Below are 72,089 nucleotides of genomic sequence, written 5' to 3' on the forward strand. Positions count from 1 at the left end.
ACATGCATAGTGTATGATGTGCGCATGGCAAATCAGAGCAGCCCACGCCTTCCTACACATGTGCACTCGTGCTGCAAGGCTAACAGAACACATGGGTGCCCCCAGTCCTAGATCTAAACCGGTTTTAGTCCTTGTTTAGTCCTTTTATAGTCTTGGTTTAGTTATGTTAGGACTCAATTCTCTCTTTTCCCGTGTTCACTGATGGTTTAAAACTATCCATGCCAGTTTAAACTACAGTAATTGCGCACGTGATTTTCATCCAGCAGTGGGGACATGTATAGAAGAGAATGACACAGGCTGAAGCCCCCTCTCCACCTCCCAGCTTTGTGCCCTGTGTCCTTACTTTAATCCATTTGCCCTCTCTGCACTCCCCCCCCCCCCCCCAACCCATCGAAAACATACAGCACGTGCAATGCAAAGCGCCACGCATGCACCTCTAACGTGTGGGTGCCATATTTTATAGAACGGCTTTTCAAATCAACTTGCTGAAGTAAATGGTTTTCCGTCCGTCGTTATTTTACTCTTTTGGAGACATCAACCCGAATCAGAGCGGGCGAGAAAACGGAGTTCGAAGAGGGATGTAGTTGGCGGAGACGGTGTTGCCATGGAGATGGGTTGCTCTGCCTGTCTGTGCTTCACCTGCTGGTTTCAGGGGTGGACAGGCTCTGTCACTGTGGGCACAGGGGGGTCTGTGATGTTATGATATGTCCAACAGAGAGAGTGTTTTATTTGGAACATCAAAACCCAAGGACACACTTTATCATCAGCCACATGTTTGGGGTTAATTGTAATGAGGAGAAGCTTTAAAAAGTCGTCCTAAACCACTGTCCTCATTCATTTAATAGAAGATGTAGTATAGAATAAACCCACATGCCTGTAGTGCTCACATTACTGTCAGCTGTGAAGGAATGCTAAGGCGCCTACACAAGGCATTACTTTTCTTTTGTGGGCAAAACCCGATTCATTGCGCATGACATCTCCAATATTAACTCCCGCTCGCATGAATATTGCTCATGTAGCGTCACATGAGCCAGCACCCGACTGCACGTGCTTGGGTGTACAGCACTACAAACGAAAGAGGCGGCGCGGCCAGTGCGCATGATCAAGAGTAAACACAGAGCACTTGAACAACCCAAGTCTGAATCCACTTGTTTATAATCAGGAACAGTCGAAACGGGATCCAAGAAAAACCCCGTTTCAATTTGATGTTTAGCTGAAAAGAAGATTGACGGCGCGGCGGCAGAAAGAGTTACCAGGACCTTTCAGCACTCTGGACAGCGCTGCAGCCGGTGCGCGCGTGGCAGACACGTTGTGGTGTGGTGACCACGGGCACTGGCGGCAGTTGGCGGCGCAAAGCATGGCGGGTTCTCGACTGTGTTGCTCAATCTAATCTTTGCCCCTAAGGATGAACATACCGGAGTTCCTACTGGAAGTGTCCATAGTGGTCGTCGCCGTCGTCTCTCTGTTGACAAACTTTTCGGTGGTGTTATGTTTCACCCAAAGCACCGAGCTGAGGTCCCACGTCCCCGGCATCTTCATCCTAAACCTGTCCTTCTCCAACATCCTCCTCGGTGTCATCAACATGCCCGCCACGTTCCTCGGCGTGGCTCAGGGCGAGAAGCCGTTCGGGGACCTGTTCTGCCAGGGGGTGGCGTGCGCGGAGACGTTCCTCACCACTAACGCCATGCTGAGTATGGCCGCGCTGAGCATGGACAGGTGGCTGGCTGTGGTCTTCCCCCTGAGCTACTCCAGCAAGATGCGCTACAGAGACGCGCTCCTCATCGTGGCGTACTCCTGGCTGCACTCCGGGACCTTCTCCGCGGTGCAGCTGCTCATGGACTGGGGCGCGTTCAGCCACACGTACGCGTCCTGCACCGTGCACCGCGCGGAGGCCGGCCCGCGGGGGGGCTCGTACGCGACTTTCACCGCGCTTTTCCACGGCAGCAGCTTCGCGATTTGCCTCGTCGTCTTGTGTTTCGCCTACGTGAAAGTTTTGCGCGTGGCTCGGTTCCACTGCAAGAGGATAGATGTCATCACAGTGCAGACGCTGCTGCTCCTGGTCGATATCCACCCGAGGTAAAGTTCGTTCACTGCATGGGCGCTGTAGATTCTCTTGACTCGCTGCCCAATATTTATGACATTGTACTTTTTTTGTCAGTGTGAAGGAGCGGTGTTTGGCTCAGCAGAAGAAGAGGAGTCAGCGCGCCACGAAGAAGATTTTCATCTTTATCGGGTCTTTCATCGTCTTCTTCTCCCCCTATGTTATAACAAGGTAATCTACGCTCTGTTGTGGAATAAATGTTTGCTTTAAAGGGTTTGCGAAGTGTAAAGGAAAAGCATCTTCTCATCAACATGTCATGAGTGAAACTTCAACATCGCACGTGCAATTTTTGACAGCAGGGGGAGCACTATGAAGCTTCAATATTTGTCTTGTGCAGACCGACTCCTCCAGTCTGTCTGAGTCTATACTAGCAACAATCTTAAAGGTGCACTATGCAACTTTTGAGGTGATTTTTTTTAATATATATATTTGCATTTGACCTTTAATGACTCAGTGGCGTTATGGGTGAAGCATGGCACATTTGTTTTCCCCTCACAGTGGCCTCTATGACGCTCCAGGATCAATTGTTTACCAGACCCTGGTACTTACTTCGTTTCGTATAAGGGTCTGGATCTTCACAATTGAGCTCCGTTATCAGGTGGGAGGGGTGAACTCCTTTGAAACGATTGGATCTGATTTTCGCTAGCGTTTGGTCGTGACGTATGTAATGCGCCCGAGTGAGTGAAGCAGCTATCATAATTCTAGCATATCTATATCATAATTCTATCATATCTCTATCATTACTCTTGGGGGCATTCCTTGCGCATTCCAAGGATTCACTTTTAATTTCTGGATATTTGGGAGCTGAGCCAGAACGTATTGAAGAGCTTCCATTACATTTGTATCCACCGCCATTGGAAAACAACAACCAGCAAATGCTTAACGTCACCTACAACCCCCGCCTCCCCCGCTCGCTGAATGGTAGGTTGAAATTCAACCGATGTAACGCGGTCACTGAGGTTTACGGATGGCTAAGGCCAGGCTAGCTAACGGGCCAGAAACCCAAAAACAATTGATTCCGGAGCGTCATAAAGGCCACTGTGAGGGAAAGCAAAGGTGCCATGATGCACCTATAACACCACCAAGTCACTAAAAGGTCAAATACACACAAATATCAAGTATTTTTTTTTCCACAGAAAAAGTTACTCAGTGCACCTTTAAAATGAAGATTTTAATCATTATTCTGTAAACATATGAGTTTAGTTTGATGTATTATGTTTGTTTTTTGCGCAGGTTGGTGGAGCTGTGGCCCTCGGTGCACATCCCTCGATACTGGGGCATCTCATCCAAGTGTCTGTCCTACGCGAAGGCCTCCACAGACCCGTTTGTGTACTGTCTCCTGAGGCAGCAGTACAGGAGGGCTCTGGTCAGCGTCATTTGCAGAATCCTAAGACAAGAGCACTACATGCTCCACAGCGCACACAGCAGCACCCTGGACACCACAGACGACAACTATGTGGTTAAAAGCTGCACTTAAGCGTCAGGTTTAGACGATCTACATCTGGCCCCTCGTGCAGCGGTGTCAGGGGTCAGAAAAGTGCCTTGCTCAAGGACACATTACCCTGCACTGGTGGGAGACTGTTACTGACACATGACAATGTATTTCAGTCTTTGACTGTCTGACTTCTTCAGGTTTTCCAGAGGGCTCTTCTTGCCTGTTGAGGCAATGCCAAGGATTACACACCACATCTAAGACAGGGCACACGGGCTCTGTCATTATCTTTAAATGTATGTTTGAAGAGCCACTGTGTTTGAAGCAAAAAGGCTGCTGTTGATGTTTCTGTGAAACTAAAAATATTTATTCTACTATATCTAGACTTGTATTGAGTGCAAATCTAACTGTTGAAGTGTGTAATAGCATATCCACATTAAAGGAAAAAGCACAAATAAACGTCTGGTTGGTTTATATTTGTGACACTAATGACAACACATCTGTTTATTACTTTCCAAAACCCAGCAGAGGCATGAGTTCAAAGCAATCATGAAAACTGAGCACTTTAAAAAAAATATTATTATTAAGTGATAGGTAATACACAGGTATAAAGTGATGGGTATATAAGATATAAAGTGCATATTTACATAAGTGAGGAGGACACAGGACACAATAGAAGAGACAAATGTGGTACACATGGAGGGTTGTGTGATTGGATGAACAAGTAAAACAGAACTAAATGAAAGGGGTATGATCATCTGTGATCATGTGTCATTACATTGACACTCTGAGCTCCCCCCTTCCCTTCTTCCTCCCCCTTCCCCGTCTGTCTGCCTATCTCCCTCCCCTCTCCACCTCTGAAAACTGAGCACTTAATAAATGCCATAATAAGTCAAGTTGTTTGTACTTAATACAAACAACTTGAAATAGTATCACTTTATTTTACAGTACCTTGATACATTTCACCAAACTAGATTTAGTACAATGTTGTGCTCTGTAACGTGATGTGATGATAACTTGTACCTGGGTTAGATACACAATAGAATAACTTGTATTAGTACTTTGCTGGTTCATAATGTAATAGGACATGAGACCCTTAAAGATACAGGCCACATACTGAGATATGTTCTTGCCTGAGCTTAGATGAGTTGATGTGTACCTGTCTGGTCTTTGTGTGTGCCCTCAGTGGCCTCTCCCAATGTATTCCTATGGCTCCAAACGGGGGGTGAAGTTGGAAGCTACCACGCTCTTCCACGGGCACGCACAAAGACCAGACAGGTACACATCAACTCGTCTAAGCTCAGGCAAGAACATATCACAGTATGGAAAAACGGTGGCCTGTTCCTTTAAGGTTAGGGTTACGTCTTATTGCATTATGTCCAGTGGGTCCCATAGACTTCCTATTGGATACTTTTTCCCCCTATCATTCCATTAGGTACAAGTTATGAGGTACAATGCATCAGGGGTAAAGTCAAATAAAGTGTTGCCAAGAAATAGTCTTGATTAAAAAAAAACCTCACACGCGCAGACCCAAAAACCGCGCAGTGAAATCTGATCTTGGCTGCAGAACGGGGCACGGGACTTCTCGGGGGTTAGGGATGATGCTCCGCGCGCACAAAGGAAGGAGCTTTCCCAGCGGCGGGAGGTAATTATCAGCTTTGGAGAAGAACAACAGCCTTCCCCTCTGCCATATCACGCACACAGAGAAGAAGTGAGGCCGACGACAGCGCAGCAGCAGCAGCAACAACAACATGCATACGGGACTTCTGCTGTTCTTTCTTTGGATAACGGACAGCCGATCCGCTCCCCAGCGAACGTGCACACCGGACGAGGAGGTTTTCGGTAAGGGATCAAGGGAAAGGTGGCTGATGCTGACCTTCTTACTCGAAGTTGACACAAAACAATTCCTTAAACTGAGTCATCTGTGCGCGTCTGCAAGTTCTCCGTTCTCCACTCTGCGCGCGGTGATCCTGTGTTGCGCGTGGATGTCATTTATCACAGAACTTCTCGATTCGCTTTAAAGTTAGCGTGGATAAAAGTTCTCCTGTGTTTGTTAGGCTAATGCATATTCACTGCTCTTTTGGAACATGTCGCCCCCTAGTGGTCACTTTGTTTTTCTTTTACAGGGAGATGCAACAACTACGTGTTTGAAGACAGACGTAAGTGTCACTGTGCGTGGACGCCGTTAAGAGGGTGGACACTGGGATTTTAGGGCATTGCTTGACCTTTGTGACTCAAAGTCTTTGAAGAGCAGGACATGCCAGTGCAGGATGAGACAGGCCTGACCATCTGAGAGGCTTATGAGGGAGGTGGGGGCAGTTCAAGTTGGCTGCAAACCGTAAAAATGTGCTTCAAGGCCTGAATTGATGGGCTTCAAATCCTCAATATCTCTGCGCCACATGCCACATAACTCAAGTCTTCATTTTTTATAGTGTTCTGTGTTCGGAGACCATATGTTGAAGACCTGAAATGCTGACCAAATGTCTGTTTTTCTCCAGCAAAATGCACAGAGATGAATTTGGGCTACTGCACTGATCTGGAGTATTCAAGGTGGGTTTCATGGGCTGGTCCTGCCAGGACAAACACACATTAATATTACCTGTCCCTCTTTTGGATGCACTGCACAGCCATTCAGACTTTTCTCCCCTCGTCCCACCTATTTAGATGATGTCCCACCTTTTCCCTTAAAGTTAGATTTACACAAACAAATGACAAATTATCCACCAGTGTTTATGAGTTTTTTGAGTCATTAAATGAATTGTGCTCAATGAAGTCGTCAGATGTCACTGAAAAAGCATTAGAGTTGTTTCACGTCGGCCTTAAATCTACATTTCTAAATCTTTTATTCATAAAAATACCCAAATACCCAAATACCTCAGCATGCTCTGATTACATTTTTTGTATTTTATAAAAAATATTTTTGCCAAATTTGACTCTTTTTCTCAACTTAATGTTATGGGGTTTTTTTTAGGTTTTTTTTTTTTACAATAAATAAATACATTTAACATTTTTTACAAACAATAAATACAAACCATTTCCTCACGGTGGCACAGTGGTTGGACGTGGCCTTTTTGTGTGGAGTTTGCATGTTCTCCCTGTGTCTGCGTAGGTTTGTGGTAAAAAAAACATGTGCAATAGGTTAATCCTCCAGCCAGGTGTTTCTGACCACGGGCCTGGCTCCACATCATGGAGATGGGTCCCCGAGTGCCAGCCCACGCTGGCAGCTCACTGCTCCTACAGGTTGCCCCACGCGACACTGAGGATGGGTCAAATGCAGAGAACTAATTTTAGAGATTAATACAATATAACTTAACTTACATTTAATGCATCGATTTGCTTCATTTGTGGCATTAAAAAAGCTTTAATTTAGCATAGAATGTACATTTGAGCCCCAACTTTCTGGATAAGAATATATGGTGACCTGTTTATTTTATTTTATTTTATTTATTTGACCTTTATTTAAGGTGGGTCCTGGCCCCAGAGAGGGAGTATTTCCATATGTATGTGTGATTTTAATCCAAAATAGCAAAGCAAACACTTCAATGCTGAAGTTTTCATATTCACGACTTATTCCTCTTTGTCTACTCTATGACCCTAACTACACGGGGCTTGTGCTCTTGCCTCACAGAAGTGCTGGGTACTGTAACCTTTTAAAATGTTAAACCATGTATTGTATTATTCAGAACAATTTTCCCAAACATCCTGGGTCACCGGTCTCGAGTGGAGGCGGAATCGGGAGCCGAATACCTTCTCCTGAGTGTCATCCACGGGCTGCTGAACGGGGAGTGCTCTCCGGAGATCCGTCTGGTGGGCTGCTCCGTCCTGGCCTCTCCGTGTCGGAACAACAGGATGGTCAAGCCCTGTCGCAGCACCTGTGAGGCCCTGAGGAAGGACTGCGCACACGCCTTCGAGGCCATTCAAATGGCCTGGCCCTATTTCCTCGACTGCGATCGCTTCTTCGCCAGTGATCAGGAGGGCTGCTTTGACCCCTTAGCCGGACTCAAAGGTACCACTACTTACAAGGTTACAAGGAAGAGCTGGTCTGAGCCTGGATTGGAGTTCAGGTTCAGGGAGGGGTGACTCCAGTTTGACTTCTCCTAAATACTTAGTGTTGTGTGTGTTAGTGCAGTGTGTTAAAGGAATAGTTCACCGTTTTTCCATGCTGATATATGTTCTTACGTGAGCTTAGACGAGTTGATGCGTACCTGTCTGGTCTTTGTGGGTGCCCGTGGAAGAGCTTGGTAGCTTCTAACTTCACCACGTCGTTTGGAGCTATAGGAATACATTGGGAGAGGCCAGTGATAAAACCATCGTTGGTCTTTTTGCGTGACTGAGGGCACACAGTTCTTCCATACTGTGATGTGTTCTTACCTGAGCTTAGACGAGTTGATACGTACCTGTCTGGTCTTTGTGCGTGCCCTTGGAAGAGCGTGGTAGCTTCCAACTTCACCCCGTTTGGAGCTATAGGAATACATTGGGAGAGGCCAAATGCTAACAACATCTTTCGTCTTTTTGCGTGACTGAGGGCACGCACAAAGACCAGACAGGTACGCATCAACTCGTCTAAGCTCAGGTAAGAACATATCTCAGTATGGAAAAACGGTGAACTATTCCTTTAATCTTCTAAATCCTGTATAGCTGAACTAAAATTGTGTCTGTTTTGTGCATTTGCTGATAGATACTTACACTTAATTATATAGGTTTAACTGCATTATGTTGCAAGATATAGTAGCAGTATTGTTTGTTTGTTTGTTTGTTTGTTTGTCAGGACAGTTTACAATTACATTATGCTCGAGAGCAAAAGTGACCGTGCCAGACTGTAGCTTCTCACGTCCTTAGGGGAAAGTGTCACAGTGCAGTCAGGGGTCATTCATCAGCATCACATCCATAACTGTGTAGCAATAATAGGTCACTGGGCATTTACTCAGGTGTGAAAAGAGTAGCATGTGGAAAAGCGGATCAGCAGAGTCTTTTTTGCTTCCAATGCCGATACTGGGGGTTTGACTATCTGTCGATATCCGATATTAACCGATACCAAGAAACTTTCTTAAATGTGATTTGCTTTGAGTGAGAAAAAGTCCATAAGTCCTTTTTTTAATTGTCAGATCAATTAAGTTTTCGTGCAAACGTGACGTTACAGATCAACAATCGATTATAAGCTATCTATTAATACACTGTAATGGAAAAACATTAAACAAGGATCATTTTCTACATTAAATATTCTTGGCTATATTATGACAGGCTTTTATGTTATATTAAGGGGGTATTATGCAAAATTGACTTTTTCAAGCTTTACATCATGTTATTATGTCATTCCCTCATTAAAAACATGCCTGAAGTGTTGCCTTGGCACATTCACGTATTTTTGAGTACTCTGTAAAAACTCTAATGGCGGCCATTTTAGGGATAGGTTTGCCTGAGTCCTCCTAGGAACGCCCCCACCTCCTGGAGACGCCTCCGACCTTTCGTGGTTGGTTTCGAGTAACCAACCACTGCTCCTCAGCGGAACCCCCTCCCCACTGATGCCACAGACAGAGTGTGGAGGGGGCGTGTCTAAAGGCTCAGAGGTTCTTAAAGAGACAGAGGCTTATTTCAAGACATTCGCTACAGCCATTTTGAGAGAGACATTTTATACAAGGCAGTTATTCTAATTTACTGCATTTACGGACCAACAGAAGGTTTGGTCATCATTGTAGTGTGATATAGACTGGTGCTATGTGATTGAAAAAAGCATAATACCCCCTCTTTAATATACCGGTATACAGCTCACATAAAGTGATCTGATCATTAGATTCAAAGATTCAAAGATTTGTTTTATTCGTCAAACCATTTGTGAATGATTTGAAATTATATTTCTCTCATCCTTGATTGTGATTTACAACTTGTGTATTACAAATATAATATATATGTTATTCATTAACAGCGTTTCATAAACTAAAATACAAACAGATTTTATTTTACTAGGCGACTTTACGTGATCCAATCATAGTTTCTTTCCCAGCCTTGTTTAGTTTTCGCTAGCATTAGCAAGGCCACGGCGTTTTGCACAGTAATCAAAAGTCAGTTTTTGGACTGTAAAACCAACTCAGCGTTTAAATTCTTAGTCTGTGAAAGTTTTTAAAGTGGTGAGAGTCAAAACAGGTATCGGTCCAGTATCACATATTTGGAGCCGATATCTGATATTGTATTTTTCCAATATCGGCTCCGATATCCCATACCAGTATCGGATTGGTGCATCCCCAGTCTTAAACGCAGCATTCTCTCAGGTACATTTCAGATTTGGGGGACCTAATACTGTAACACAGACCAATAGTTATTATTAACACGCTCACAAAAAGCTCCACACTCTATGTTCTAGATTGCACTCGCTATTTAGCCCCTGTCTTGAGAAATGACGTGGGTAAATGGTGACGACTTGACATCTAACACAAGCCCTATATGCTAATGTTGGATTAAAGATTGAATTGAGCGTTGATTATATCATGTATTATACCCAAAAATGAACCCTTAAGGAATTGTACAATGGGTAAAACAGTCTGAGGCACGGCGATGGTAGCTTTATCATTTAAGAGGAACCCCTTAACATTTGATCGTACTGGGCATTGAGGATGATTACTAATGAGTTCTTCTTCTTGATTGTAGCTGTTGTACATTTCCCTCTGTCTACTTCCAGCCAGACAGGAGCTCGCCTTGTCCAGCCTCTCTCCTGAGGAGCCCAGCACAATCATCCAGTTCACGCACACTTCAAACGCCCAGATGTACAGCCTCCTGAAGAGAACGGCAGCCAAGTGCTCGCACATCTCCCACGTCTACAGCATCGGCCGCAGCACCGAGGGCCGAGATTTACTGGTCATCGAGTTCTCCAACAACCCAGGAAAACATGAGCTGTGTGAGTGCAATGACCGTGGTGTGATTTCTGCTGAGGCTAAGATAAATATTATTGTGGTAATTAGTCACTTTGGTGTTTGCAAATAATAGCTTTCGATTCAACAGCTCGGACCTCGCTGATCAAACAGCATCAGAATACGGTTCTATTAAAGTCACAGCGAGATCAAATCAATCATAGACTGATAAATGAGAGTCATTGGGCCAGATCTTGTGACTGGCGCAGTCCGTGCGCAACTCTAAACGCAACATAGTACAAGCGCGATCTTGCATGTGGCGCAGGGTTTGCTGCGCCACTAGGGAGAGGGCGTTTTTTTAAGAAAAAGAGGCCGACTGAGGCGTGGTTCATGACAAGCAGCACTCGCGCTACTCTTCTATAGCAAGCTTCACATTATTTTCCTCTTTACATCGCGCTGCCTTGTCTTCTTCCGTAGAATCGACGTCAAATTGAAAACAAAAGCGAAATTGCCTTGAAAAGTCTGTTTGAGCGTATGTTACGCACGGGCTTACTTTAATACTGTAGATCAACGCGCACACCCCTAACACCAAAACAACAACAATTTCCCATAAATAAACCACACGTGCCTTCAAGTGCCACAACACCAGGTCTGATCTGAGTTTTAGGGAGACATTTCCATCGTGTGTCAATCTTTACCTCCTGATGATTCTCCGTGTGCAGTCACAGCTCAGTCCAAAAGAAAGACGCGCATTGCAACTTTTTTTTTCAACCACTCCAAGAATCCTGCAGCTGTAGCGCAAATGTTCCAATACGCTACAGTTTTCTTGCAACTGCTGCATGGCTCTGCAACTCCTCTGCAGCCGATATGACAGTTTCTGATCAATTAAATCCTGTACATTTCGTAACTTTGCGCATTCGAACGGTGTCCAACGCGAGGCTGCTGCCTCTCTGTCCCGCCCGCTCATCTTGGAGGGACAGTTTTATTTCTTTCATCTTTATTAAACATTGCGCGCTGCATCATGCATGTTACGCGTTTACAAGAGAACCCCTCCCTGCAAACCACCGCCTTCCGCAGGTCTGGGGAAAGCATGGGGAGGGGGCGGCACCACAACATCACAATGCGAGTCTGTCCCCCCCTCCTGTCCTGCCCACTTTTTGCGCCAGGTATGACACTGAAGATTGCAAGGAGCGCCACCCGTCTGCGTCCTCGTCTTCTCTACAGCCTGCGCTATGAACCACAAGATCTGGCCCATTATCTTTGTAACGTGGGTCTGTGGGCGGAGCTCCCGTGGGCGGGGCCTCAGTCACCTGCAGTCAGAGCTAATTTTGGTTGCCTGCCAGACACTCCTCCTTTCTGTTCAAAAGAAGAACCGTCTGGACAGCTCCTCGCAGCCGATCATTTCACGATTTTAACCCACATCGGTCCAGTCACGCACCGAGAGGCGGGACTTCATTCCCCCAAGAGGCGCAAGCCGTCACCACACTCCACCAAAACAACAGAGACGGCGTGCGTGGCGAGTGATACGATGTTTTCTTCTGCTCTTTTGTCTTTTTTAAATCATTTGAAAAAAAATGTAATCCCTAAAACCGGAGCAAGAAACAGCATTGTAAGCGTTCCTCGTAAATAAGGACGTTTTTGGAAAGGCTTCCTGTCGTTGTTGTTGCTGCGACGTATCAAGCGTTGCTCTGATTGGTTGATGCCGTCTGTCAATCACGCCCACCGGGAAACCGTTGAGATCATGCTCGCTCCCAGTCTACATGTCTTTGAAATATCTATGAAAAAGCATGTAGTTTGGCAGGACAGGTAATAATTTTGGCACTATTTGCTTTAGATGGCGCTCCTTACGATTCCCTCGCCTGATCAGCTCCACGCCTGCTTTAGTATCTGTTCAAAAGCAGGACTTTGTAAAGAATAAGAAAATAAATTCAAAATGTATTCCGGCCCACATCACTAATGATTTACATCACTATATGGACGAGTAAACCTCCGTTGTTTAGCGCCCATACATCACCCGCTTTAAGACACCATACGCAACTCACAGAATGAAGCAGTTTTCGACACAGTCACATGACCAGATGTTACTGAAAGAGGCTCCGATGCGGTGTTTCGAAGCATCTACTTCAGGAGTGATGGCCTAGGTATGGGTAAACTTTTGAGGCAAGTAAGTACAATTCTCAGATAGATTTTAATTGTCTAAACTCTTGAAACACTGCGTCAACAATGCATCATATTCCTTTTTGTCAGTGCAAACGTTGGTGATTGTTCTTTTTAGCCAACGCATAACGGACTTATTCATGTATTGCAGGACGGATTGAAGGGCTAGTAGGGACGCACTTTGTTTTCCCACCTCTGCCAATGCCATTTATGCCATTTATGCAACTGGTTATCACATCAACCAATGTTTAGTTGCCTGTAGTCAAAGCAAAGCAGCAACATTTCCATGGAGACAAGCAGACGCTGTTCCTCTCCCTTTTGTGGTTTTTTGTTTGTTTGTTTTTAGGTACTTTTCACTAGGGCTGCTCGATTATTGAAAAAATAATAATCACGATTATTTTTGTCATAATTGAAATCACGATTATTCAAACTATTATTTGTTGCCTTTAAAAAAAAGTATCTTTATTTTATTTATTTATTAATCAAAACACTATGCTACGCCTTGATTAAAGAGAGGTCCCTGTTTCACACCTGCCCCCTGCTGGCCAGCCCTCACACCTGCGCAAGTAAACTGAGCAGCGCGGCCTGATGACATCATCACACAGCGCCGTTTGTTTTCATGTCAGACAAAAGCATGAGCCACGGCACGAGAAAAGCGAAGGGAAAATAATCCCAGCGCCATGAAATAACGCAAGTCGGCTTTGCAAAAAAAAAGAAAATTTGAAAAAAATGAAAAAATGTGAAAAAAAGAATGAAAAAAAAAGAATTTGAAAAAAAAAAATTATAATCGATTTTTTGCGATTATGCTAATTTTGTAATCGTTTACTGTTGTAATCGATATCGTAATCGAATTTCGATTAATTGCACAGCCCTACTTTTCACCGCTGAAATGCCCGCCATTAGATGAATACTTGTTTGTCATTATTATCTATGGAGGCTTTAAAGAAAAATAGTGATATATTAATCAAGTCTGTATTAGGGCCTGACCGATATACTGCTATCAGCTATCAGCCGATATCAGCTGATAAAAGGTAGATATTTTCCCGTTTTGCACTGGAGAAAACTCAGAGCTAACCCATAGCTTCCTAGGAGGCAGGGGAGCAGAGAAACATCACGGTGAAAATCTTTCACAGGTTTATTTATTTTATGTTTTTTGCCTATATTTCGGAACCATAAGAGAGAGAGACTTACCCTTTTTTGTTTTGGAATCTGCTGATAGTTGTCTTTAAAACAAGCCCCCTCTGAAGTACCAACTAAACATGAATACATACAGCGCCCCCTGCTGGATTATAGGCATCGGCCTGAGAAAACCCACATCGGTCGACCTTTTATATTTTGAAACCTTTAGTATAATGATGAATGTTTAACTATAGGGTATTTGAAAGATTGAAAAAACAATGACATCACAAATTAAATAACTTAAAGTATCAGCCTACATATCGGCTATCGGCCATGCCAACCCCCTCCATATTGGTATCGGACCCCAAAACTCAAAAACATATTGATCGGGTCCTAGTCTGTATTAAAGCAGGGATGCACAGGGTTCTTCATGCTTTGACCTCTTTTGCAGGAGTAAGTTTGAGTCCTGTGTTGTACAGTAACTCTTTTATCTGCCTGGCCCTAAATGTCAGAGCAAGAGCACGGTTTACAATTTTCAGTCCAGCAATTAAATAGTCCCGGTACATCGTGTTCATCCCTCAGGTCAACAGCTGTTTTCCACCCACAGTCTGTGCAGGGGATTTACCAAAACAGTTGGATTAATTAAAGGCCCCTATGTAAGGATGTACTTTTACGTACGGAAACTTTTATATACGGAAACAAAAAAACTTCAAATCTTCAATCTAGGGCTGAAACGACTAAGCGATTAATCGACGACTAATCGATTATTGAAATAGTCGACAACTATTTTAGTAATCGATTAATCGTTTTCTGGTTCACACAGACTAAAATGGAGCAAAAATGACATAAAAAATATAGTATTTTTGATGAAAACCTACTTTGATTTTATATTTAGGGTCTGTAGTGTTTTTTACATTGTAAATTTCATTAATAGATTTCATTAATAGAGCCTTCAAAAAACATTTCCCTTTAGTTTACTCCATCAACACATCCTTAAACAGCACCACTTAAGCTATAATGTGATAAAAAAAAATTGAAAAAATAAAATTTTCCTACACCATTCACAGCCAAGCGATTACAAAATAATCGTTAGTTGCAGTCCTACTTCAATCTTCAATTTTTATTCTTGTTTTCTTTCCATTGTTCCCCCCAAAAGTAGCCAAATGTTTTTTTGTACACTTTTTTTCCCTTATTTTTGCTAAAAAAAAACTTGTTTTCTCTAATTTTTCCTTTTTTTTGTAATATTTTCCTTATTTCCCCCCATTTTTTACCCGATTTATTCCCTATTTTTTCCCCACCTTCTCCCAATTCCCAAGTTTTCACACATTTCTTGACACTGGAGATGAACCCGATATTGTAAATTAGCAGATCTTCCACGCATTATTGTTCTGTTTTTTGGTTCTAGACCAGTAGTTCCCAACTTTTTTTCCCTTGAAGCCTCCCTTGCACGTGCTGCAGTCGGGCCGCGCCCCCCAGTCCAAAACTGTGGCCCCCACAAATGCATCAAAACATGAAAATAATTGCTAATAAGTGTTTATTTAAAACAAATAAACTGGTGTGTTTAATGCACCCCCTGCAATCCCAGGTGCCCCCCAGACTGGGAACCACTGTTCTAGATGACAAATATTTTAGCATAGGCATTGAAAAAAGTATAGATACAGACGGCAACTCGTCATAGAAGGGGGCGTGGCCTCGCCGAGGGGGAAAATAGAATCGTTTAGGAAACAGTTTTTTCACTCTTTTTAGCCATTTTCTGGTGAAATATGAACTTATTTGTCACATACAAATAAAGTCTAAATCAGGTCCATATGGATGTTTATTCACAGCAGATTGTTCAGTAGAAGCGAAAAAAGGCAGTCGTAGCTAGCGCTAGCTGGCGTTAGCATTAGCACGACGCTAACATGTCACATTATGTTAGCATTCTCTGTATTTTTTTATGTATCTATGGGCCATTTAGTAGAAAACTATATTCATAATTCAGCATTTATTAAAGCAGTTTTTGAATAATTAGAGAAAGTTTACATTTTTCTCAATATTGTTTTCCCCCTTAACTGTTTTCAAACATGACCATATATGGGCGATTTCAGAGATGACGTCTGTATCTATCATTCAGGTATTGGTATCGTGCCCACAGTGCCCAGTCCTATTCTAACAGGATGAGTTTATACGTCACACAACTGCTCGTCCATGATCGACAAAATGTCTGCTTTTACAAGATATTCCACTACTTGGGGGGGGGGAAAAGTAGGTGTAGGGCCTTTAATGTTGTGGACTATGCCATCTCTAACCCAAGCCCACTGTCGCCCTCCTGATCTTTGTGTTTACTCTGCAGTGGAGCCGGAGATCAAGCTGGTGGGCAACATGCACGGTAATGAGGTTTTGGGCCGACAGCTGCTGATATATCTGGCCCAGTACCTTTGCTCAGAGTACGTCCTGGGCAACCAGCGCATCCAAACCATCGTCAACACCACCCGCATCCACCTCCTGGCCTCCATGAACCCCGACGGGTACGAGCTGGCCGCCTCTGAGGTAGAGGATAGCAGTGACCCGGAGCTCAGCAACCTCGAAGTAAATATTGTTAACAACACACGAGACAAAACTGACGATATCCGCTCTTTTTCTGCAAACCCGCTGTGGAGGCAGAGGGAGAAACACATTCATGGTTTTGATTTGGTGGTCCAGAACTAGCTGTGTTTGCAGTTTTCTAGAATTTGGTGTCACACTGTCACATGGAGGAAGAAATATTCAACAAGCAGGTCAGATTCTGTAGATTTGTTATTTTATTCTTGTTCTTATATTTGAATAGTTGGGTGGTGCTAGGCTAGTGCATGTCTATGATTACTAGTAGCCTGCATTAAAAACCTCTTCAAAATCATCCTCCAAACGTTGCCATATCAGATTTGTAGAAAGCTCCTTTGTGAATTCCACGTGTGGTAATGCGGCCGCGGGTAAACAAACTACTGTAGATCCGGTTACCGAGCAGATCACTCCGCCGCTCTGCGTAGCCTACAACCAGGAAGCTGATGCTGCTCAGATATAAGTTATTTTAAATGCAAAATGGTTATATTTCAAACATTATTCAGTCAACACGGACATTTATATGGATAGTCTGGTGTTATAAGTGATTTGCCTCAGGTGCACTGTGCTTGGGTCAGACTGTTTTTAATGCAGGCTACTAGTTACCATAGACATGCACTAGCCTAGCATTAGCCTAGCGCCACTAAACTCTTCAAATATAAGGACTGCATGAATAAAATAAAATGTATGTATGTATGTATGTATGTATGTATGTATGTATGTATGTATGTATGGATGGATGGATGGATGGATGGATGGATGGATGGATGGATGGATGGATGGATGGATGGATGGATGGATGGATGGATGGATGGATGGATGGATGGATGGATGGATGGATGGATGGATGGATGGATGGATGGATGGATGGATGGATGGATGGATGGATAGATAGATAGATAGATAGATAGATAGATAGATAGATAGATAGATAGATAGATAGATAGATAGATAGATAGATAGATAGATAGATAGATAGATAGATAGATAGATAGATAGATAGATAGATAGATAGATAGATAGATAATATTTTTTGGAATATAACTGATCTTTATCACATGAATGATTGTATTTTGAGGGACTATTTTCTAGCAGATCACTTCGCCGCCACGTAGCTTATACAACCACGAAGCTGATGCTGCTCAAATAAAAGTTGTTTTAAATGCAAAATAGTTAAAATGATTCTATCGACACAGACATTTACACGGTTAGTCTGGTGTTATAAGTGATTTGCCTCAGGTGCGCTGTGGAGTGGGTCAGACTGTTTTTAATGCAGGCTAGCTGATATCGTAGAAATGCGCTAGCCTTGCACTAGCCTAGCGTCACGAAACTCTTCAAATACAAGAACTGCTTGAATTACAAAAAAAAAAATATCTCCAGAAATCAGCAACACTCTGGATAACTAGGAGATGAGACCTTATGTCAAAAATCCTGAAATATCTCTTTAAGCTCGTGCATGACGGCAATTCGGACCCGAAGTAAAACCGTTTTGAATGACAGTGCAGGATTTTAGAGGCAGTTGTGGTGAACAGGTCTGAGCTCATTCTGCACATCAGGACATTGTTGGAACATGTAGGGGGAGGGGGGGGAAATACATAATTGTAACATTTTTAAACTCTGTATTTAACTGTCCCACCATAAGATTCTACTACATTGCAAGTTCTGGCCTTCAAATAGTTTCTCTAATATTTCAGAGAACCGTGAATGTGTTTATTCCTCTGCTTCTTCTGTATCTGCATTATTACCATAGGGGCAGATGCTACGACTCTCTGTGCAGCTCACAATGCGATCTTCACCCACATGGACTCTGGATACTGTAGTTTGTAACATGTGCAAATGCTTGTGAAGGTGAATCTGTGAATGGGTTACTTGATGTAAGACATTATATATACTCTTTAAATGCAGCCATATCTAAAACCCATATGAAGATCTTAATGCTATGTTTTATTATTTAGATGCATTAAACTTTGATTCTGCTTCTGTCCTTTATCTGTCACGTTTACATGTAATGCTTGATTTTGTACAATAATTCTGCTTTCTGATGCAAAGACTCACTTTTTCCACAGTGTCTAACAGCTGAACCCGCATGTGCCTCGCACGTTCTCACGCTGCTTGAGCTCACGACGGATATATGGTCTTGTCTTTATGTTAACAATGTAATTAATACTTAACCATGTCCTTGTGTGCACTAATTTTAGTCTCACGACTCATGGTGTGGTCACGTACGTTATACTCCTTCCATTTCTAAGTCCTAACATGCGCAGAAGTTTAAAAATGGCACTTGCTTCAGGGACACTTGCTCAACGGTTGGACGAACGGCCGGACCAACGCTCAGAACTTAGACCTGAACAGGAACTTCCCGGACCTCACCTCCGTGTACTACAGGAACCGCCGCAGCAGGCACTACCGCACCGACCACATCCCCATCCCGGACGCTTACTGGTTTGGAAAGGTAAGACTCAGAACGGAAATAACCCTCAGGTATTTAGGTTCATTCTGACACTGAAAATGTTCAAATTGTGTAAAAAAAAAACACACTCAGGGTGAACATGTGCAGGCAGTGCCCTTGTCATGGGTAATAAAGGGAGTTAACCACAGGGAGACTGTGGCAACTTATTACTGGAAGGTTGGGGGTTCGATTCTCAGCTCCAGCGTGTGCTCCAGCAAATCACTGTGTCCTTGGGCAAGACACATAGCGTTTACTAAGTGTTTGCAAAACTGAGTTACTGTTTCAAAAATGTACACAGTAAATGTTCTAGAGTAACTTTGACTCTGTTCAGACTCAGGGTGGACCATGACTGATGTGGACAGGTCCATGTTACAGCAGACTGCACTTGAGGGTCAGTTCACTTTCTCCAAATTAAATCTGTGGATACCACAGTCCTGTCCACGTCTGCTGTGGTCCACCGTGACTCAGAGGGACAGGGACACACATGACCCTATACATCAGATACAATTCTACAGCTTTTTGTATTGAATTTTGTCTCATTGTTAAAATGTTGTGTTGTTTCTTTTTATCTAATTGTTAATAATTGCTTGATTTTTAATATTTAATTAGTACTTCTGGCTGAAGTCCTTGGAGGTTTCTGCCTTCTTCACCTGTCGGTCTGTGACAGACTGAAGTGCAATGAGTCGTCAGTGTTTTTATTAGAAATAAAGAACACATTCTGTTTAACGTCATGTTTCTGTCACTCATGGTGTCAGATTTTCTTACCTGACGTGTAACTGATGAGAGTAGAGTCAACTCACAGTTACTCTGAGAGGAGTGGGACCAAATACAGTCTGAACAGAGTCAAATTTACTCTACATTTACTGTGGAGCCGAGTAACACTATACTTTGAGTCACTTCTATATTACTTTTGGCAAAATATAAACTGAAAATAGTTATAAAGCCACTGAGCAAAAATGCAGTCAAAGATTTTCTTTTCCTTCAGTTTCCCCATTGTCTTGTGTTTTGTTTTGACGAGATTAGCTACATACAAGTGCAGACCTTAATGCTGCGTTCCAGTTCGGTCAGTTTAGACGCCAGTGTCCATCTTGATCTGGTGCATTTTATTTGGGGGGAGTTTGTCATTTTTCCGTTCACATTTAAATTCTCTTGTAGCTCGAGTTACTTGACTTTAGCTGGGTTTCACATGTTAGTGATTGTAATGTGTCCTCGTGTCCCGCAGGTGGCGCCAGAGACCTACGCAGTCATGAAGTGGATCCGGTCTCTGCCGTTCGTGCAGTCGGCCAGTCTTCACGGGGGAGAGCTCGTGGTGTCCTATCCTTTCGACTTCTCCAGACACCCACAGGAGGAGAGGATGTTCTCTCCCACTCCAGACGAACAGGTGGACAAACACTCACTTTATCACGCACACTTTATCACACACACTTTATCACACACACTTTATCACACACACTTATCACACGTACTTATCACACACACTATACAGCGGATTTATCTTTGTAAACTCTGCTAAACTCTGTGTGTTCTATACTTTACTTAAATGCTTTAAGTTTGGACAAATCTTACTTAACCCTTTGTATGTTTTGTATGTCTACATTTAACTCATATTGCCCCAATAACCAAGGCATAATTATACACTATATTATGCAGTATATTATGCAGTATATTATGCAGGATATATAGGCAGTTTTTGTTAAAACTGTGTACAGTGCATGTCTGTAAACTGAACAATTTTACACTGTAAAAATGCAATCTTTTCTTAGCCAAAAAATGACTTAAAAGTGCTTGAATTATCGGAATTTGTGCTCAATTTTAGTAAGTCTGGACAAATTTTATGATTTATCTTGCCTTTGGGGATTTGTCTTATTTTAAGTGTACATGTAAACATTTGGGGGAGAATACTTTGGGATTGTATTTAGTTACAAAATACAAAATACGTATTCTGTCACTTTGTCCAATCAGAGTACTGTATTCTGAATACTTGGAATACTTTCATGTTTATTTGCACTATATATTCACGTATGAATACGGCGTATAATTCCAAAAATGTCGGCTGTGCTTGTTGGAACACGTTTAATAAACACAGATCACATGACGCACATGTGTTTGTTTGATCTGTGGCAAAAGGAGTTTTAAATCTTTGTTTCAGTTTAGGACAAACAGGACATCGTTAAAAGTTCCTTCTTAATAATGTTGGGAAATATGAGGCTAAAATGTAATGATGAGCACTGGGTTTTTTAGGAAAGTAACTGTATTCTGAATACTCTCAGATGAAAGTGTACTTGAAAACAGTTACTTAAATATTAGTATTTGCATGTATTTAGTTACTCCCCAACACTGCCAGTAAATGTTCTTAATGTAAACAAATGGGTCATTCTGCCAAAAAGGAAATAAACAGCCACAAAATGGCATCACAACCAACAATTACATAACATTATGTAGATATTTGTTTTGAAACTAATTTAATAATATTATTTTAAAAAAAGATAATCCAAAAATCAAATTTTCATAAAAATGTGTTTTTTGGCCTGTGATTCTGTGATCTTTAAAGGGACTAAAGGGAGTTTAAAAATGTTAAAATTAAGTATTTTCCTCCCCATACATGTTCCAGCCATGTCCTAATGTGTAGAATGAGCTCAGACCTGTTCACCACAACTGCCTCTAAAATCCTGTACGGTCACTCAAAAATGTGTCACTTCGGCCGAATTGCCGTCATGCACAAGCTTAATATAGAAGGTGCAGTTACACATATGGCCTGAGGTGGCAGTAGTGAGTATAAAGTATAAATTGTAACTACAAAAGAATCACTTAATTACATTTTCCACTAAGAGATCTCATTATTTTTACTGTTTTATAGTATTAAAAAAATCTTATTTCTATGTAATATTTGCAGTTTTATGTGTGTCCCTAAGTCTTTGTCATTCCTGTTACTAAAGTACAAAAACTCTCCACATGTTCTTGGTTCAACGAGTCGTTTCATTCAGACGAGACTTTCCCACTCTCTCTTCGATATTTTACTCTCTGAACTGTTTGTGGACATTTGGAGAGGAGGGGGGGGTCAAATATGTCACGTCATTCGTGCTTTGCATGCTAATAGCATTAGCATTAGCATTAGCCTGCAAGTGGCAAATTGGTCAAATTTTGTCATTCCTGTTACCAGTAAGATAAATAGGAAAAATCCATTCAAAAAATTAAAAAGAGAGACTGAGGGGCCCCCATGCATTTTTGTACACCTAAACATTTGCCAATCTAAAAAACATCAAGAAAAATCATTTTAGTTTTTGGCCGGTTTTAAAGCCTAAAAGGCACCGATTTGGCGGAAAGACCCGAATTATCTCATTTCAAGACAGTCCAAACCTCCTCAAAATCAGCATTAACTGTATCTTAATTCAAGCAAATTTCAAGCAATTTTTTCCAGTGTAAATTATTCAGATTTTATCCCAGAAATACACTATACTATATACTATACTACAGTATATACCATTTTGAGGATTTGTTTTACCCATAAAATATAAACATGTATAATTCTGTACATTTAGATAAAGTAAATTCTCTGCAGGAAATGTTTCAAATGTGTATGTATTTTTTTTTCCTTTTCTCCTGTTGTGTGTCTCCTTACTATTTTTTCTTCTTCTTCTTCTTCTTCTTCTTCTTCTTCTTCTTCTTCTTCTTTGTCTTTTTGCTTCTCCTCCTCCTTCTTCTTCTCCTTCTCCTCCTCCTTCTTCTCCTCCTTCTCCTTCTTCTTGTTCTTCTCCTTCTCCTCCTTCTCCTCCTCCTCCTCCTTCTTCTCCTCCTTCGCCTTCTCCTTCTTCTCCTCCTCCTTCTCCTCCTTCTCCTTCTTCTCCTTCTCCCCCTCTTCTCCTTCTTCTCCTCCTTCTCCTTCTCCTCCTCCTTCTCCTCCTCCTCCTCCTTCTCCTTCTCCTCCTCCTTCTTCTCCTCCTCCTCCTCCTCCTTCTTCTCCTCCTTCTCCTTCTTCTTCTCCTTCTCCTCCTCCTCCACCTCCTCTTCTTCTTCTCCTTCTTCTTCTTCTCCTCCTTCTCCTCCTCCTTCTCCTTCTTCTCCCTACCATCTGATTGTCTCGATCTCCTCCAGATTTACAAGCAGCTGGCTCGTACTTACGCCGACGCTCACGCCACCATGTCCAACAACGACACCGACAGATGCGGCGCCTCCTTTTTCCGAACCCGAGGCATCATCAACGGAGCTCTGTGGTACAGCTTCGCGGGGGGTGAGAGCAAATTCAAAACAAATCCTAAAAACTTCGCTCACATTCACGCATTACACATATATGCGTCTGTTTCTGTGTTTTCCAGGCATGTCGGACTTTAATTACTTGCACACTAATTGCTTCGAGATCACGGTGGAGCTCGGCTGTGACAAATTCCCCTCAGAGGTGGAGCTTTACCCCGAGTGGAAGAGGAACAAGGAATCACTGCTGAGTTTCCTGGAGTCCGTGAGTCCTGGGACAGAAAGTGGCAAATACAGTCGTTTCTGTGTGTTTTTTTTTATTTTTCATTTTGATTGGTTTTGTCAGGTCCACAGAGGAGTGAAGGGAGTCGTCCGAGATAAAAGCGGCAACGGAGTAAAAGGCGCGACCGTTTCTGTCAGAGGGATTAGGAAGGATGTGACGACAGGTAAAGTAAATATTTGTTTAAGGCAAAAGTGGGAGTGGCAAAAAACTGGCGAATATTTATAGCTTTGAATTTGATTCATTTGTTAAATTAAGCCACATATCATAATAGAGTCCAGACAAACCAGATTTTATTGGCATTATTAGAACAGGGTTTCCTCTGGGGCATTAAAAAGCATTTAATGAATTGTGCCAATATCATGAATGCCTTAAATATCATTAAAAAGCATTACATTGGATTCAAACTAAATCTAAATCTATTGTTCAGTTATGGCTGAAATCGCTTTTTTTGCTCAAAAGTTTGTTTTATTTTAATTTTATTTATTTGACAGGGACATGTACTAATTTCCATCTGCAGTATGGTATGGTATGGTATGGTATGGTTTTTATTTAGACAGGGACAGTGAACAATTTAACATTGACCAAAAGGAAAGATGCATTGTGCCAGGTTATAGCAAAGATGCTAATTTCCACCTGTCGTCCCTGGGCAGGTTGATGTTACAGCACAAAAACTGATTTTAAATGTAGATGAATACTTGACCATGGATTTATACATTTTGACATCATTAAAAACATACATTTAATTTAAACAAGATTGGAACATTTTCTACCGGTCCTTTTTCTAGGTGAAACGGTCGCTCCCACATGACGTTGCAGATTATGATTGCAAGTTCGTTTTTCTAGAAGCCATTTTTTAGTCAAATGCGCAAAACTTTTGAATGTCGTACTTGAAATAATCTCTGTTGGCAGTGTGTTCCACTGACCCGATCACAGAGAAGCAGATTTAGCGAAGGCAGTTTTACATGTTGGGACGCTGCATTCTCCTCTAGAAGTGGATCGAGTAGCTCGAGTCATTTTATCAGTACATAAAGTTATACATTTTCTCAGAGGGGGTGCAGTGACTCCATGGATAATTTTAAAAAGTAAGCAAACATTAGAGTAGAATATTAGGTTTGTAAAATTCAGAATTCCATACTTCTTTAGTATCTGACAATGGTGATGGCGCCTGGGTTTCTTATCATGGATCTTGAGTGCAGATTTATATAATGATTCAAGAGGCCCCAGAACCGTTTTACAGCCCTGTGACCAACTCGATATACAAGACATAAAATGTGACAAGATCATTGAGTTCAGGTACAAATGGGACGCCTCTGTGGTAAGGGACCCCCGTATGTATCTAAAGTTGGACAAGTTAAATTTGAAAGAATTTCAAAGTTTTTTTTACAGGATTTTTGAAAGTCAGAGTTGGGTCCAGAGTTACGCCTAAGTAGGTGAATTCATCAACATTTTTTATTTCATTGCCATCAATAAAAATAGTTAGATAATTTATACGTTTACCTCTATTTGTAAAAAACAATGCCACTGTTTTGTCACTATTTAATGTCAGACAGTCCCCGACAGACAGACAATTACAAAACTCTACAAAAAGCATAAAACAATTCATAATATTTACAGACAGTATTTCCATTTTATATAAAATAAAATAAAAATAAAGGGAAAAAACGTGTTCCTCTATAGTTTATACCCACCCCCATACCCTTCTCAGATGTAACATTTAGTTGTTGTTGTTTTTCTTTAGTGCTGACATGTTTGAGTTCCCAGAAAATGTTGTTTCACACTCAGGCAAAATCGTTTAAAGTCTTTGCATGATTTTATTGCAGTTTGAAGTTTGTTCCATTCTGAGATAGTTTTAAAAGAAAATGCCGATTGTCCTGATGCTGTTTTTCGTTTTGGTGCATTGGCCAATAGCTGTTGATCTTGTTGTTCTGACTCTGATCAGATGTTAACTGGACAAACCTTTTCAGTGGTGGAGGTGCCACATTATTAACAATCTTGAATAGTAACTTTAGATGGGCTGACTTAACTATATACTCAAAATTGAGCATTTTATATTTTTGATGAAATGCATTCATGTCATTAAACTACAGGAGCTCGTCATAGAATATCATGAAAAAGTGCATTTACGTCTGATATTCAACTTAAACTGTGAAACTAATATATGATATAGACTATATATGAGATATGTAGAAGCTTTATTTGTTATAATTTTGTGTTAATGATTATGGCTCAGCTTGTAAAAACTCCCAAATTAAAAATCTCATAAAATTAGAATATTATAAAGGTCCACGATGCAACTTTTTAGGTGAAAAATAAAAAAATCTTATTATTTGTGTATATTTGACCTTGTAGTGACTAAGTGACTTTATGGTTGCAGCATGGCACCTTTGCTTTCCCTCACAGTGGCGTCTGTGATGCTCCAGGATCAGTTGTTTTGGGGTTTCTGGCCACTGGTACGAACCCATAAAAGCACCAATAAAGTCACTTAGTCACTACAAGGTCAAACATACACAAATATTACGGGGGGTTTTTCACCTAAAAGGTTGCATCGTGCAGCTTTAAAAATGGACTGTAAACCATAATCATCAAAGTGATCACAAATAAAGGCTTGGCATATCTCACTTTGCATGACATGAGTCTATATCATTAGTCTCACAGTTTAAGTTGAATAACAGAAGTAAATGCACTTTTCCATGAATTTTCTAATTATATGACGAGCTCCTGTAAAGTATTTGGGCATTAAAAAGCATTAAAAATGTGACCGGCTTCTGCCTGTATAAACCCTGTATAAATGCTCATTTCTTAATTAGTGTTTATTTCAAGCACACAATGAAAAAGTGTCCAATGTGTACAACATAAGACAATGATCCAAAGAAAATCCACCGCTGCTTGAAAAGGAGTGGGATTGAAGTTTAACACTTATTAATTCCCACCCCCTTTTCCAAAATCTTAATACAATAGTTTACTTCCTTTGGTTGTATCCACTTTCTTATAAAACACAAGCACATATCGTATTTATATATTAAAATATATTTATATGCTAATACAATATATCAGCAGCTTTTCCTCTTACTGTTTCCCATTGATAGTGTGAAATTCAGTTTTCTTCTCCCACATACAGGACCCTCCTTCCCTTTGAGTGAACAATTTTTGTACATTTTGAGGTAAATCCTTTTGCTTTGCCTTATACGGATCACATTGTCCAGTGGGGGGGTCCCGAGTTGTTGGTCTGGTCATTTTTAGGGGTCGCGGTCCAGAGTGTTTGAGAACCCCTGATTAAAACATCATAATTCACTGAGTGGTTCTCAAAGTGTGACACGCTACACTGCAAAAAGGTCATATCAGGGTACATTTACCCAAGTACTTGTCCTTGAATAACGTTTTGAAGAAATTGTACTCCCTAGAGTAGTTTTATGATACAGTACTTTTTACTTCTGCATAGTAGTAAAATTATAATGAAGTATCTGTGCTCTTACATGAGTAAAAATGATTACTTTTTCCACTGTGAGTGAATATTTAAGCGATAAATGCCTCATTCATATAAAACGGATAAACTGTAGTTTCTCTCATGCTCCTTGTTCTTTAGAATGATTTAGTTTTTCAGTATTTTCTGCCATTTTCTTGGAATTTTCTTTACAAACATCTCGATTTCCACATGATTTTATGCTTTTTTTCCACACAATTTATGGCGTCGTTCAAAATAAATCCGACTTTTTCGCCCAAACAGATACTCCCAGAACTCAAGTAACATTTTCTTTGTGTACCTTTTTTACTTGTACTTGAGTAAATGTATTTTAAAGTCACGTTATTCTTACTTGAGTTAATATATTGTCCCCACCTCTGCTTGAAATAAGTAAACCATTCTTCAAATAAAGTGCTAAATTGTCCGGGATTTGAGAGCCAAATTTCAAAAAATCTGTCTACGGGGCGAGACATTTACACTTAGATCAAGATAAAAGAATTCACCGCACTCAAAACTAGATGAGAAATCATAATTTACTTGAAATAAACGGTTTTATCTTAATTTAAGTGTAAATATCTTGCCCCATGCCCCAGGTTTGCTGATATTAGACTCTCAAATGAGTTTTTGCAGTGTACTGGTGGTGCTCGGGCTGATTCAGGGATAGTTTTATGTTAGTTTATATGTGCGGTTTGTAATGTTTGAGAATCATAAATGTATTGGTCGACTCCTGGGTTTGGTTTGTGTAACTGCCGAAAACAAAGTGAAAAAGAGTTGATAAACAAGGCAGTAAAATCACAGGCCGACAACAAACCAATTAGTCTCAGCCTCACAGCGAAGCGGTGCCTCGTCCCAGTCATGAGATCAGAGATGACGAGATTCATCCCCCGTCCCGTCAGCGCAGAGATACAGACATGTGTTTGTGGAGGAGATGATGATGATGATGTTGCTCAGTCTGTTTTCTGTTGATGAGGTGAATCTGCCGCTGTGTCGGCCATGAAGTGATTCTGTAATGAACGTCTAAACCCCCACGGGAAGAGAGGACGAGAGGGGAATATCAGCGGAAACGAGGCGGAAACAAGGATGAAAACGCAACAAAAACATGATTGGAAAGCAACAAAAAGCAACAAAAAAGGGACAGCAAAGTTTTTTTTTAAATCGTCCAAAAAAGTGTCAAAAGTGAAAAAGAAAACCATCAAAAATCATCAAATTAAAAAATAAAAAATCCTCAGAAAATTGTCAAAAATTGTCAAAAAAGTGACAAAAAATCGTCAAAAAAATTGTCAACAAAATCGTCCAAAAAAATTCAGAAATCGTCAAAAAAGTGACAAAAAATCATCCAAAATTTGCCAAAAAGGCTGACAAAAAAGTGACAGCAAAGTTTTTTAAAAAATCGTCAAAAAAGTGTCCAAAGTGAAAAAAAAAAATCATAAAAAATCATCAAATAAAAAAAAAATCATCAAAAAATCATCAAAAAATTGTCAAAAATTGTCAAAAAAGTGACAAAAAATTGTCAAAAAAATTGTCAACAAAATCGTCAAAAAAAAAAAAAAAAATCGTCAAAAAAGTGACAAAAAATCATCCAAAATTTGTCAAAAAGACTGACAAATAAGTGACAGCAAAGTTTTTAAAAAATCGGCAAAAAATTGTCCAAAGTGAAAAAGAAAATCATCAAAAATCATCAAATAAAAAAATAAAATCATCAAAAAATTGTCAAAAATTGTCAAAAAAGTGACAAAAAATCCTCAAAAAAATTGTCAACAAAATCGTCCAAAAAAATTCAGAAATCGTCAAAAAAGTGACAAAAAATCATCCAAAATTTGCCAAAAAGGCTGACAAAAAAGTGACAGCAAAGTTTTTAAAAAAATCGTCAAAAAAGTGTCCAAAGTGAAAAAAAAAAATCATAAAAAATCATCAAATAAAAAAAAATCATCAAAAAATCATCAAAAAATCATCAAAAATTGTCAAAAAAGTGACAAAAAATCGTCAAAAAAATTGTCAACAAAATCGTCAAAAAAAAAATCAAAAATCGTCAAAAAAGTGACAAAAAATCATCCAAAATGTGTCAAAAAGACTGACAAATAAGTGACAGCAAAGTTTTTAAAAAATCGGCAAAAAATTGTCCAAAGTGAAAAAGAAAATCATCAAATAATAAAAAAAAAATCCTCAAAAAATTGTCAAAAATTGTCAAAAAAGTGTCAAAAAATCATCAAAAAATTGTCAAAAATTGTCAAAAAAGTGACAAAAAATCGTCAAAAAAATTGTCAACAAAATCGTCAAAAAATAAAAAAAAAATCGTCAAAAAAGTGACAAAAAATCATCCAAAATTTGTCAAAAAGACTGACAAATAAGTGACAGCAAAGTTTTTAAAAAATCGGCAAAAAATTGTCCAAAGTGAAAAAGAAAATCATCAAAAATCATCAAATAAAAAAAAAAAATCATCAAAAAATTGTCAAAAATTGTCAAAAAAGTGACAAAAAATCCTCAAAAAAATTGTCAACAAAATCGTCCAAAAAAATTCAGAAATCGTCAAAAAAGTGACAAAAAATCATCCAAAATTTGCCAAAAAGGCTGACAAAAAAGTGACAGCAAAGTTTTTAAAAAAATCGTCAAAAAAGTGTCCAAAGTGAAAAAAAAAAATCATAAAAAATCATCAAATAAAAAAAAATCATCAAAAAATCATCAAAAAATTGTCAAAAATTGTCAAAAAAGTGACAAAAAATCGTCAAAAAAATTGTCAACAAAATCGTCAAAAAAAAAATCAAAAATCGTCAAAAAAGTGACAAAAAATCATCCAAAATTTGTCAAAAAGACTGACAAATAAGTGACAGCAAAGTTTTTAAAAAATCGGCAAAAAATTGTCCAAAGTGAAAAAGAAAATCATCAAATAATAAAAAAAAAATCCTCAAAAAATTGTCAAAAATTGTCAAAAAAGTGACAAAAAATCCTCAAAAAAATTGTCAACAAAATCGTCAAAAAAAATTCAAAAATCGTCAAAAAATTGACAAAAAATCATCCACAAAATTGTCAAAAAGGCTAACAAAAAGTAACCAAAAATTTTTTTTTTAAAAATCGTCAAAAGTGACAAAAAAATCGTCAAAAAAGTGACAAAAAAATCTTTATGAAATTGTCAAAAAAGTGACAAAAAAGCAACAAAAAGTCTTTTTTAAAAATCGCCAAAAGTGACAAAAAAATTATCAAAAAAGTGGCAAAAAAACGTTAAAAAATCATCAAAAAAGGGACAAGGAGCCTTTAGATTTGGGTTAAGCTGAACTAAAGAAAATGTGCTCGGTTAAAGTGCGGGTTAAGAGTATTTCATTATATTTGTAGGGCAGACACTTGAATGAATGTGTGAACCAAAGCCTCATTTCTGCATCATTGTGATTCTAGATAATGTACTGCAAAGTTTTTTTCTCCACATCATAATACAGTAGAGTAAGTTTGTGTATTGAGAGGTACACCAGTAAATAATTATAATTTGTGTCTCTGTTTCCTCAGCTGAGGACGGCGATTACTGGCGCCTCCTGAACCCGGGCACTCACATCATAACGGCTACGGCAAACGGCTACTCCCGGGTCACCAAGAGGGTCCACATCCCACACAGCATGAGCAAAGCCGGACGGGTGGATTTCATCCTGGAAAAGGTACATGTTTAACCTCTATAGGCCAGGGTAGCGCCTCATTTGAAAGCTAAGACCTACAAAACTGATCTACGCTGTGTTGTCACTTTTTCGTCATATTTTTTTGCTTTTTTTGGTCACGCATTTTTGGAGCTATTTCTTCACATTTTGTCGCTTGTTTCATCGCTTTTTTGTCACTTGTTTTGTCTTTGTTTTTTGCATTTTTGTCACTTTTTCATCACTTTTATGTCGTCTGTTTTGTTGTGTTTTTGTCGCTTTTTCATCGCATTTTGTGGCCTGTTTTGCTGCGTGTATGTTTTTTTTTTTAAACGTTTTCATCACTTTTTTGTTGAGTGTTTTGCTGCGTGTTTGTAGATTTTTTTTTGCATTTTTGTTACTTTTTCATCACATTTATGTCGTCTGTTTTGTCCTTTTTTTTTGCATTTTTGTCACTTTTTCATCACTTTTATGTCGTCTGTTTTGTTGTGTTTTTGTCGCTTTTTCATCACATTTTGTCACCTGTTTAGCTGCGTGTATGGTGTTTTTTTTTAACGTTTTCAGCACTTTTTTGTTGAGTGTTTTGCTGCGTGTTTGTAGATTTTTTTTTGCATTTTTGTTACTTTTTCATCACATTTATGTCGTCTGTTTTGTCTTTTTTTTTTGCATTTTTGTCACTTTTTCATCACTTTTATATCGTCTGTTTTGTTGTGTTTTTGTCCCTTTTTCATCACATTTTGTCACCCGTTTTGCTGCGTATATGTTTTTTTTTTTTTACGTTTTCATCACTTTTTTGTTGAGTGTTTTGCTGCGTGTTTGTAGATTTTTGTTGCGTTTTTTCATCACTTTTATGTCTTTTTATTCTGCGTTTATGTCGTTGTTTTTTTTGCCTTTTCATCCCATTTTGTCTCTTGTTTCATCACTTTTTTGTCATGTGTTTTGTTGCATTTTTATCACTTATACATCACATCTTGTCGCTTGTTTCATCACGTTTGTGTCGCCTGCCTTGTCACATTTTGTTGCCTGGTTTGCTGCTTTTTTAACGTTTTCATCACTTCTTGTCACCTATTTTGTCGCTTTTTTTTTAGCATTTTTGTCGAGTGTTTTGCTGCATTTTTGTCATTTTTTCATCACATTTTTGCCACTCTGTTTTGCTACATTTCTGTCGCTCTTTTTGCTCCGTTTCCATCCTTTCATTCACACCTTGTATTTGTCTCTATTTTGCTGCTTTTTTTCCCAAGCTGCCTTTAGATTAGGTTAAAGTCCTAAATGTCCCCTGTTAAGCCCCTGTATCTGAACCCGTCCTGTGTCCAGACGCCCGTGGAGCCCGACATCGACGACCACCTCTTCCCCTCTGAGGACTCCTGGGACCGGTTCGACCCGTACAACCAGTTCGAGCGAGTGACGGAGCCGGGTCTGGGCGACGACATCGAGCGCCAGGAGAAGCCGTGGTGGTGGGACTACTTCTCCCAGTCCGGGGTCAACCCGCCCAGCTGGCTGCTCCGGCACATTTAACAATCACAGCTTTTCATTTGGGTAACGGACTGTCCCAGAGCGAGAACACACACACACACACACACACACGGATGGAAAATGTTGCACTTAATGGTTTTATTTTGTGATTTCATCGAGCTGCGAGTTCATGCACCAGGGCAGCTTCTCAGATTCAAAACATGGGTCAGGTGAACAAACATGCATTTAGCGTCACCTCTTCAGCTTTGTGAAGGTTTCGTTTTTTGAGAATAAAATATCTCAGTTTAAAAAATAAGAGTATGTTGTGCTTGATTCTGTTATACGTTTTTTGTAATCTGCTCATTTTGTGATTTAAAGGTGCACTATGCAACTTTTGAAGTGGAAAATGTTAATGTTAATGTTCGGCGCAGCCCTGTGAGGCAACCTCTGTTGTGATATTGGGCTATACAAAACCATTAAACTTAAAAAAAATCTTAATTTTCACACAATACTGAGGTCATGGATGACGAGAGAGAAAATGAAACATAACTTCTAAGACAATACCTTTCATCCACGATTATATTTACCACAATTAACTGTCTTACTTTTCCCTTCCCTGCTTTTTTACTTCCCCCTCCTTTTTTTATTTTTTATTTTTTATTTTTTTAATAATTGATTTATTTCTTTTCCTTTCTTTTCCTTTTTTATTTTTTATTTTTTACATTTAAAAAAAAACAAAACTTTTTTTATCATTATTATCTTTTCCCCTCATTTCCTTTCCTCCTTCACGGTATGTATTTGTGAGTGCATTTCTGTTGTTTTTAACTCTACTATATCTTTTTTTTGCTCATTCCTTTATTTTACTCCTTTACTCTTTTCTCTTCGTCCTTTTCTTTTTTCTTTTTTCTTCCAATCTTTTTCTTTCTAAACTTATTTTCTACTGCTTCGTCTTTTTCTTCCTTTTCTCTTGACTCTTCTTGTCTTGCGGCGCTTTTCTTTCTTTTAGGCTCCTAGCAGATGGGGGGGGGGGGGGGATCATGGGTGGGAAGGGAGGTGGGAGGGGGGAAAGGGTTTAGCGAATGGGTTAGAAACAGGATAGGAGACCTGAGTAATTTTTTTTATTTCTTATTTTTTTTCAGACCAATATATTGTCTTCAAATCCTGCCTGTGTGAAATTTAAAAAATCTTAAATCTTAATATTTGTGTATATTTGACCTTGTAGTGACTCAAACCCCCCCAGAGTGGTTTTTGGTTTCATTTCACGCAGTTCTCAGCAATCCTCCTGAATCCTGCTCTGAGCAGCTGCTCCGCCCTCTGCTGGAAAACCACTGACTTGCTCAGTTGTGTCGTCAGAGCGGAACGGAAGTTCTCGACGTCTGTAATTCTAATGTCTTAATTCTATGCTCTGAACAGACGTCATGTTTGCACTGAAAGCTGTGAAGAAGGAGCTCTTTCTAACCTACTCTGGACACACCTGTTCTTTTTCTCACCTCACGATAATGTCAGAGAAAATTGCGTTTAGCTACGAGGACGGGAGTTTATTCAACCTTCCTAAAGAAGAGGACATTTGCCAGAAGTTGGAATTTCTCTCCAGGATTCAGCGACTATCAGACAAAATAGTGTTTTTCTGTGACTGTCTCTGATGGATGTTTGGTTTAGTTTAGTTTATTTGAGCAACAGATGCATACAGGTATAGTATACGTATAGCTTACAGAATTTTTCACAACATAAGAGGTATTAGTGCTGCTCAAAGGGAGTAGGAAGAAGTTAGTTATAGCTGAAAAGGCCCTACCCCTCCTGTTTGGTGAACCTTCGCCAGAATCAAAGTGGATTCACTTTTATATCCTACGCGAGTCCCATAATGTAAACAGCCAGGGGCGGACTGGGACTGAAAAACGGCCCTGGACTCTGACCAGCCTGGCCCAAGTTAGTGTAAATGCAGCACTTCCACAAAGACATATTTTAACCTCTTACTTCCTGTCTTAACCGAGTGCCTTTTCTCGTGTTCAGCTTTACCCAAATCTGAAAGCGTCTCAACTGGAAAGCAACGGTGTAACGCTTAATTTGAAAGCTAAGCCTACAAAAGTAATCGCTGCATTTTTGTCACATTTTAAGTCGTTTTTTGTTGCTTTTTCATTACTTTTTTTGTGGCTTTTTGGCGTGATTTTTTTGGTCACTTTTTATTCCTTTTCCATCGCTTTTTTTCATTGCTATGTCGTCATGTTTTCGTCACGTTTTTCTCACCTTTTTTTTGTTGCTTTTCTGGCACATTTTTGTTGCTTTTCACCGTTGTTTTTGTCGCTATTTCAATGCTTCTCTTTTAAGCTTTTAGATTTGGGTAAAGCTCGGTTAAGGTGGAGGTTAAGGAGAAAATTGAGAGGCCAGACCGGTGGCCCGAGAGCCAGTGGCCCTTCTGTGCTCTTCCAGAATGGACATATGGCCAGTCCGCCCCTGTAAACAGCGGTGGATCAGAGCGGTGAATCCAAACACGTGTTAGCTTGCGTGTGTTAGCCATTTACGGAGCTGCATTTTGAAGTAACATCACTTTTTGCTGTGATATTTATATTTCTGCTACGGTAAAGTTGTATGAGCGGAGAGAGGGGGCGGAGTTAACTGAATCCAAGCATTTTGTCTTCCGGGTTGGAAAAATACCTCCAGGAAATACTTACATCACAAAAATGAGTGCTCCATAGTGGTAGAGGTAAAATATATCATATAAATGCCTATACAGCCATAAAGCCACTGAGTCACTACAAGGTCAAATATACACAAATACAAAGATTTTTTTTTTTTTTTTTTCACTTCAAAAGTTGCATAAAGTAGCTTTAATCTCTTTTGGTAAACAGTAATAGATGTTTTATTATTGTTTATATTTAACTTGAGCTTCAAAGGTCACAGTAGTTTATCCCACGTCTTAACCAAGTGCACTTTTTTGGCTTTACCCAAATCTAAAAGCTTCTTGGCCAGTGTAAAAGGGGCATTTGAGGATTCTTGTGCTGCTTTTCAGTCACATTTTAACACTTTTTTTCAATAAGCTTTTAGATCTGGGTAAAGCCAAACTGGAGAAAAATGTGTCTTCTGTTTACACTTATGCTACATTTTCACCCTTTAAAAAAATATTTACACGTATCTATAATTTTATCAAGAGCCTCCCCACAAATCCAGGTAGTCCAAATGTTTATTTTTCTCATTTGATTTAATATTTTTTTAATCTGCTTTAGTTGGTTGAACTCAAAGGCAGACGGTGAACGTCTGCAAACTGTCGCCACTAGGGGGAACTAAAGAACACGGATTCACCGTCTCTAAATCCAGGTAATTTGACCAAATCACTTCAGTTTATCAGTGCTTTTTTTTTTTTGTGATGTGACGTTTATGACCGACCGGCTCTTTAAGGATCGACCCGGATCTCGACAGTGGAAAGAGCCGGGTCTTTTTTTCAGTCGATGTTAACCAGAACTAACACAAACACGAACACCAGTGAACGATTTTTGCACTAAAGTCAAAGCTAAATGCACTAAAAATGATTCATCAGACACTTGCAATATCTTTTTATTACTCAAAGCATCATCAGCACTCAACATCATCATCGGGATTTAGAATTATTTAAGTAAAAAAGTGCCTTTTATGGATTGCATCGTAGATATTGTTATCGATTATTAAAATTGTATCTTAAAAAGAGCCAGCGTTTTAAACGGCTCTTTCAATGAACAGATCCCACAGACTTGGCTCCAAGTAAAGAGCCGTAAATCCCATCACATGCTTAAAGGAGCTACAACTGATTTTTTTTCTTCTTATGGAGTGAAATTTGCGTTGTCTTCCTTTAGTATATTGTAAACTCAGACATTTGTGGGGAAAACACTGTAGATCTAATTATAAAGCATTTGTATCAACTTCATGAACTCGCAGGCTTGTTTTCTAGCATTCTTGTGAAAGTGACCTTGAAAAGTAACCCTGCCAGTTGTGAAATGCGCCTTTAAACCTGCCCCCGTGAAGAACTGGGATGCTACAAATATGAAAGGAATATTAGGGATGAGCTTGTGCCCCCACCAACATTTCAATTGAGTGGCTTCCTCTTTCATTGTTTGAAATGAAAAAAAATCAGGTATAGGGCCTTTAAGTCACTTCCTGTCCCTGGACCAACAACATCAAAACTTGGATCTAAAGATGCGGAATATTTTTTTATTCCTGCTTTCAATACTACGAGATATATAAATATATTACCATTTTCAGTAACTAAGCAATAGAACATATTACTTAAACAAAATACTGGAATAAATTAGTCATTGCATTTCAAGTGACATGAGTTACAAGCGTGAAAAAATCCTCCCAAATAAAATGCAGCAAAACAAACCAAGTTGCACTGGTGAATAAGACCTGCAGCCGGTAGTTAATGTCGTCAAAACAAAACACGAAAACCAAAGAAAATGTCTGACTGCACTTTCAATTCATTTCATCTTTTTTATTTGAGCACCTGAGTTCCACAAAGTTCTTCATAGGAACAGCGTTCAGCACAGTGATCAAAGCCGATGAAAGATACATGTGTAGGTGAATAGGTACATAAATAACGTGGATATTATGCTCAAAAGGAGTAGGCAGAAGCTTAAAGGCCCTATACCTGATTTTTCTCATTTCAAACGATGAAAGAGGAAGCCGCTAAATTGAAATGTTGTTGTGGGCACAAACTCATCCCTAATCTTCCAAACTTATTTGTAGCATCTCGATTCTTAAAGGGGGCCTATTATGCAAAATCGACTTTTTCAAGCTTTACATCATGTTATTAAGTCATTCCCTCATTAAAACCATGCCTGAAGTGTTGCCTTGGCACATTCACGTATTTTCGAGTAATCTGTAGAAACTCTGATGGCAGCCATTTTAGGGATAAAACGCGTGATTCCTTCAGGAAACGCCCTCGACCTCCAGGATACGCCTCCGACCTTTCGTCACCAGCCGAGTAACCAACCACTGCTCCTCAGCAGAACCCCCTCCCCGCAGTGTCTAGCCCTAAGATGTAAACAGAGTCATCATGGATGATTAGCTTCATGTGTTGTGAACCGGAGCCACAGCAGACTTTTACAAAGACACACATCAGTGTTTCTGTTACCGAAACACCCAGGATTAAAACCGGTGACAAGAACACTTATTTCAGTGTCTGGTTCTGCGCTGGGCCTTAATGATGCACAGAGCCTCCGGAGAAAGCTAATGCTAAGCTAAACCTCGAGTCATCACGTGAAAACGAGAAATATGCACAAATAAAGTCAATAAAACCACCACACACATAAAGAACCGTTTAACAATGATCACACACGGAGCCAGGCTTGTTGATTTGGAAGTTTATTGCTCACATTTCATCTACAATGGGTCATAGCCGAGTGGTTTTCTCCCGGAGCTAACAAGCTAGCCGCGACAAGCTAACGGGAAAATTCACTGAATACAAGCATATTATGCATTGAAAACGTCACTAAAACAGGCAACTGCTTGAAGCAGCCTTTATGATGATCACACACGGAGCCTGGCTTGTTGATTGTGTAGTTTATTGCTCACATTTCATCTACAGTGAGTCGTAGCCGAGTGGTTTCTCTCGGAGCTAAGGCACTATTAGCCGCGACAAGCTAACAACCTTCACCTTCACAACATTCATTGAAAACAGGCAGCATATTATGCACAAATAACGTCAATAAAGCAGCAACTACTCGAAGCAGCCTTTACGATGATCACACAATGAGCCTGGCTTTACACATTTGTGGTTTATAGCAGACTTTTCATCAACAATGAGCTGTAGTCGATTATAACAAGCTAACGGGTAACCTCGAAAAACCATTGTCCACTTGCACAGATAATGTCCGTCTTTGAATCGTATGGGCTCCTGCAGATCCTGGTGTCGTCCATGGGGGTATATTTAGAGATCCATAGGGCATGGCAGATGCAAAGAGATAGCCTCCAAACAGCAGTTATTTTTCAGGCAAGAGCCCCTTCCAAGCGTCCGGTGTGGAAGGTTTGTTTCCAAATAATATCCTGTGTGGCCATTGTTCCCAAAGTGATAAACAGTAGGTCCTTTCCAACAATAAAAATTAAAATGCACCGATCGTAGTTTCAATACTTGAGACAACGAGTGCAGTGTTGTTGTGATGCCACAGACAGCGTGTGGAGGGGGCGTGTCAGAAAGGGTCAGAGGTTCTTAAAGAGACAGAGGCCTATTTCAAGTCTTTCGCTAACGCCATTTTGAAAGAGCAATTTTATACAAGGCAGTTATTCTAATTTACTGCATTGACAGACCAACAGAAGGTTTCGTCATCATTGTAGTGTCCTATAGACTGGTGCTATGTGGCTGAAAAAAGCATAATACCCCCTCTTTAACGGGGACGTGTTTATAGGCACGTTTCACTACTTGCAGGGTCACTTTTCAGGGTTACTTTGCCAGAAAACAAGCCTCCAAGTTCATGAAATAGATACAAATGCTTTAAAATTAGATCTACAGTGTTTTCCCTTCAAATGTCTGTGTTTACAATATACTTAAGGAAAACAAAACAGATTTCCTTCCATAACTAGAAAAGAAATCAGGTATAGCTCCTTTAAGCTTGTTAGCCCCACCCCCTCTTGTACTTGAGAAATAGATACATTCATTTACTATGCATAATCAGAGTAATTATGCATTGTAAAAACTATATTATTACTATATTCAGTTTATATTTTGCCAAAGGTAACTCAAAAGTAATTCAAAGTAGTGTAACTCGGCTACATTTTTGAAACAGTCATATACAAACATATTATTTGTATATACTTATATATATACTTGTCTGTGTACACTGGGTATGAATGAGAGTGTGAATGGGTGGCTGGTTCCTCACTGTAAAGGCCCGATAAAGGAAGAAAAGCGCTATATAAGTTGAGTCCATTTACTAATATAGAATATATTACAATATTTACGTAACTTGCCCCTACACTGCCAGTAGTACCTATACGTTTTTTTTTATCCGGTACCATACTAATACCCAGCCCTATTTATAACACACAATAAAACAATAACACATCTCTAAAATCAGTGTGCAGTGTGATGTGGCACAGCTGGAGTCCCGAGAACCAGAGCTGCCTATCAATAATATCTGCTGGGCGCCGGGTTGCGTGTAACCTTCATAACCCCCGGCTCCGTCTGCTATCTGTTTCTCAAGCACGCTGACCTGTGCTTGACCTAATGCATGTGTATTAGGGCAGCCAGACCAATGCTCATTCATAGCCATAATCTGCCTCGTAATTAGCTGCAGTAAAGTGGTGGCTTTATAGCGTGTATTTAGGCTGCTTACATTACGCTGTTTACAAGGCAGATTAAGTAGAACCATTGGGCCGGCACTGCAGCTCTTATAGCTGTTAACGACACACGGGAAACAGCAGAAGATATGTTTTACTCTTATACCCAAGGATCTTATCAATGATCAATTATTGGCTATTTATTAATAATAATTTGTAATGGAAACACATTGACACAGGGCCTCATGTCATAGTGATCCAGTTTGTTGCTGATTTCTGGAGATTTTTTTTGTTATTATTCATGCAGTCCTTATATTTGAAGAGTTTAGTGGTGCTAGGCTAGTGCTAGGCTAGTGCATGTCTATGGTAACTAGTAGCCTGCTTTAAAAACAGTCTGACCCAAGCACAGTGCACCTGAGGCAAATCACTTATAACACCAGACTACTGATATAAATGTCTGTGTTGACTCAATATATATATATTTTTAAATAAAACCATTTTGCATTTAAAAGAACTTATATCTGAGCAGCATCAGCTTCCTGGTTGTAGCTACGCAGCGGCGGAGTGATCTGCTAGCTTACCGGATCTACAGTAGTTTGTTTACCTGCGGCCGGCATTACTACATGTGGAAATCACACAGAGCTTTCTACAAATCAGATTTGGCAACGTTTGGAGGACGACCCCTTGATTTTGACGAGGTTTTTAATGCAGGCTACTAGTTACCATAGACATGCGCTAGCCTAGCACTAGCCTAGCACCACTAAACTCTGCATGAATTAAACACTCTTGATGACTAGGAAATAAAGTCCTGAAATATCCCTTTAAGCAAGAATTACTGGACTTTTTTTTTTTTTTGAATTACTGGTGTATGACTGACTAGATTACATTCAAATAATTCACAAATATATTTCACATAAAAAAAGAAAAAATCTGATCATTACAACTTCTACAAATACGTCGCATCTTTAACATGATTTCATAAACTAAAATATAAACACTTTTATGAGGTAATCCAGTCATGGTTTCTGTCCCAGCCTTAATCAGCTGACATTGGCATTAGCATCCTGCCGCTACCTTTAGCATACTGTCAGGGTTGCCAGGTCTGGGCAGCAAAACCCGCCCCAAAATATAAGAAAAAACGCCCAAAACCCGCGGACATACGGTGAGGCAGGAATTTTCGATATTTTTTAAGAGTTACAGAGCCCATGTGCTCCTGCGATGATGAGAAACCACAAAATAGTGTTTTGATCCAAATAAGGAGCACAGGGGAAACTTGTAAAATTAGAATATCGTGCAAAAGTTCATTTATTTCTGTAATTCAACAGCAAAACTTGGATCTAAAAGGTATCAGGTTTTTTTTTTTTTCGGTTCCTTCTTTCTTTTCACAGTATCCAGCCCTCGTGAAGTGATGGGTTGGGTGAGTATTTTGCTTTTAGATGAATTTAAGGATTTCAGGTGCTTTCTAATGAAGGCTGTAGTCTCTAATCTGGTGCTGTCCCACCCGTCTGCTTCTGTTCCTGGAGTGAGTTTCATCTGGCACACTCTCTCTTCCCAGTGCACCATGTAGTCACTTTCAATCTGACTGCCTCAGCTTCTCGAACATAACACTTTTGAGCACTGCATTTATAATGCAAATGCCACTCTGCTATGAGCGTCCAAACCCTCCTCCTCTCTGTGCCGCGCTCTTGTCTTTCACTGAGGCGGCTTGGCCCCGAGAGTGGAGGCCTGCTCAATGTGGCAGGGATGATTTGTTTGCTTTGCAATTATTTTCCATCAGCGAAGACAAATGGACTCATAGTGCATAGAAAAAGCCACACAGACAGCAGTGACTATTGTGACACAGTCTGAACAGATTGGCTTTGAAGGATGGACGTCTTAATGACACTTTAGAGAAGCGACACATTTGCAAATAAGACTTTAAAGGGATATTTCAGGACTTTTGACACAGGGCCTCATTTCCTGGATAACTAGGAACACTCTTCCTAGTTATCCAGGGTGTTGCTGATTTCTGGAGATATATTTTTTTAAATTCATGCAGTTCTTATATTTGAAGAGTTATGTGGCGCTAGGCTAATGCAAGGCTAGCGCATTTCTATGGTATCAGCTAGCCTGCATTAAAAACGGACCCGCTCCACAGAGCACCTGAGGAAAATCACTTATAACACCAGACTAACAATATAAATGTCTGTGTCGATAGAGTAATTTTAACCATTTTGCATTTAAAATAACTTATATTTGAGCAGCATCAGCTTCGTGGTTGTTTAAGCCACGCGGCGGCGGAGTGATCTGCGAGAAAATAGTCCCTCAAAATGCGATCATTCATGTGATGCAAGGTCAGTTATATTCCAAAAATTATTCTATCGACACAGACATTTATATGGTTAGTCTGGCGTTATAAGTGAGTTTTGTGGAGCGGGTCAGACTGTTTTTAATGCAGGCTAGCTGATACCATAGAAATGTGCTAGCCCTGCACTAGCCTAGCGCCACGAAACTCTTCAAATATAAGGACTGCATGAATTACAAAAAAAAATATCTCCAGAAATCAGCAACACTCTGGATAACGAGGAAATGAGGCCCTATGTCAAAAATCCTGAAATATCCCTTTAAGTTAAATCCAAATCTGCAGCAACAGAATATCTACCGATCCAAATCAGGCTTTTAGGAACAAGCTTGTGATTAAGCTTACAGACAGCATTCATTATTCTTGAGATATATTACCCTTTCTTTGACTGAAAGTCTAGGTTCAGTCTCCTCCCTCTAGAAGAAAGTTTGAACATTTTCAGAAATTAAGAGGTGGAAAAAATGAGGAAAAAAAAACGTTCAAGGCTCTTTGGAGAAACTTCAGAGCCCAGACCAGATCTGTTCTGATAGACACGACCAGAACGCAGACGGTGCTGTATCTGCTGAACTATGAAACGATCCTCTGTTAAAGAGATTAACCTTTTCCTCTCAGCTCGCGTCTCCTTGAGTTTTCTTACTTCCCCGCGCTCTCCTGCTTTTCCTCTTCGTGACCCCGTCTTCCCTTTAGCAGCGTCTCTGTTGACAATCCCTTGTCCCGTGCCCCCTCTGCCCCCTCCCCTCCCACTTTATACAAAGGACAAGTTCAGGGGTCACCAATTACTCGGAGAGGGTTGAGAAAGTAGTATGGGCTCTGCCCTCGGGGCTGCCATGTTGCATTATTGTCAGGCAGATCGCAGGTAGCGGCAGCACCGGCCGCTCCACAACAAGCTCCGAGTCTCTGAAACGGCTCCACAGACGAAAGCCCGGAATAAAACCCTCACAGGACACGGACATGGTGTTATACTGGTGAGTTACACTTAGATACAGAATATCCACCTCTCACCTGTCTCTGAGGAAGCTCCATACTGTGTCCCCAACCACTGACCACTGTATAACCACTGTATAACCACTGTATAAATTACAACAATGTAACATGCTATAGTATCTCTATAGTAATCTTCAACTTTACTTGATTTGACTCATTTACCCCATTTAAAATAAAGAAAAAGTGCTGAAAATATATTTAACAATCACCATCAACAAACCTTGAAAGGTGGCAAAGCTGATTTGACTTTCCAAAGATCGATTTTTAAAGCAAATAATTTTTTATAGCCCTGCTCTATAGCACATTTACTCTTGCAAAAGGATTTCACTACACAATAATTGATACAATTTTTAAATGTGTTTTAGGGCCTCATTTCCCAGTTATTCAGAGTGTTGCTGATTTATGGAGATATTGTTTTTTGTAGTTCATGCACTTCTTCTATTGAAGAGTTCCGTGGCGCTAGGCTAGTGCAAGGCTAGCGCATTTCTATAGTATCAGCTAGCCTACATTAAAAACAGTCTGACCCGCTCCACAGAGCACCTGAGGCAAATCACTGATAACACCAGACTAACCATATAAATGTCTGTGTCGATAGAGTAATTTTTGGAATATAACTGACCTTGCATCACATGAATGATTTGAGGGACTATTTTCTAGCAGATCACTCCGCAGCTTATACAACCACGAAGCTGATGCTGCTAAAAACACACATCAACACAGACATTCATATGGTTAGTCTGGTGTTATAAGTGATTTGCCTCAGATGCACTGTGGGGTCAGACTGTTTTTAATGCAGGCTAGCTGATACCATAGAAATGTGCTAGCCTTGCACTAGCCTAGCGCCACGAAACTCTTCAAAAAAAAAGAACTTCATGAATTACAAAAAAAATATCGCCAGAAATCAGGAACACTGGATAACTAGGAAATGAGGTCCTATGTCAAAAATCCTAAAACATCCCTTTAATACACTCATTTTTCAGCATACTCATCAGGGTCCTGACAGGAGCTTCACCAGCTGGATTTGAACCGGCCCCTAAATAGTGAGAAACTCCAGTCTGATTTCGTTTGCTCAGCCAAACCCTGGTAATTGCAATAACAGCACTTGGTTCACTAATAATTGGTGCGTGTCATCTTCAATCCTCAGCCCATTCTGTCCTAGTCAGTGAGCCAGCAATTACAGACTGAGGCCTGCCACGAACCGTGCACTCAGTGTGAACTGAGACACAGTGTGCCGACCTGGGCGTGTGGAGGGTTCCTTTGGATATAAAATGATATCATAGGACCAACACTTTACATTTTATATTGCAGTTTGTTACTTTACTTTGTCTTTCGATACGAGTGTCTATATTCAGCCAGCCAAAGCCATTACCAAGACACTTATGCCTCCAGATTGTTTTGGAGACATTTATAATGGTCTCATTTCAAGAAATCTGTCCATGGGGCAAAATCACTGCACTCAAAACTATAAAATCTTTATTGAAATAAAACTGTTGTAGTTGTTTTATATTAATGTAAGTGTAAATCAGAATCAGAACAGTATTTAATGCCATTGTTTGGAACAGGCTCACAAATCTCGGTACAATCGTGCAACATAAAACATGTAACACAGAGTTTAGATAAAAATAAGCTATAAATCTTTAAAACTATAAGGCTATAGGGGCATAAAGAAGATTAAAATGAATACAATAAAAAGTAACACATGATAAAGATGACAACAAGTCGTAGAACAACAGTAGGATTGTATTCACAGATGTGCAGGTGTATCAAAGGAACAGGCCACCGTATTTTCATACTGACATATGCCCTAAACGTACCCTGAGTCACGCAAAACTACCAAACATGTTGTTAGCATTTGGCTTCTCCCAACATATTCCTTTAGCTCCAAATGAGGGTGAAGTTGGAAGCTACCACGCTCTTCCACGGGCACAAAGACCAGACAGGTACGTATCAACTCGTCTAAGCTCAGGTAAGAACATATCTCAGTATGTAAAAACGGTGGCCTGTTCCTTTAAGTGTTTGCAGCAGATCTGAGTGTGGACAGACCACATAGTGCAATAGAGCTGTGCAAATGTCTGGAACAGGTTATTCCATCCATGGGGCTGATACAGAGTTATTGTTATTGTTCAAATGTCTTGCCCCACGGACAGATTTCTTGACATTTGACTCTCAAATCAAGCACAAAAGTACTTATTTCCAGATTACTTTATGAGGGAGAACATGAACACACGGTTTCCGGTCAGGAATCGAACCCGGGACCTTCATGCTATGAAGCACGAGCCCTAACCACTGTGCCACCGTACCACTATTTGTCTGTTTTTTGGTACAAATGGAAACACAGGGGTGTCTAGTTGCTTTAAAGGTCAAAGGTCAGGGTAGTAGCCCCAAGCAGAAAAAAAAATGTGTGAAACTGGACACACTAAAGCACCATTTGTTTGTGATTATGCTGATTTCCCAGGGAAACTTCTGTCCGCACCTCTACACTCTGTTTGATCTATGTTTTATGAGTGCTTTTTAGCCTTAAAAAGATTTTTCTCTATGTTATTTTAATACTTGGTTAACAGAACATACAGAACAGAACAGAACATACTCTGATGAAGAGAATTATTATGATGTATCTTCTGCACAGAGGAAGCTTTGTAGAAGATGTGAATGATCAGCTCATAAATCAATAGAGTATAGTTAGAACTAGTGTATGTTTATTATAAGTCTCATTATACTGTTCTAAGGATGTAGCGATGAATAAATAAATGGTTGAAAACTACAGATGAAGATTACACCTAATACCTACCTAATTGTGATTTTTCTGACAGATATTGCAATTCAATTTGCTTAGTACTTTTAAAGGAACAGGCCACCGTTTTTACATACAGGAGATATGTTCTTTCCAGAGCTTAGACGAGTTGATACGTACCTGTCTGGTCTTTGTGCTCATGGAAGAGCGTGGTAGCTTCCAACTTCACCCCCGTTTGGAGCTCTAGGAATATGCTGGGAGAGGCCTTTGGTCGTTTTGCTTAGGGCATGCACAAAGAACAGACAGGTACGTATCAACTCGTCTAAGCTCTGGAAAGAACATATTTCAGTATGTAAAAACTGCGGCCTGTTCCTTTAAAGCAGTACTAAGTAAGTTGCGTTTTTTTTTTTTACTTATTAATTGTCCATGAGAGTAAAAAGACAAAGGGACAGAGAGATATTGTACATCCAATTACACAATGGAGATATTTTTTTTTCACTCAAACTTGGCTGTAAATAGTGTAATTAGCTTCTTCTTCGTGATTCCATTAGTGTGTATTGGTGACTCCGACCCGGTGGCAGTCAAGTTGCAACTGTGGTTTTCTGGCCAGAGACACCAGGGGGAGATGAAAGACCCTCCAATCATCCCATCAACACTTGTATTACCCCCAGAGGGACTACGGAAAGGATTTATTAAGGTAAACAAGTTACTTAGTACTGCTTTAATATTTGATATATAGCGTATGCTTTATTTTTTTTTAAATAGAGCTGCAGATAAACGTCTAAAACTGCTGTTAAACATCACAGTGCACAGTACAAATCTGCAAGAGGCAAAGAAGCATTTTATTGAGCTGTCATAAAAACATGCTTAGTTTGAATCATTCAGGATACTACAATTAGACACAGCTTAATACAATGATATTCATGTATGACGATGAGCCTAGGCGATATTTTTGACCTCCTCACCAGGTTATGGGACGCTCATTGTTTACTAGCAGAAAAGTTTGCAGTTCGGATTACGCAAGATGCACGTGGAGTTTGTTTTCAGCCACTTCTGATCGGCAACAACCAAAGGAAGCGAGGCTCAATAATTCTGATCGGCGAACATGTTTTTCACTCAAACCGCGGAGGCACAAAGCAGGACAGAAAACAACAAATACCTCAGCAGCCCCTTGAGGTTTGGTTACCGCAGTAGCTAAAACCTCAATTTCATTTCGATAAAGGTTAATCGTGCATCCCTTGTGGTATTGCATTTCACTTTTACATCAGTCCACATTTACACATTAGATCCTTTAAGAGCGCCGCCCCCCCCGAAGGCCACAGAAGAACAATGCTGGTCGAACTTAAAAAAAACAAACACACATCCGCACTTCTCAATCTCTAGTAGTGACCTTGCTGTCTTGTTCTGTTCCAAATGTCTATGCTGGGTCCTGATAAGCCCGTAACAGACAGTAGGATCAGTGCCACTGTCGCCGAGCTGGCTTTTGTCGGTGGAGTTACCTCGGGGGAAAGGGGGGGAAAAAAAACAGATGAACACTTAAGAAGTCAGAGGAAGAGGCAAAGAGAGAATGAGGGAAAAGCCCTGAAGGCAAATGGCAGGAAACATCAGTGGCGTTAGACGGAGCTACTTTAGCTGTCATGCAAGAGTATGTGAACGCACCATTGAACGCGCTCAGTCGGCTGCACTCAACACATGCACAAACACAGCCTCGGTGCAGCCAGCAACCCCCCCCAGTCTCTCTATTATAGCGTACAGTGTCATGGTTGAAATGCTCAATTTAACACTAACGAACATCAGCTACACCCAAAATTACACTTGCTGTGAAGAAAAAGCCTTACAGAGATTCATTGGGTTTTACAGCGTTGTGGAATTTGCAGTCATATATGCAGATGGACGGAAGGAAACAACAACATGAAAGAAATGTGCACACTTAATATCCACTGTACCTGATTTACATTAAAGCAGTACTAAGTAACGTGTTTACCTTAATAAATCCTTTTCGTAGTCCCTGTTGGGGTAATACAAGTGTTAATGGGATGATTGGAGGGTCTTTCATCTCCCCCTGGTGTCTCTGACCAGAAAACCATGTTTGCAACTTGACTGCCACCGGTCCGGAGAAAGCAATACACACTAATGGAATCAAGAAGAAGAAGAAGCTAACATGCTAACGGGCAAAGCTAACTGCGGGCTAACGTCACTTTAACCAGTATTTACAGCAAAGTTTGAGCGAAAAAAAAAAAAATTCCATTGTATAATTGGATGCACAGTAACCCTCTCTCCCTTCGCCTTTCCTGTCAGCGTAGTATTTACTCTCCAAGACAATTAATAAGTTAAAAAATCGTAACTTGCTACTACACCTTCAGTTGCGCTTATGGCCTCTAGGGGGAAGAGTTACTTAGTACTGCTTTAAAACGAGGAGCATGTAAACTGTTGTGGTCCACTTTAATTCATACCTTCCCTAAAGCATTGCTAAGATTCCAACTTTTCATAGGTATGAGTTTGTAATTACGTTTCACAATACTGTCATTGGCCTATTACACATGTTTTGGTTGTAACGCAACTAGCATGCAACAACTAGCCTGCTCGTTCTTGATTGAAAATGCCAAAGATCTTTAATAAAACTCTAGATAGGACATGGCCATAGATACAGACGGCATCACATCATAGAAGGGGGTGTGGCCTCACCGAGGGGGAAAATAGAATCTTTTGGGAAACACAATTTTTCCACTCTTTTTTAGACATTTTCTGGCGAAATATAAACGTATCTATCACATACAAATAAAGTCAAGTCTAAATCAGGTCCATATGGATGTTTATTGACAGCAGATTGTTCAGTAGAAGTGAAAGAATTGCACTAGCATTAGCATTAGCACTATGCTAACATGAAGCACCTTGTTAGCATTCTCCATTATTTATGTATCTATGAAATGTTGAATCTTGTCAAACCTTGGAATGAATACGAGCGATCGCTGTTATTGTTTACTTCCGCAATTTTTGCCGGATGTTTTGGTGAATGGTCGGCAACAGCTGAGGCATACAGGTCTCTGACTCGGGTTTTATAAATGATAGATCTGTTACAGCGCAAGAGAAGCAATGCCCTGTTTATGGACATTGTTTTTACCGATCATAGGATTTTAATAACGTTTTTTTCAAATATGAAAACGTAAAAAGCCTAAAAGACGACATCGCGATCGCTCGTATGGTAATTCCGGCAGCCATCTTGTGACTGGTCCTTCTAACCCAGTGTAGTGCAGTCAAATGGAAACACTTCCCACTTTAAAGGAACAGGCCACCGTTTGTCCATACTGAGATGTTCTTACCTGGGCTCAGACTTAGAAGTAATACAACCAATCACAAACATCTCATCATGCATTGGCTGCTATAGGGGATGGCCGCCACGTTTATTAGTATAGTAGGGAAAAAAACGCATAGTGGTTCAATGTTGACAGAGACATTGAACCATTTGCTAGTTTTTGTTTCATATAACCAATCGTATCCAGGTCATAGCATCTGCATTTCGAGTGTTACGGCGAGTTCATCCACAGAAAACTGGCCTAGCTCACGTCTATCTCCTCTTTATAATTTTATGAGGTCGTGTGTTTTTAGAACGGTTAAAACTGTCTCACTGTTGGATGAACTCATACATCATGTCGCTGCGAGAAAAAGGCCATCAAAGTCATGCAATCTGCTCCGTAGTTAGGAGTCAACCGACAAGTCAAACCAAGTGGCGTGAACTCCCCAGAGGTACTGGGTGTGTCAGAGCTGATTAGAGCCAGGCAGGCGTGAGCGGACACTCTGGGACAACACGTGGTGGCACTCAGCGGAGCTCTCGGCGTCGGGCTGTTTACCGGACGATGGGTTTTGGCGGGAGGATGAGGAGATGATGAGGCTGCCTCTCCGATCATCTCAAGGGTTTACAAATTCTGCACATTCTCGCACTTATTTTTGGTCGGTTGCTTTTTCGCTAAGCTCTGTGTTAAATTGCACCTTTTTATGTTTTTCATTCTAAATGTTATTTTCTCTAACTAAAAATTTCAACTCTGGGGTCAGTATTTGTGTAGGTATTTCTGATTCTGAAAGACAAAATTTACTTCACAATAAGTTGTCACGATACTAAAATTTCAAACTCAATTTCGATACTGAAAATACAACTTGATTCTCAATACTGATTTTGAAACATGTTACTATATAGGTTGCATTGGTATCATTTCATTTTGTTGAGGATTTTTAGGAGAAATAAACGGCTTAGTATCCAATGCTAACTGATACATGTAAATGACTGGACGCCGCTAGGCTAAGCTATGCCATAGGTATGAATGGGCCACAAAGCTAACGTTGCTAACACTTGCTAATTCTACTGTTTCTATCAAAACACCTGCTCCTTTCGACCTGGTACAGCACCAGTAATCAGATCCTACACTTTGACAATGGATGCATTTAGTTTTAGAATTTTATTCAGGGTTTAAAGCAGTACTAAGTAACTTGTTTACCTCAATAAATCCTTTCCATAGTCCCTCTGGGGGTTATACGAGTGTTAATGGGAAGCTTGGGGGGTCTTTCATCTCTCCCTGGTGTCTCTGGCCAGAAAACCACACTTGCAACTTTCCCTGCACCCCAATACACACTAATAGAATCACGAAGAAGAAGCTAACGAGCAAAGCTAACAGCGGGCTAGCGCCACTTAAACAGTATTTACAGCCAAGTTTGAGTGAAAGAAATGATCTCCATTGTGTAATTGGATGAACAATATCCCTCTCTCCTTTTGTCTTTTCTGTCAGTGTAGTATTAACTCTCACAGACAATTGATGAGTAAAAAACCGTAACATGCTACGACACCTGCAGTGCCGCTTATGGCCTCTAGGGGCATGAGTTACTTCTGCTTTAAGTGAGCTCTTTCAGCTCTAGTTTAAGTTTTAGACTTTCAGTATTGATTGATTATCGAGGAATCTATATTTTTGACATCCATATAAGAAACTAGAAAAGAGCAGAAATATCACTTCATATCCTGTTTTTGAAATATCACTCTAGACTCATCTTTTTCCACCAGTTTTGCAGCTTTTTTTTTTTTTTTAAGTAATTGAGTCGTTTACAGTAACGCCAACATTCCTGTGCCTTTGGTAGACGTAGTGTTACAAATGAGCAACACAATATATCAAATGTAGTGTGTAAGTGTGCGCGTATGCAGGAGTGAGAGAAACACTATGGGGTTCTGTGTCACTGCGGATCACGCTGCACCATCACAGGACTCGATGTGACAGTGCATGGAGCATCTCAGCAAGTGGCTCTGGGATTTTAATTGCTATTAAAACCACCAAGTCCTCGGGCTGTGACAAGGTGTTTAAACTGAGAGAGACACCATTGGACCCCCTTGGTTCACTCTGCAACAGTGCGGTCTGCAGTAATTGTACTGTGGAAGAATATGATAGTATATACAGTAAAAGCAGTTCCTCTATGCAGTAAGCTCAAAATGTGAAGGTTTGTTACAGATTTCACTTTGAGCTCCAGCTTTAATGAAACGTCACTTGACGTTTTATTCACCCTGCCTACTTTTACTTAGGTTTTCTTTATGTGCATAACCAGCCTATGCGTATTATACTAATAACTTAACTCAGCGTCTGCACCAGTTCAGTCCAAATCCTCTGCATATGACCCTCCTTTGCTCTCGCATTAGACCAAAGTGATCCTGTGTTAGCTTAGTGCACTGAGCTCATTACATGATGACGAATCTCTCACAGTTGAGCTTAGTCATTTGGACTGAGGTGCACCGAAGGAAACTAGCATAGTTTGATTGTAGCCTACCATATTAGCCCTATAGGCCCACCGTAAAATGCTCCCTTCGGCAGACAACAAAGCTAATATTAGCTTAGCATTACCGTGTGCAAATAGGGGGCTTAATCGGCCTACTGGGCTGTCAGAACATATAACTGCATGCTTCCAAGGGTCCCTTTGGAGTTGTAATCCAGGTCTCGGCGGCCGATGACCTCATGGACTGGACTGGTGCCGGTGGGGGACAGGGAAACCCTGTGTGTTCTCTGCACATAATTGTTTGATTGAGCCGTGACTTCAGTGACAGTTGAACGATGAGAGTTGAACTTTGCCTGGCTCGGGACAAAGGAAGCCCGACTGTTTTGTTTGGGCATTTCTGCTGTATTTTATTGATGTGTGCACCCCAGGGAATGAGAGCAATGATATTTCAATCGTCTCAATGCCACATTGCATTAACTGTGTAAATTGTTTATCCTCTTGGGTAGAAGATAATTGAAAAGGTTAAACTGTCAGTTTTATACTCTGTCATCTGCTTCGGCTCAGCCTGGTTTTTAATGCAATGGGTGCCATTTATAAAAAGGAAAATGAATAAAGCAAATTAGTATTCTGTTTCATGCATGTTCATTCATGGAAATTCCTAGTGCTCTGTGTCTTTCTCTATTATCTATATGGATTTGCAGGATGAAGTATATATGCTTATGTTATTGGCATAAATACACTGACAACAGTGATTTGGTTTGTTAGTCCGTTGGATTCAGTGTCAGTGTTTTAAATCTACTGGTGCAGTTTGAAGTTTCGTCCTTGGGAAATACACTTCACACACTTTGGTGGCTACATGCAGAAAAAGAATAATAATAATGATAACTACTATGTCAACTCAAGCTTGCAACAATATTCATTGATTTATTGTTTATTTGATTGGGACATGTTAATGAACACACTCATGCATGTAAACGTGCCTCGTCCCACTGTACCATGGGCTAATTCCCATCCGTCGCCCCCACTCACACTCTCAAACACTCATATTCATCCTGGCCTATTATACGTGTTTTAATTGGCAAAACCGGAGGAAAGCTACGCACAGATGGGGAGATGTAAGTCATCATTAATATTTAGACTTTGGTTATGATTTATGCTTTACTCTAGAAAATGTAATTCATTTAAGGACAAAGAAATAACTACATGTTAAAGTTTCATAATGACAATAATTAGCCGTTATTTCTTTGTAAGGCCCCCTCATTATAGAGACCAAGACCTGAGCGCAGGGCTTTGGGGTTAAAATAACTTCACATCCACACAATGGAAGCTTTGGAAATTGGACATTAGTTGAGTGAGCTAAATGTGCGCGCACACAGCAGATCACAGAGTCTGAGGCAGATTGGCTGTCAGACAGGGCTCTGTCAGGAGCTCCAGTCAGCCATGGGCTTCAGACCACAGACTTGGCCCAGTTGGTTGCATATCCACTGGTTTGAAGGTCGGTGGTTCAGTCCCTGCTTTAACCAGTACATTCTGTCATTGTGTCTGTGTACACTGGTGTGTGAGCGTGAATGGATCCTTATGAAGCATTTTCAAACAATTGTGCAAAATATTAATGTGACCATTTTCCAGATCCAGCAACTTGACCCAATGATGGTCACTTAGATATTCCAAATGTACTAATTTATTGGTTTATTAGGGCATGTTAATGAACTCACCGGATTGTAGCCATGGGCTAATTTGCATCATTGTCCCTCACTCACACACATTTTATTTTCAACTAAGACTCCTTTATGTTTGATCCACATATTGCATCCTTTTGAAATGGCTTCATGTCCATGAGAATCAGCCTCTGGACTTCCAGCGAAAGATCCACAGAGGAGTTAATCTGGTTTTACCTTTAGCCCCAAAAACAACACAGGGGTAATCCAGGAACAGCTGTAATCAGGCATGAAGCTCTGATGGCTGCATGCGAGCGGAGGTCAGAGGTCACACCTCCACGGAGTGCAGAGATATTGAACTAATAGTCACACATGATGTGGGCACCACAGGGAATCCTCAACCCATGTGGTTTATTGGTGCCAAACTTGTATATTGTAGTTGAAACATCTGTGTAAATAATTTTACTGTTGTAAACAGAGAAAGAGCAACTTTGCAAAAGCAAGTAAACAACCAACACTACTGGACTTACGGTGAAGCTGCTGCTCTGACTTCATCAGTGCATAATGTGGTCCCGGTGTCGCCTCGTGTCTGATTATTAATCTATATTCATTCTGAAACCAACACAGAATTCATCTCGGGTTATAATGCACATTGTATTTTGTTTTATTTTTGTTCTTTTTAAATGACTTTAAGGTGTTAGTTTGGGCAACAAGTCTTGGTAAGATGGTCCTGTGTTGAATCTGGCTCTCGTCGCTGCAGTTACATAAGGCACAGAGGGTCCAAACAGATGAATAAATGAGTTAAGTGGAGAGTAGGGAGTGTCAGTGGCTGCGCTCCACACACAGTGTGTGCCTTAAGTGCTCTCCCCGTTCTCCTCGCGCTCCACTGCCTCGCGCTCGTCTCCCCAAAGAAACTGCTCAGTGACATTAAATATGTAAAATTAGCATTTTAAGTGGAACACATTTCTGTGTCGAGCCCCCCTCTGCCCACTGCCCAGCCCTGAGCGCATACGCCACACAAACTCATGCATGCATATGATATGCATTTGGTCATCTCCATGACAACGCTGTGAGGGAAGAAACGGGGTCGTGCAAGAAAAATGAAAAGGTGTTGTAACTGGAAGTACATCAAATTATAATTACTTTTTATTCAGGCTGTTTATTCACTGCTTGTCAGACAGTTGTGAGTGTGTGCCATACTCTCATTATAACTGTCTTTTTCTTTTGTTTCTTTACAGTACCTTGTACATTCACATTCATTGAGCAGCAATAATTGACAGATAGTGTAAGTGAAACACATCCACAAACACATCGACTCAAAAACAGCCTTTAGCCGCTACACGACACAGAGTGGTCCATTAACCTCTGCCCTGACAGTTGACAGTCAGAGGGCGCACAATACAACGCTGACCTCTGGAACTCCTACACCTAAAGTCCACTTCAGCCCGACAGGACAGCCTTCGCCGAGCCCTTTAGGGTGAGTGTACAGGCCACGGCCGTCTTTCAGCGCAATGTCTTTTAACTGCATTTCCTAAACTTCACAAAGGCTCAAAATGTAAAATGACATCCACACATTACATTTAATATCATCAGATGAAAGCACATTCAGTATATTTCATTTTAAATAAATGCTAGAACTTTTGTTAATGAACATGTGTAAATATTGTTTTATCTTAATAATGAAGTAAATTAATTTCAGGGGACATCACGCACATGGATCTAAGTGTAATATTAATGAGATGCTGCGTCCATCATCTTTATGTATGTCCTTACATATGCTTGATCGAGCTCAACCCAGAACGTACAGTCCAATAGAGTCCCATTAACGTCAAGCTAAGGCTACATTTTTAATTAGACAATCGAGCTGCTATCAGCAAATATGTCCTGCTGTTGGTTTCAAACTGTATTCAACCTTTTTAACACGGTTGTCCACAGACGGATGAGGTAGATGTAAAATGTATTTATTTATTTTATTTTTTATTTTGTTTTGAACAAGAATAAATAGCCATACCGATGTGAGAATGCCTTTGTACTGTGGTTCCAGGTGAGGAGGAGAGAGGAGAGGAAACACCAGATCACTTGACTGAGTGCTGCGTGAGTGTTTGGTGGTCAGAGCCACCGATACTGAACATTGGCAGCCACACTTCCGCCAGTCTACCCCAGGGCAGCTGTGGTTTACCAACACTGCTTATGGAGTGAATAAATAATGAACGTTGTAAAGCGACTGATGCGTCTTTTAAAAAGTGCTATATAACAGCGACTACATATTTATAGTTAGTTTTAGAAAAATGTCATTTGATTTTAGTCTAGTTTTAGTCTAAAACTGCATGTGAATTCACTTCTTGACAAAGGCTTGTTTTAATGATTTTAAGATTCATCAGCTCAGCACAATAGGCTTTTCAAAGCAGAACTAAGTAACTCATGCCCCTAGAGGCCATAAGCCCCACTGCATGTTGCAGTTTTTTACTCATTATTTGTCCATCAGAGTAAATACTACGCTGATAGAAAAGGCAAAGGGAGAGAGGGATATTGTACATCCAATTACACAATGGAGATTTATTTTTTTCACTCAAACTTGGCTATAAATACTGTTTAAGTGGTGCTAGCCCGCAGTTAGCTTTGCCCGTTAGCCTGTTAGCTTCTTCTTCGTGTATAAACAATAAACTATTTTCACTTACACTACCGTTTCAAAGTTTGGGGGGCACCCAGGCCAGCTCTATATCTTCTCTAATCAACACATCGGTTTCCAGCAGTGCTAGCATAATTGCACGAGGGCTTTCTAATCATCAATTACCCTCTAGCACGATTAGCTAACACAATGTACCATTAGAATCTCTGCACACCTATAGGTAGGTATTCCATTTTTTTTATTTTATATTTGAAGAGTTCATTGGTGCTAGGCTAGTGCTAGGCTAGCGCATGTCTATGGTAACTAGTAGCCTGCATTAAAAACAGTCTGACCCAAGCACAGTGCACCTGAGGCAAATCACTTATAACACCAGACTACCCATATAAATGTCTGTCGACTGAATATTTTTTGAAATATAACCATTTTGCATTTAAAAGAACTGATATCTGAGCAGCATCAGCTTCCTGGTTGTAGCTACGCAGCGGCGGAGTGATCTGCTAGCTTACGGAATCTACAGTAGTTTGTTTACCTGCGGCCGCCATTACTACACGTGGAATTCACAAAGGAGCTTTCTACAAATCCGATATGGCAACGTTTGGAGGATGACCCCATGATTTTGAAGAGGTTTTGAATGAAGGCTACTAGTTACCATAGACATGCACTAGCCTAGCACTAGCCTAGCACCACTAAACTCTTCAAATATAAGGACTGCATGAAATAAAACAATATTTATATATATATACAACACTCTGGATAACTAGGAATGAGGCCCTATGTCAATTCTGATTCTGATTCTGAAGAAAGCGCCAACACAGGGGTAGATAGATACTTTATTGATCCCCAAAGAGGGAAATTCAGGTGTCCGGTAGCATCCAGTTAAATCCAAACGCCACACAGGGCACCAAATAAAGGAAAGGCGCCTGATAGACTTAGTGGATGAGTCGTGCAAGTACATCCAAATAATGGTCTGAACATCATCCTGCAGTTTCTATTGTTGTGTATTGGTGTTTTGCAATACGGGTTCACTCATCTGGTCTGACCGGCCCAAACGTTTATCGGCTCTGGGGAAACCTAGCCCTGTACAATGATGCGATTATGGTCCAATAATTACAGCATTAAAAATCGATTCCTTTTCAGATGACCCTTTAAATCAACACATTTTCTTGCTTTCCCATTAGAAACAGTTTTACATGGATCTGCTACACAAGTCTAATCACTACTTAGAACTTTCTGAGTGTAAAACATGGGGCAGCGTGCGGGTCTTTTTGCACGCCCCACATGTTACAGTTTTCCAGCATGTTTGTTTGTGTGTGTGTGTGAGAGAGAGAGAGAGATGGCCTACAGCGCAGTCGGCCTGGGAAACAGACATCATTAGGTCTGATCCATTAGTGCCATCATTTAACTTGTGATCTGCTCTTTTGCAAATAAGCGCCACTTCATCCCCTACTTGCTTCTGCTCAATGACCCTATTCTCCCTTTGATTCTGCGTGCCTGTCTGTGTCTCCGCGACTCAGGGCAAACAATCTGTTTATCTGTGAGCCCGTGTTGACAGAAACCCCAGAAGTCCCAAGTCCGGAGCTGAGAGGAAAAGGCTCAAAAATAAAGTCTGGCAGGCCTTTCCGTTCGGAGCGTTCGCATAATCAATCATAACCAAGGCGTACAAATTCATCAGCCTGGATCCATTTTGCTGTAGTTAGAGATCAAAAGGTGGCGAGTTGACTATAGGAAGTCCAGGTACTAACCCAGACTAATTTATCTAACATGGGAGAGATTTAGCCCCCTGAGGAGATGGGGACATGGTTTTTCTCCATCACATTGAATATCCTCCATGGGGCTCGGGGCACTTAGTTCTGCCGCAGCGTATCCTGTACGCCGTTTAACATTCCATTGATCAGATTAATTGCAGTTGATTGTGTCCTGTTTGGGGGGAAGCCAGTGGAGGCACACTTTTGACCAAAATCATTCATAAAAAGAAAAAAAAGTCACCCGGGTCTTGAGGACTTTCTCCTGGAAGCTGCCGCTGTGCCGTGTAAGTGAAGTCCACCCCTTTACATTGTTTCTCTGTTTTCCAATAGTTCACCAAATCTGGCTTTACCTCTTTATTGAACTTGTCAGTTTGTGGGCCTTTCAACTCCAGGGTTCGCTCCCTCTCTCTCGCTCTCTTTCTCCCACAAACGCAGACTACATTTCTGCGCAATTATGAATAATTGTGAGTGTGTGAGTGGAGTCCCCCTGGTTCTGCTCAGCGCTCAGGGGCACGCACCTCGCCGCCGCCGCCGCCGCCGCCTCGGTTTCAAATGTGCACGCACGCATTCACACATCCAGAGAAAGGGCAGCGCTCAGGAAGTGGAAGCACTTTGAAGACAGCAATTCGTGTTTTCCAAGCGTGGAGCACTTATTGGAGGTCAGACTGGAGGTCTATTAGGCCTCTCATATTCATTACGGAGGGCGAGGGGCGAAAGATCTCAGGAACACGAATACCCCCTCGTTTACCGTGACCCCTGGTCCCAGGATGTTTTTCTGTTGGTTTTTGGTATTTAACTCCCGAGGCCTGAGTGAAGGCACTGATTACAGAGTACAGTCCGGTCCTGGTCAGTTTCTCCGTCTTCAGAAGCCTCAGGTTAAAGCACATTCACCTTTTTATGCTAAAGAGCAGCGGGAAGGTTGTGGTAAAAAAGTTGGAACGGATTATTATTCAGATTTTACACAAGTCGTTTTCAATTCGAAGCTGGAGGATTAACGCCAGTGTGTATTTCCTCTGCGAGCCCTGTGTAAATGTGAAAGTCTTTCTCAAATGTACCGTTACTAAGCATTAATACGGCCAGAAGACCCTGGGCGTCTCTGTTACACACTGGCGAACATGCCAAAACATGCAACACTCAATCTCACAAAGTCACACAAACTTTGAAATACATCCTGCAGATCAAAAACACACCGGGCTCTGAGGGACCGCGGGGGCGATATCCTACACCCCTGGCCCGAGATCCCGGATCGCCTCCTAAACTTCACAGTGCATGTGTGTTAAACACTCACGTCAGTTTAGACTAAGGTGATCGGCCCGCTGCAGCCCCGCGGGGGTATCCCAGCGTCCCACCGTCCCGGCGTGGGAAGGCCCGGTGTTGGATGGTATATCCCGTAGCGCCGCCATGGCTCCTGGGCAGCAGACAGCTAAATCAGTCACAGGTTGGATCATGAATGTGTAGTTGTGAATATATCTTTCTTAAATTGCACTCTCAGGAAAAGACGGTGAAGCAGCTGAAGCTGTTTATTATGACTACTGTTACAGCAGAGACCGGACTAATGCCCCACAGATTTATCCACGCACGCATTACTGCTGGCTTTTGCTCCGTGTTGACTTTCTTCTTTGGTAATCGTCCCGTACACATTTCTTCTTGTAGTAGAGCGGTTAAGCTTCATAAAAATGCACAATTGTGCGTTTTTATGAAGAAAGCATGAAAGTTTTATCACAGTTAGCCCAAACCATAAGGCTTATTTTTAGATGTGGAGGTAAGCTGTATTTGACCTCTGATGACCCTGAGAGGTCATTGACCTCAAAATGCCAAAATGCAGACTTTTTCAGCCTGTATGTAACAAAATCATATTCACAGTGTGTAAAACAGTGTACTTCTATGCATTTAACATATCTAACACATGTGGCTATATTATTTTGCATTGTCCAGTGTCAAAAATATGCTGCGTCCCCTGGTGAGTGTTAGAATTTGCCCATGTTGCTATGGAAACGTGTACATGAGTAAACCACATAGCTGCAAATGGGATGGTCCAAAACACACGTTTAGCAGTTGTTCAGGTAAATACAAGAGTAATTATTTATTACATAATTAAATATATATATATTTTTAAATATGTGTAGATATATATATATAACATAATAATAACAAAAAAAGTACCTTTATTGCTTTTTTCTCCAAAACTGACATTAACTCACTGGAGAAATATAATCCCACTAATCAAATTTGCATTATTGCTTACTATAAATCCTCAGTCCAATAAAGAGAGGCAAAAACATTTAAATGAACAATACAATAGAGCCCGCCCCATATGCTAGCAAGCTTCAAGGAGGACAAGCTAATGGTATGTGTTATTAAATTAGTGATGCGCTGAAACGCATTATAAATATGTTATATCAGTGATTCTGTAACAGTATTTCTCCAACTAAAATGCAAACACCAATAATAGTCTATTTCACTAGTTTAGGTGTGACTCAGTCAGAGTTTCTGTCGCAGCCTTGAAGCCAGCATTAGCATGCTGCTGCTAACTACAGTATTTTTACTTTAAAAAACACATCTGTTTGAGTTGGCTTTCAATCGGAGTTGAGCTGAACTTTGCACTTAAACGTTTATCTGTTTATATCTGTTTATCTTGATGCCACAGAAAGGAATAATTTTCAGTCTAAACCTAATCTGTTATTCTTGGGAATGTTTTTGCCGTGTTTCAGTCGAGCTTTAGACCCTGTCACAGTACTGAGACCGCCTCTAATGACTAATTACATCAGGCTAAACACAGATGCAGACCCTGTCACAGTACTGAGACAGCCTCTAATGACTAATTACATCAGGCTAAACACAGATGCAGACCCTGTCACAGTACTGAGACAGCCTCTAATGACTAATTACATCAGGCTAAACACAGATGCAGACCCTGTCACAGTTTTAGTTCTGCTGGACCTTAGTGCTGCATTTGACACAGTGGACCATATGATCTTACTAGAGAGGTTAAACACCTGGGTGGGAATCTCTGGAAAGGCTCGAGTGGTTTGTGTCCTACTTTAAAGACAGTACATACTGTGTCGAGATTAATAGCTGTGTCTTGGACAGTATGGCATTGACCTGTGGGGTTCCCAAGGGTCGATTCTGGGGCCCCTCTTGTTCAATCTGTACATGCTTCCATTGGGTCAATTACTATCCAGTAACAATATGTTCTATCACAATTACGCAGATGATACTCAGACAGCGGGTGAACATGGGCCTGTAGATTCACTGTGTCATTGTATTAAACAGATTAGTGTGTGGATTCAAAATAACTTTCCTCATTAAAATAACTTTCAGTTAAATACAGATAAAACTGAGATAATTGACTTTGGCCACAAAAACACAGAGGGGTTGTCATTGGTCATCTTGAAGCTCTTTCACTAGAACCAAAAATCAAGTTAGAAATCTCGGGGTAATCATGGACTCAGACCTGAATTTGAACAGTCATATTAAGTCCATTACATCAGCGGCTATTACCACCTCAAAAACATCGCTAAAATAAGAAACTAGTGTCTAAACCTGATTTGGAGAGACTAATTCATGCCTTTGTCTCCAGTCGGTCAGACTATTGTAACGGCTGCTCACAGGCCTTTCTAAACGAGCTGTTAGACAACTGCAGTACATTCAAAATGCTGCTGCTCGAGTCCTGACCAGAGACAGGAAATACGACCACATTAGTCCAGTGCTCCGGTCTCTGCACTGACTTCCTGTTGCTCAGAGAATAGAGTTTAAAACAGCTCTGCTTGTTACAAGTATTTTCATGGTTTAGCACCAAAGTACATCTCTGACATGTTACAGCCGTATGAACCACCTCGGGCTGTGAGATCCTCATGGAGGGGTCTCCTGGTGGTTCCAGAGTCAGGACTAAACACGCTGAGGCTGCGTTTCAAGTTCATGCAGCAAAGGTCTAGAACAGCCTCAGTGATGTGAGACAGGCCTCAACTCTGACTGTGTTTAGGTTCAGGCTGAAAACGCACTTATTTACTGCTGCCTATGGCAATTGACTGTATTTTAACTCATTTTAAAGAGGGGGTATTATGCTTTTTTCAGCCACATAGCACCAGTCTATAGCACACTACAATGATGACGAAACCTTCTGTTGGTCTGTCAATGCAGTAAATTAGAATAACTGCCTTATATAAAATTGCTCTTTCAAAATGGCGTTAGCAAATGACTTGAAATAGGCCTCTGTCTCTTTAAGAACCTCTGACCCTTTCCGACACGCCCCCTCCACACGCTGTCTGTGGCATCACAACAACACTGCGCTCGTTGTCTCAACTGTATTGAAACTACGATCGGTGCATTTTAATTTTTATTGTTGGAGAGGAGCTACTGTTTATCACTTTGTGAACAATGGCCACACAGGATATTATTTGGAAACGAACCTTCCACACCGGACGCTTGGAAGGGGCTCTTGCCTGAAAAATAACTGCTGTTTGGAGGCTCTCTCTTTGCATCTGCCATGCCCTATGGATCTCTAACTATACCCCCATGGACGACACCAGGATCTGCAGGAGCCCATACGATTCAAAGACGGACATTATCTGTGCAGGTGGACAGTGGTTTTTCGAGGTTACCCGTTAGCTTGTTATAATCGACTACAGCTCATTGTTGATGAAAAGTCTGTAATAAACCACAAATGTGTAAAGCCAGGCTCATTGTGTGATCATCGTAAAGGCTGCTTCGAGTAGTTGCCGGCTTTATTGACGTTATTTGTGCATAATATGCTGCCTGTTTTCAATGAATGTTGTGAAGGTGAAGGTTGTTAGCTTGTCGCGGCTAATAGTGCCTTAGCTCCGGGAGAAAACCACTCGGCTACGACTCACTGTAGATGAAATGTGAGCAATAAACTACACAATCAACAAGCCAGGCTCCGTGTGTGATCATCATAAAGGCTGCTTCAAGCAGTTGCCTGTTTTAGTGACGTTTTCAATGCATAATATGCTGCTTGTATTCAGTGAATTTTCCCGTTAGCTTATCGCGGCTAGCTTGTTAGCTCCGGGAGAAAACCACTCGGCTACGACTCACTGTAGATGAAATGTGAGCAATAAACTACGAAATCAACAAGCCCGGCTCAGTGTGTGATCATCATAAAGGCTGCTTCAAGCAGTTGCCTGTTTTAGTGACGTTTTCAATGCATAATTTGCTTGTATTCAGTGAATTTTCCCGTTAGCTTGTCGCGGCTAGCTTGTTAGCTCCGGGAGAAAACCACTCGGCTATGACCCATTGTAGATGAAATGTGAGCAATAAACTTCCAAATCAACAAGCCAGGCTCCGTGTGTGATCATTGTTAAACGGTTCTTTATGTGTGTGGTGGTTTTATTGACTTTATTTGTGCATATTTCTCGTTTCCACGTGATGACTCGAGGTTTAGCTTAGCATTAGCTTTCTCCGGAGGCTCTGTGCATCATCAAGGCCCAGCGCAGAACCAGACACTGAAATAAGTGTTCTTGTCACCGGTTTTAATCCTGGGTGTTTCGGTAACAGAAACACTGATGTGTGTCTTTGTAAAAGTCTGCTGTGGCTCCGGTTCACAACACATGAAGCTAATCCTCCATGATGACTCTGTTTACATCTTAGGGCTAGACACTGCGGGGATGGGGTTCTGCTGAGGAGCAGTGGTTGGTTACTCGGCTGGTGACGAAAGGTCGGAGGCGTATCCTGGAGGTCGAGGGCGTTTCCTGAAGGAATCAGGCGTTTTATCCCTAAAATGGCCGCCATCAGAGTTTCTACAGATTACTCGAAAATACGTGAATGTGCCAAGGCAACACTTCAGGCATGGTTTTAATGAGGGAATGACTTAATAACATGATGTAAAGCTTGAAAAAGTCGATTTTGCATAATAGGCCCCCTTTAATATATCATTTCAATAAATACATATTAAAATACGTATTTTTATATATATTTTTATGTGTTGTATTGATTTAGTTTTGTTGTGTTTATGGTGTTGCTGTGAGGCACATTGAGTTGCCTTGTGCACGAAATGGGACGGCACGGTTAGCGCCTCCACTTCACAGCTGGAAGGTCCCGGGTTCAATTCCCACCAGGACGGAGCCTTTCTGTGTGGAGTTTCCATGTACTCCCCGTGTCTGCGTAGGTTTCCTCCGGGTACTCCGGTTTCCCCTACCACTAAAAACATGTGCAATAGGTGAATCCTCCAGCCAGGTGATTCTGACCATCAGCCTGGCTCCACATCATGGAGATGGGTCCCCGAGCGCGGCTCTGCCTGTCGACCACTGCTCCTTACGGGTTGCCCCAGTGGCATCGAAGGATGAGTTAAATGCAGAGGACAAATTTCCCTATGGGGACAATAAAGTATACAAACAAACAAACAAACAAATGTGTTGTACAAATACATTTGCCTTGCCTTGCCTATAATTGTATTTTATGGCACATTAAAGTGTGCCATGATGCTTAGTTGAACATCAGTAAAGTTGTTATTAAAGAGTAAAACAGCATTGTGGTCAGGTCTAGCTTATTGAATTTGATTCCATTGGATTCATTGCCCCTCAAAATGTAGGTTTTGACACTAAGATCAAAACTATAGGTCAATTAGAAGCTAAAAAATTGAGAAAATAAGTTTTACGGCGGCCATTTTGAATAATCCAAGATGGCTGCCCTCAGAGGTCAAATCCAGTTTACCTCCACATCTGAAATTAATGCATATAATATGTAATAACACTGGGAGAAATGTTATGCTTTCTTCACAAAGTGCACAATTGTTATGCTTAACCGCTCTACTATTGTCACTTCTTCTCTTTTCCTCTTTCATTTTGTTCTGCGGCCTCGGGTCATAGAGTCACTTTCAAAGTGTTGATCCTCATCTGAAATCTATTGCAATCAGCGCAGAGCTGGACATGAAATACGTCCGTGAGACCTGATACATGCGCGGGGCCGTCCCGCCGCCGCAGTTAGAGTTTTGTTACAGTCTGAGGGAATCACAAAGACACTGAGCAAAGTGAAGCTGAAACACATATTTGAACCATTCTGAAGGTTTAATATGTTCTTTGTCAAAAATAAACAACAGGGAACTGCTTGTCATGGCACAGTGATGTATAATCTTTCATTATTGTTTAATGCACCACACAGCAGAGGAACTTCATCCACCAAATCAGCTGTTAGGGCGGCTGGGTGGGGGTTTATTGATGAGAAGCTACTGGTCGCTTCAAGTGGCCGGCTCTGCAGCCTGGCTTTATAACGCACTACACTATGTAGGGCTTACATCATACTTCATACATGATGCAACAAAATAAAAACAATAGGGATGCACCGATACCACTTTTTCTAAAACCGATACAAGTACTTTGATTTAAGTACTTGCTGATACCGAATACTGATACGAGTACAAGGCACTTTCTTCAACATACTTTTTGAAGCGAATAGATTGTAGACTGACTTTTCCACAGCAGATTGGCTAGTAATGAGTTAATTTACTCATTTACATTTCCTTGAGTAAAGTAGGCGACACTTTTAAGAGATGTTAAATCAGAGTAATGCCTGCACAGATGCCATTTTTTTTCATTCAATATTGTTTTGAATTTTTATTGCACTGTCCATCATAGACAGAACCGCTCATGCCTGAGCTTTAGTCATATATCTATTTTTATTTAACAATAGTATTGAGATGTTACTTATTACTGCAGCTAAATGGTCTCTTTTCGCCTTTACTTCACCTCTGTGTGGATGGACATGCTGTATCACTTTATTTTTGGATTTTCTGAATAAGCTCTTGGGCATAAAACGGCGTAAGAATCCGCAGAGCTGTTAGCCACGAGTTAGCGGCTAGTTAGCAACATTAGCAACATTAGCCTGTATGTTGTAAACAGTGCAGACTCCAAGCTGCAGCACTAACAACATTTAGCTCTGGTTAAATCCAGCACAGACTCTGATTTAGGGAGTGTCGTCTGTAATAAAGTCAGCTCTATGTGGAATATTTTATTTACTTACTAAAGAATTCTCCAGTTTGTTGCTACTTTCTCTCCTCAGTGGAGCTGCTCCTGTAGCGCCGGCCACACGTCAAGTGGTATCGGTTTCTGGTGTCGGTACCTCATGAATGAGTACGAGTATGAGTACAAGCATGTGGTATCAGTGCATCCCTAAAAATTATACACAACTTGTACTGAGGATAGTAATGACAACTGGGAAGTAGCAAGATCTCGGAGCATAATATGTATGTGAGCGTTCCTTTATAACATAAAAGGGACTCTCTGTTTGGCATTGGTAACAATCTGAAAGAAATATATTCATGATCGCCTTTTGTCTCTTGCTTTGTACTAGAAATCATACATGAAGCGTGACCGTTGTTGTAGTCGTGCTTCCTTTTTCTTTTAATTATATGAACGGTTCACGCAGTGGTTTGTAAGTTTGGTCTGTGTTTGATAAGCCGTTTTGAAATGTGACACGTTCTCTTTTGTCAATGAGGAAAATCACAATACGATGCTGCTGATTCACAACGGCATTTCCTATAGAATGGAGTTGGAACACGCGCTTGTATGCTGTATGTGTGCATCATGGTTTCATTATTTAGCTCCTTTTCATGAATGTATACATGAGTTTCAGTGATGAGACTTCCTTACAGAGTGCATATAATCTCTGTTTCTGCTGTTGTTTCCTTGTTGTTGTTTTGCTCCTGTTGTACCATTGTGCTTTTTTACTGCATTGAGCTTGGGGGTTGGTGCTCATAAGTTAATTTCTTCAGAATGTGCACTGTATAACAACTAAACTAAACTATCAGTCCAAACCATATTGAGGAGCTCTCACCTTAACTCCAGCTTTAGCTCCACATGGACTGCTCTGTTTCCTTTATGTGGATTTTGTTAACCTGATCATTACTGTGTCATCACTTGGAAATACCTTTTGCATTTTAATAGCTGAAGCCGTAACTCCTGGAGCAGCGTGTAAACCTGTGAGATAACAGAGCTCTTGTTCCTCTGGAGGTGATTTGACTGTCATCGACCTTGACAGCAGTTTGCCCGTTCCTTAAACAGGAGGCTTTCATATGCCCGGCTGCTGTTGCCCGTAGATTAGTCGGTGGGTGTGTGTGCTTGTTGTGCGCGGGCTCTGATCTCCCAGGCAGAGGTCTCCAGTCCTGATCGAGACCCGATAAGGCCAGGCGTTGTTTCTTTCATCACCTGCAATGAAACATTCCTCTGTAATAGTTTAGATCACGGGCTGCGAACGCTAGTTTAGAGCAGAACTCACAGAATGATCCAAGTCCAATCGAAATCCTAGATCGCTCTGGCTGATATTGTATCGGTGTAGGGCTGGGTACGGTTAAACAGCACCAGTGTGATATCGATATCGTGGGTTCGAATCCCAGCGCCCACTGTCTTTGCACTTTATTCCCTGTGCCAGCATCACTTATTGACAACCCGCACTAGGACTGAAACTTTACACCTCGATATTCTACTTTATGTAATCTGTTCTCATGTTTAAGTTAAGCGTTAGTCACACTCAACCTCTTAACCTCCACCTCAACCGAGCACATTTTCTCCAGTTTGGCTCTACCCAAATCTAAAAGCAAAAAAGCAGCGAAACAGTGACACAAACCTGTCGGAAAAGCAACAATAAAAACATTTAATCACTAAAGAGTGATGAATAAGGAACAAAAATCAACAAGAAAGTCACAGAAGAGAGTCAAAAAGATATGAAAACACGACAAAAGCACTTTAAAAATGCAACAAAAAAAAAGCTGCGATCAGTTTTGTAGGGCTTAGCTTTCAAATGAGGCTGACCTGGCCTGTAAGAGCTCATAAACTCCAGTCGAAAAGCTTTCCGATTTGGGTAAATCCGAACTGGACAGATTGGGTAAGGTGAGGGTGAAGAGGTTAACTTGTTATGTTATTTTGCATTATACCATGGTCTGGGTGAATACTCGATTCTGATTCTGGCTGGAAGGTGTCCATCAAAAAGTGATATGTACACCAGTCAAAAAACAGTTAAATCACGTTCTATGTCACTCCACTTGCAGCTGTTTCCATAGTAACGGTAAACAACTGAGCAGGTAAAAGTGATTAAAAAGTGAAATAACTCCTGCCGAGGACTTAAAAAACAAAGCAAACAGGCCCCAATGAACAGTTTCAGTTGGCGGGACCGTGGTATAAACGGGATAATGCACGACAAGGTGTCCATTATCAGAATAACTGGACCGTCCAGTTTCGCAGACGGTTCACGCCTCCACATCGTCCAGTTATTTCTGATAATGGACACCTCGTCGTGCATTATCCCTTACTTGCGCTAGCCTCATAGCAGAGATGCCTAAATTATATTTCACTGTTTTTGGGAAACAAGAAAAAAAAAAAATGTTTTGGAAACACATTGTTCTTCTATTATTGATATTGTAACAATACAAATTGACTTAGGCAATTGAAGTGAAGTGAAGCTAACAATTGTTATACCATGGTCTGGGTGAATACTGGATTCTGATTGGCTGGTGCATTATTTTGGTATAACCGCACACGTAGTCCGGTAGTTAAATCACTGGGATATCACTCCGCTGTGGGCATCGCCATAGCAACGCATGACACAGCTGAATCAGATAAAGGCGTAATTAGTGACTGACAGGAACGTATGAGATGGATTTTGTTTAATTTCAACGTTTTTGGCCAAAACAAAACGTTTGATAAATGTTTGTAGAGGAGAGTGAGCAGCTAGGTTAGCTACTGTTAATAACATATGAGCTTTCCATTTCTATTGAAAACGGTTAAGGCTATTCATCATTTTCAGGCGTACATAAAATGATCCTGCATTTAAACATATTTGTCTGGATTAGTAAAGTCAAACATAAAAGTTTCAGTTGGGGGGGCCCAGGTGTGAGCGACTCCACCGCAGCTGTTTCCATAAACAGTTGAGCTGGTTGAGCTAGCTAGCTAGCTTCAGGTTAAACAGCGTGAAAGTGAAATAACTCCTGCCCACGAGTGCCGCATATCGGTGTTTACTTCCAGGGAAAAGTGTTTCCGGGTTAGTCCTGTTGTGTTGTGATTCTGTGCTGATGTTGTGTCGTTGAGCCTGACTGAGATCCTCGTAATAGAATGACTCGCTCTGAGACGAGCCTTCAGTGACCGGCTAATAACCCACACAAAATAGTCCCGTAGTCTGGCATATTTAGTGACTTTAGTAAATGTTAAAAATATTTATTATAAATGTTACGTTTGTGGGACCCTGGTATAAGCGGATTAAACAACTCGGAGCCGCATTAGACGGTTATGCAGGAGTAACTCCACTCCACTGCGCGTCGTGGTGTTCTTGACTCCGTGTCGTGCATTATAACCGTCTAATGCGGCTCCTCGTTGTTTAATCCTTACTTAACCTCTTACCACCCGCCTAAACCGAATGCATTCTGTCCTCTTTGGCTATAGGCCTGTGGAACACCTCATTTGAACGTTTTTGTCACATTTTTGTTGCGTTTACATCCTTGTTTTCTTCTCATTTTTTTTGTGGCTGTTTTGGTGCTTTTTTCCCCAAGAACCTTTTTGATTAGGGTAAAGCCAAACTGGAGAAAATGGGATCCGTTCAGGTGTGAGTTAAGATGTTAAAGGAATATGCCACCGTTTTTACATACTGAGATATGTTCTTACCTTAGCTTTGACGAGAGCGGCGTCCGCACAGTAAAGTGAAGATATTACTGCGCGGATTTCGAACTACTCCTGGTATTATTACGCCTTACAATATAGTCCCCCCTTTTATTTGCTTAGAAAATCCACATTGCTTAATTTTGTGTAATTACACTTTGTAGTGGAACACTTCATGTAACCATATTTAAATAGGGAAAACGTGGAAGAGCTTGGTAGCTTCTATCTTGATCTGTTTTGGAGCTATAGAGGAGAGAGGGAGAGGCTAAATGCTAACGCCGTCTGTGCTGTGTTTACGTGACTGAAGGCACGGGGGAAGACCAGACAGGTACACATGAACTCGTCAAAGCTCAGGTGAGAACATATCTCAGTATGTAAAAACGGTGGCCTATTCCTTTAAACAAAAACCCAACCAAAACATGACAAAAACATTAAAAAAAATACGACAAAAGTGACGACAACGCAAGGCAACATCTCAGCTTAGGTCTTAGCTTTCAAATGAGGCGTTTATACATTATAGCCTGTGACCTCTCCAGTCAAGAACCTTTAGATTTGGGTGAAGTCGAACTAAAGAAAATGTGTTAAGGCCCTATTTATGTACAGTATACACAGATATATTAAAAAAACAAATGATTCAGTCTTGTGGGGTTTAGATTAAAGCTTCCTTGTATTAGTTTATCAATTTTCTGTATTTGCTGAGACGTGAATGCTCCTGTGTGTGCGCCTCAGACAGACATCACAAATCTGATTTTACAGCTGCACAAGATACGACATGAAGTGAAGCAGATCTCGATCCGATTTGGAAGAATGAAGCCGCTTCTTCTCTTTTGATAGAAGCCGTTTAGATTCGCTCCTTCTCCGCGTCTCAAGCTGTGGTTCTGTTTCTCCCCTTCAGTCCTCGGACGCCGTTTTTTTCCGGAAAGGCTCCTCCACAACGTTAGCTACATTTAATCAAAGCTCCATCAAAGCGGCCGCCGTTTGTCCTGGAGCCGCTGGAGGTAAAGTATGTCTGTGGGAGGGGAGCTGTGTCTGCGTCCGCTGACAGACCAGCAAAGACGGCTTCTGTTCGCTCTTATCTGGATCTAACCGGCCGTCGGATCAAGACCAACATGAAAGACCCGCAGCAGAGTCCTCCGGGGAGAGGCTTCTTCTTCTACGCTGTAAAACCCGCGCTGCCAGATTAAACCGGGGCTGCACTTGTGTCTAATGTGGTCACAAAAGAAGCCCAAATACTGTATGTTAATGCCACAAAAGCAGAAACTACATCGGCTCACAAAGGTTTTTCTATTCTATTCTATTCTATTCATTGTTCTTCTCCAGTTCAGCTTTACCCAAGTTACAGTAACTATTGTGTAACGCCTCATTTGAAAGCTAAGACCTACAAAACTCATCTAAACTGATCTTTTTCCTCGCATCGTTGCCATGTTGTTGTCACCTTTTTTGACATTTCTCTTTGTTGCTCTTTTGTGGCTTTTCTTTAGCGTTTTTCGTCACATTTATGTCTCTGTTTTGTCACGTTTTCATCACATTTTTGTTGCTCTTTTGTGGCTTTTCTTTAGCATTTTCGTCACATTTTTGTCTCTGTTTTGTCACGTTTTCATCACATTTTTGTTGCTCTTTTGTGGCTTTTCTGTTGCATTTTCATGACACATTTTTGTCAGGGTTTTGTCACATTTTCGTCACATATTTGTTGCTTTTTTTGTGGCTTTTTTGCCACACATTTTTGTCACAGTGTCGTCACATTTTAGTGACGTTTTTGTTGCTCTTTTGAGGCTGTTTTGGGATGTTTTCGTCACACGTTTTGTCACATTTTCGTCACACTTTTTGTTGCTCTTTTAAGGCTTTTTTGTTACGGTTTTGTCACATTTTTGTCTCAGTTTGTGTCACGTTTTTTGTTTTCTTTTTGTTGCTCTTTTGTGGCTTTATTGTTGCGTTTTCGTCACAAGTTTTTTTCACTGTTTCGTCACATTTTCATGACATTTTGTTGCTCTTTTGTGATTTTTTTTTGTTACGTTTTTGTCACACATTTTTGTCACGTATTTCTTGCTCCCTTGTGGCTTTCCTTTTGCATTTTCATCACACAATTTTGTCAGGTTTTTTGTAACGTTTTTTTCGTTGCATTTTTGTCACGTTTTTCTTGCTCTTTTGAGGCTTTTTTATTACGTTTTCGGCACATTTTTGTCTCTGTTTTGTCACGTTTTGGTGACAGTTTTGTTGCTCTTTTGAGGCTCTTTTGGGATGTTTTCGTCACACGTTTTTGTCACAGTATCATCACATTTCTGTCATGTGTTTGTGGCGTTTTTGCAACACATTCTTGTCACTGTTTCATCACGTTTTTGTTGCTCTTTTTTGGATTTATTGTTGTGTTTCGTCACACGTTTTTGTCACCGTTTCGTCGCATTTTCAGGATGTTTTGTTTGTTTGCTCTTTTGTGGCTGTTTTGTTGCATTTTTGCCACACATATTCCTCACTGTCTCGTCATATTTGCATCACGTATTTGCTGCTCTTTTTTTCATCTATTGTTGCGTTTTCGTCACACATTTTTTTCACTGTTTCGTCACATTTTCATGACCTTTTGTTGCTCTTTTGTGATTTTTTTTGCTACATTTTTGTCACACATTTTCGTCACGTATTTTTTGCTCCCTTGTGGCTTTCCTTTTGCATTTTCATCACGCATCTATCACATTTTCGTCACGTTTGTCTTGCTCTTTTGAGGCTTTTTTGTTAGTCTTTCGTCACATTTTGGCCTCTGTTTCCTCACGTTTTTGCCACTTAATTGCTGCTCTTTTGCCGCTTTTCTTTCGCATTCTGGTCTCTGTTTCATCACATTTTCATCACATTTTTGTCGCTCTTTTGTAGCTTTTCTGTTATGTTTTCCTCACACGTTTTTTTGTCACGGTTTCGTCATCTTTTTGTTGCTCTTTTGTGACTTTGCTTTGCATTTTCATCACACAATTTTATCAGGTTTTTTGTAACTTTTTTTGGTTGCATTTTTGTCACACATTTTAATCACGTTTTTCTTGCTCATTTGAGGCTTTTTTGTTACATTTTTGGTACATATTTGTCTCTGTTTCGTCACATTTTTCTCATCTTTTTGTTGCTATTTTGTCGCTTTGGTTCAGCCGAGGGTTAATTAAACAAAAATCAAACTGTGTCGAAATGAGACTTAGTGAACAATAGTAATAATAATAATAATAATTTAAAAAAAGGACAAAATGTAGCTAAATGTGGATAATCATAATGTTATTCATCTTTCAGGCGGTGTAAGCAAAAACATGTATAAATCTCCGTGGGATGAAAGCACTCACTGATTTCCCGATATATTAGAAAGTACACTAATGATCAAACTTCACTAAATATATAAAGTATTTTCCTGATCACATCATCGTGACACAGAATGACTTCATCTGAGCCTCTCTGTGAAACCACGGGGAGATTTATGGCGGCGTTTGCGGCGCGTGTAACCGTGCAGAAGAGAAGAGAAACACGTGTCTGTGTTGATTAATGGCGCCGTATTGGTAATCAATAATGTTCTTTTAAGTCATTTAGATGCAGCGACTGATACTCGGGCCGGCGCGGCATATGGGCCGGGAACCGGAGCCGCGCGTTCGACTATTCCCACATGAGAAACTCTATCTGCGCAGCAAACCAGGGCATTTATTGTCGGTGCTCGAGTGAATTAGCCGTAAATAAAATGGGGGGAAAGTGAAACGAGTGTGTTTGAGGGAAGTGTCCAGCGTTGGGAA

At 40.7% G+C, this 72,089-nt stretch overlaps 2 protein-coding genes across 2 annotated transcripts; both read left to right on the forward strand.

Moving 5' to 3' along the window:
- The first annotated feature begins 1,358 nt into the window (after positions 1-1,358).
- Positions 1,359-3,977, forward strand: LOC306960652 (G-protein coupled receptor 26-like). The gene is made up of 3 exons (XM_079553123.1): positions 1,359-2,076; positions 2,159-2,272; positions 3,335-3,977. The coding sequence occupies exons 1-3, from the start codon at positions 1,406-1,408 to the stop codon at positions 3,576-3,578; spliced, it is 1,029 nt and encodes a 342-aa protein (XP_079409249.1). The 5' UTR covers positions 1,359-1,405; the 3' UTR covers positions 3,579-3,977.
- A 1,261-nt stretch (positions 3,978-5,238) lies between these two features.
- cpz (carboxypeptidase Z) lies at positions 5,239-31,919 on the forward strand. The gene is made up of 13 exons (XM_079553379.1): positions 5,239-5,375; positions 5,660-5,692; positions 6,032-6,083; positions 7,217-7,539; positions 10,207-10,422; positions 15,984-16,219; positions 18,519-18,680; positions 19,900-20,058; positions 22,770-22,905; positions 22,991-23,130; positions 23,212-23,311; positions 30,104-30,249; positions 31,537-31,919. Exons 1-13 carry the CDS (start codon positions 5,285-5,287, stop codon positions 31,735-31,737), a joined length of 1,995 nt encoding a protein of 664 aa, XP_079409505.1. The 5' UTR covers positions 5,239-5,284; the 3' UTR covers positions 31,738-31,919.
- The last annotated feature ends 40,170 nt before the right edge of the window (positions 31,920-72,089 follow it).

Source organism: Gobius niger, assembly GCF_951799975.1.
Source record: "Gobius niger genome assembly, chromosome: 3".
NCBI lineage: Eukaryota > Metazoa > Chordata > Actinopteri > Gobiiformes > Gobiidae > Gobius > Gobius niger.

What these genes read in the sequence shown, in the direction of transcription:
- LOC306960652 (XM_079553123.1), top strand. Translation starts at nt 1,406, where the DNA reads ATGAACATACCGGAGTTCCTACTGGAAGTGTCCATAGTGGTCGTCGCC. An exon ending in CTGGTCGATATCCACCCGAG is followed by an intron (nt 2,077 to 2,158) that starts GTAAAGTTCGTT and finishes TTTTTTTGTCAG; the next exon opens with TGTGAAGGAGCGGTGTTTGG. An exon ending in TCCCCCTATGTTATAACAAG is followed by an intron (nt 2,273 to 3,334) that starts GTAATCTACGCT and finishes TTTTTTGCGCAG; the next exon opens with GTTGGTGGAGCTGTGGCCCT.
- cpz (XM_079553379.1), top strand. Translation starts at nt 5,285, where the DNA reads ATGCATACGGGACTTCTGCTGTTCTTTCTTTGGATAACGGACAGCCGA. An exon ending in ACCGGACGAGGAGGTTTTCG is followed by an intron (nt 5,376 to 5,659) that starts GTAAGGGATCAA and finishes TTTCTTTTACAG; the next exon opens with GGAGATGCAACAACTACGTG. An exon ending in TGCTGAGTTTCCTGGAGTCC is followed by an intron (nt 23,131 to 23,211) that starts GTGAGTCCTGGG and finishes TGGTTTTGTCAG; the next exon opens with GTCCACAGAGGAGTGAAGGG.